The sequence below is a fragment of the Oryzias latipes genome, chromosome 14 (assembly GCF_002234675.1).
Source record: "Oryzias latipes chromosome 14, ASM223467v1".
Classification (NCBI taxonomy): Eukaryota; Metazoa; Chordata; class Actinopteri; order Beloniformes; family Adrianichthyidae; genus Oryzias; species Oryzias latipes.
In genome coordinates this window covers 4,157,764-4,229,852 of record NC_019872.2, presented here as the reverse complement: position 1 = coordinate 4,229,852, position 72,089 = coordinate 4,157,764, and the positions used below count along the sequence as shown (strand labels likewise).

General features: G+C 39.9%; 2 protein-coding genes across 3 annotated transcripts; both read right to left on the bottom strand.

The window, feature by feature from the left end:
- Positions 1 to 48,903: 48,903 nt before the first annotated feature.
- On the bottom strand, positions 48,904 to 54,656 carry c14h5orf15 (chromosome 14 C5orf15 homolog). Of its 2 annotated transcripts, XM_023962357.1 has the most exons (4): positions 54,504 to 54,656; positions 52,498 to 52,850; positions 52,213 to 52,467; positions 48,904 to 50,400 (listed from the first exon to the last, which is right to left on the bottom strand). In XM_023962357.1, exons 1-4 carry the CDS (start codon positions 54,622 to 54,624, stop codon positions 50,266 to 50,268), a joined length of 864 nt encoding a protein of 287 aa, XP_023818125.1. In that variant the 5' UTR covers positions 54,625 to 54,656; the 3' UTR covers positions 48,904 to 50,265. The 2 variants fall into 2 exon arrangements, with proteins under 2 accessions (XP_023818125.1, XP_023818124.1); XM_023962356.1 differs by having other exon boundaries at positions 52,213 to 52,850.
- Positions 54,657 to 57,561: 2,905 nt separating this feature from the next.
- On the bottom strand, positions 57,562 to 70,385 carry vdac1 (voltage dependent anion channel 1). The gene is made up of 9 exons (XM_004076064.4): positions 70,268 to 70,385; positions 68,113 to 68,182; positions 67,132 to 67,181; positions 65,504 to 65,656; positions 64,878 to 64,930; positions 64,525 to 64,752; positions 63,654 to 63,804; positions 61,556 to 61,613; positions 57,562 to 58,598 (listed from the first exon to the last, which is right to left on the bottom strand). The coding sequence occupies exons 2-9, from the start codon at positions 68,177 to 68,179 to the stop codon at positions 58,507 to 58,509; spliced, it is 852 nt and encodes a 283-aa protein (XP_004076112.1). The 5' UTR covers positions 68,180 to 68,182; positions 70,268 to 70,385; the 3' UTR covers positions 57,562 to 58,506.
- Positions 70,386 to 72,089: the final 1,704 nt, after the last annotated feature.

Below are 72,089 nucleotides of genomic sequence, written 5' to 3'. Positions count from 1 at the left end.
GGGGCTGCATTTTGTCTTGACTATGAATTCCGGATGAGTGCTGAGCGAGATGCTTAGATCCATCTCTTCTTTTAGCTGAGGAGCTGTTTCTCCGTGGTTTCCTCGTTTGGTTCCATGTTTTATTTGCAGAAACTTTGAAGTTATAAACCAGTCTGTTTTAGGATGATGACATCATAGTGAGGCATGTTCGACAGAGATATCTGTCAGGAAACAAAGCTTTGGCTTTAGGGGTAAAAAACACACAAGCACAGTTTTGCTGAGAGCTTCAGGCTCCAGGTAATAGATCATTTCATAACACTTCAGAGCCAGAATCTTGCTCTCTGAGACACATTCATTCTTTTGTTGCCCAGCCTAAGTTTTCTTGCTTAAGCTTCATGTCCTGGAGGAGAGGACGTTGTGATGCCAGCAACAAATCCTGGATAAGCATACTTCTGCCTCTATATGTTCCTCTAACTCACACAGCTTTGAGGTGCAGGCCTGCAGGCTGCATGCATAAACATACCCGACTACAGCTCCTCATTCCAAGCCTGCACAGAAACCGCGTGGACTTCTTAAACTATTACAAATGCAAATTGGAAGAAAGTCTTTTGGAACAACTAAAAGACAGATGTTTCGATGGACAGCATTTAGTTTGCTCCTTTCTTCACTAAAAGGACTTGATCAAAGGTAAAAAAATGGGATCTTTGTTAAGATTTTTGCTAGAAAATGGGAAGAAATACATAAAAATGTACTCACAACAGCAGCATCTGTACTGCCAGGCACTGTGAGCCCTTGGTGCAATTCAGATTTATAACAATTCTCTTTGGTATCATTCATCTTTCAGCATTTATGTAGCAAAGCTTTCAAAGTGCATCAGTAGTGACCATGGGGATCTGAAAAACTAAAATCATATTTTTTCTCTTTTGCAGAGTCATAATTTAAACATAAAGCCACCACAAGGATATTTTCTGTTCCAGAACAGGGCCGAATACTTCTGCGTTCTTGGTCTAATTGATGAGGAAGAGCTCATCAAAAATGTGTTGTAATTAATCTGCTCGACTGAAACATGATTTCACTGGATAGCACATTAAATCTTTAGCCATTTTTTAACTGGGTAAAGCAGTGGTAAAGGCCCTGGCTGCTATTATTCAGGGGGATATTCATCATGTTAAATGATTAAAGCTTTCAGATGAATTTAGATTTGGAAATCCCTTAGTAATGGCAATCCAACAAGGCCGTTTCTAAAGAGAAAGACACCGACAGAGAAATTGAAAACTTTATTCTCTAATATCATACTGTTAAGCAACTGTAAATTAAAAAGTTCAAATTAAAACACAGCTATTTTAAAAGTGAACTGTTTTTATAGTTCGAGGTTCAACCAAGTTGCCCTTCAATGAAAGAATTAATGAAACGTGACTCTTGCATGCTCCTGTTATAGGTTCTTATAAATCTATTTCACTGGATTGGAGCACTTCTTCATTCTTTTTCTTTGGCGTCATGTTCTGCACTTCAATTCTCACTAATGCATTACACATCTGTGGGGCTCAAAGGTGTTTAGTTAAAAAGTTTTGACCCCGACACACAATGAAGTTTAGACAAATATCCAGAATTACCTCCGGAGGGCATAACTTCTTTTGTTCTTTAATTCATCTCTTTTTCCTCTAGTTTTGCTCTCCTAGCGTCATTTGCTTCCCTCCAACTGTTTTACATTAAAGTGTAATAGGTTTGAAATAAACCAAACAGTGTTTCATCTTTTCCTAAAAAACTCTAATACAATTGCAGAAAGATTTAATGAATGTTTTATTTTAAGAAATAGCTGTTTCGCTCTTTAAACTAGTGGTTTACCTTTGATCTTCCCACCTTTGTGTCTAAAGGATTAGTTCATATTTGTGAACGAGGTTTCTGGAGTTTGCTATTCATCATAGTGGTTCAAACAGTGATGGGATGGTAAAATTGCATGATCCTGACTGAATGATAACATCTTCAAAGAAGCAGAACAGAGGGATACTGAAGGTCGGTGTTCTAATAATCTATCCTACCTGGTGAGATTTTCCAATCGCTAGCACAAAATGATAGATCTAGCTATCCAATTGTCCTGCCTTATCAGGTAATCGCACCTACTGTACATGAATGAACACATAGTTTTAATGTGAGGTTGTAAACACAGCAGAGTAGGTAAGTTTACGATTCACGGGTTGAACTGTATATGTAGTATGATGTCGTTTGTTGTGTGATGTGTCCAGGTGTCCAGCTGTATGGAGAAGTGGCATCCCTGTGGAAAATGAAACTGAAGGTCCACCACTGATCTGTACCTACAGTACCTTTCTGCTTAACGTTTTAAAATCTGCAAGGTCTTTCCACAGAACATTGCAAATGAGGTGCGGAATATGAATTTAAGCTGGAACTGAACCCCTCCGCCATGGTTTCAATTAAATTCCGCGCCGCGCTCACCGTGTTCTGTTTGAAATGTTCACCACGCGGACAGAGAGGCATTGTGGACACAGATCTGCCGCAGAGTCATGACGCGGCGTGAAAACAGCTTAAGTCCCAGAAGTGAGGTAGTGAGCCAGCCTAACAGTTCAGAGATAAGTTGACAAGTCTAGCACTGCATTAGTTTGATAAGGCATTCAATTAAATGTAACCTAAAGTCACAAAAAAGGCCAAAAACAATATAGTAACCACAAGATGAGGCAAGAGGCAGCACAGGTTTATGGGCAGCCAGCCAGAACTGAAAATTATGACTCCATTTCAGACTGTGCATGCACAGTGGAACATTTAGTGGGTAGGAAGGATAAAACACTGTTTCTGAAAGCTGAATGTTACGGAAAGGTGCATGACATAACGGACAACATTGCACATGGCCAACATACTGATAAAGCAATGACGCCAGTGGGTTCTTGAGTTTTGCTTTGTCACTGTTTCAGCAGATCGTCCATACCTGCATCCATAATAACCCTCTGACCCGGGGACGTTCATTGGATCACAGACCACTGCAACTATTGATTTTCACTTCAGAGATTTTTTTTACCTAATTAGCAGAAACCTATTTGAAAATACCAGAGGCTCTGAATCTTATTGTCTAAAGTCCTGCAGCTTCTCCACCACATTACAATTAGTATGTCGCTGCTTGCCAAAACAGTACAAAAGCCAAAAGTTAAGAGTCTGGGCCAACTTTTTTAGTAGAATCAATTGTGCTCGACACAAATCTGTTTAAGAAACTGCAGTTTTCCAAACTGGCTAATTTATGGCATGGCACCCTTACCAGAATAACAAAAGTGCCAGCCCTGTTCAATTTAAAAATACTCTACAAGCTGCAACAAAGTCAGTCAAAGATGGTGCAATTTTGAAATATGGGCTGTTTAATACATTTCAGATCAAGAGCAAATGTAATTTGTCATGTCACCCATATTAATTTTGGATCCTCTCATTATGCATGCACACAACGTATGTCCTCATTTTAGATACTTCTGTCTGGCCGTATGCTCCGTAGCAACAGCTGCACAAACCGGTGAAAAGCTTTTGGTATTTTAATTATATTAGAAAAGAGATCCAAGCCTTACCTAATATTCCACTCTATGAAAATAATAAATTAACAAGTTTTCACAATAACTCTTCACTTATCTCCAAGATATATTCAGCACTTAATGACTTTCAAGGAGAGACTTTTATTTTCTTGAAAAAGTTGTAAAGATATTAATTGACCTAAAACGGAAAGTTATTATGTATTGAAATTGACATATTTTTGACTATGATGCAAAGAATGTCACAGTTGGTCTTTTGTAAAGGACCCAACTTTGTAAAACCTTAAAATCAAACCAGATGACTAACTAGAAAATATCCAAACTGAAACATTAATGAACTGCAAAGACAGATGATTAAAAACATCAAGAATCTGGCAAAGAACAACAGAACCAGAGGTCCTTGAAAAAAGTGCATTTTTTCATCTGCTCCTGATTCACAATCATTTGAATAAAGCAATACTCAAAAATGTCATTTTGATCTTACTGGTAATTGTCTTAACATCTCCTAAATCAACAGAAAAATCCCACAAGAACACGTTGAAAACCCAGTTTTCATCTAAATGGATCTTTAAGGGACGAACACTGTAACCCTGACCCTAACCATATTTAGTGCATCTATTAGCGGGTCACTTATGCCGTTTGCAGGATGCTAATGTACATGTGGCAAAGAAGTAATGACTGCATTAATTTCAGATCTAAAAATAGGGTTTAAAATGAACAAACAGAACAGCACTACTGCAAAGAATTTAATTTATGTAATGTTTAATATATGTTCATATTTAAGTATGAACATATATTAAACATTTCTAAAAATGTAAATATAAATTTGATCTAAATGACAGATCTTATCGGTGACAGCCTGAACATGGGTCTCAGACTTCAAAGGAATTGCAAGTGAAAAACTGTAGGTCAACATGTTTTACATTGTTGTTTATGCCTCACCTACAGAGCCCCCCCCCCCATACTATTTATGTTTACCATGAGATTCCGGCAGGTTCATTACAGCAGGTCAAGGCCCTGTGCCAGAAATCAGAGATTAACTCTGAGCAATTAGAGAAGTGAAATTCCCTGCCAATGTTTATGATCCAGCTCTTGGTCTTGTTCTGGGGATCGGTCGTTAAAATATGAATGTACATACAATATTTAACATGGGGACATCAAAGTGGGCCTTAGCCTCAGAGTGGGAAAAAGAAAAAGAATGAGGCAACATTACCCAGCAGTATGAGCCAAGATTACTCATATGAGCACCAAAAATATGCAATTTGCAGGCATAGACATTCTCAGGGCATAAATTTAACAAACATTTGTGAAACATGATTTTCTTCTCACTTTTTACGCAAAGTAAAAATGAAGGCGCAATTTAAGCTGCACCAAAGGCTAATACTTCCCAAAAAAAATGTTAACCTGCTAAACACTAATGGAGACAAGATTTATTTTTAGAAGTGTTTGATGTTGTCTAAAGTCTGTTCACAGACACCAGATGGAGCGAGCATTTAACCCCAATGTGACGTTCTCCTCACTGGGTGCCTCCGTCTTATAGAAATGTTTTTAAGATTTTTACTTCTGGTTTTTAAATGCTACTGAATGCTCCTGAATGGTCCTGAAATCTGAAGTTCAAATGCTTTTAATGGTTCCCAGAACTCGTCTTGTGACTCGGGGAGACGGAGTCTTTTCAGCTGCAGCCCCCAAACCCCGGAATGCTCTCCCATTTCTGTGAGGTCTGCCAGTTTCCTCAGTGACTTTCAGTCACTTTTGAAAACTCATCTTTTTACTCAGGCTTTAAAACTTTATTGTTTCACTGATGTTATTGTTACTGTGTCTTCATTGTCTAATATTGTTTAGTGATTTTATTAATATTTGATTTTTATGCTCAGCCGTTTGTTTATCTCTGCTTTTATAAGTGTACTAGGAGTGATTTCAAATTTTTAAATATCTGTTTTTTGACACTGAAATTAATATTTTAGGACATTTTTTTTTTAATCTATGAGTGTCGTCAAAAACACATTCCAGTCATATAATCCAGGACTCCTCTAAATTTAGCATTACCTTGAATGAAAGAAATTGTTGTTTAAAATCATTGTGATCATATTCTGGTATTCTTCTGTATATTCATGTGTGAGGGTGACCACACATGTAGCTGAATGTCTAGCCAAGGTAGAGTGATGAAATCATCTCCTATTTACAAACTCTTGCGAGCACAAATGAAAATACTTTTCTTTGCTGCAAATGTGCTGTTTTTTTTCCAGTTCCAACTTCTCCCATCCATAAAATTGGAAGCATTTTAGGACATCTGCAAGGCTGAACCCGCTGCAGTCATCTGGAACGGTCAGCAGAGGCCCCATGAATGCTGCACAGAGGCAAACAATATTACTAGTCTGCTCAACTTCAGACTCCAAAAACAGTTTTTGGTCATCTATATTTATGAAAACACAAGTTAAAGATGGGACATCGCAGATAACAATGTGAAGAATATTGCCAGGTATAGAAAAAAATAACACATGGCCCTATTGCTAACCAAACTCAGCTTTTGCACTGAAACTCAGTTACGCAACTCAGTGCTGTGATAGTGATAAATTGCATTTAAATGCTTAATCACAACTGCCGTTACGGGTGGATGTGGGCTGTCTGCTGGCAGAAAATGTTTAAATCTGTACGGGGCATTCAAGGTCGTAGAGCACATAGACAGAAAATGTTCATGCACATATTTTTCTACTGACATGCTGCAAGTGACAGGTCGAAGCAAAAACTTTCACAACAAGAAAAAAATTCACTCACCAAGTCAAATGATCTGAATCAGGTGTCCTATTCACTTGGCCTGGCCACAGCTGTATCAAATCAAGCACTCATGCATGCAGACTGTTTTTACAAACATTTGTGAATGACTGGGCCGCCTTCAGGAGCTCAGTGAATTCCAGCATGGAACTGTCAAAGGATACGGAAGTTCCAGTCGTGAAATTTCCTCACACTTATACATTCCACAGTCAACATCTTCATCTTTATTATAACAAAATGGAAGAGTTTGGGAACAAATAATGGTAAATGGTAAAATGGGGTTTACATGCATAGCACTTTTCTACTGTCTTCAAAGGCCTAAAGCGATTTACAGTAACAGTCCCTTTCACACACATTTACACACTAATTGTGGGTCTGTTGCTGAACAGTGGCGTCATCCTTCCACCAGAGGCAAGGTGGGATTCATTGTCTTGCCCAAAGACACTTCAACAAGGCGGGAATCAAACCTGCAACATTCCGATCAGAAGTCGACCACCCTATACTGCCCCACAGCCGCCCCAGGAATAGTGCAAAGAGGTCGCTGTCTTTCTGTACAGTCAATTGCTACAGAGCTCCAAACTTTTATGTGACCTTCAGATCAGCCCAAGTACAGCAGAGAGCTTCATGGAATTGGTTTCCACGGCCGAGCAGCTGCATTCAAACCACACATCACCAAGTGCGATGCAAGGCGTCGGGTGCAGTGGTGTAAAGCACGCCGCCACTGGATTCTAGAACAATCTGATGGATTCTGGCAATCTGATGGATGATTCTGAGTTTGGAGGTTGCCAGCAGAACTGCACATTTCAGACTGCATTGTACCGAGTGTAAAATTTGGCGGCGGAATTATGGTGTGGGGTTGCTTTTCAGGACTTGGGCTTGGCCCCCAGTGCACAAAGCAAGGTCTATGAAGACATGGATGAACTTGACTGGCCCACACAGAGTCCTGACCTGAATCCTATAGAACACCTTTGGGATGAATTAGAGCGGAGACTCAGAGCCAGGCCTTCTCCACCAACATCAGTGTGTGACCTCACCAATTCACTTTTGGAAGAATGGTCACAAATTCCTACAAACATACTTCTCCAACCTTGTGGACAGCCTTCCCAGAAGAGTTAAAGTTGTAACAGCTGCCAAAGGTGGAGCAACATCATCTTGAACTCTATGGGTTAGGAATGGGATGGCACTTCAGTTCATATGCTTGTCAAGGCAGAGGAGCAAATACTTTTGGTAATATAGTGTAGGTGAGACACAGGTATATTAAACTGAGTTTGGGGGGGGGGGGGGGGTTACTCTACAGCACAAGACAAAAGGACAAAAAACAATGAACAAATACTCAGAATGATACTAAAGGACTCTCTTCTTCCACTCTTCTCTACAACCCTCCACAGGCCAGACAACCCAAAAACCTGAATCACCTGTACAGTGCATGTAACTCAGGTTTAAAGACCCATTAAGATGAAAATTGTGTTTTTAACATGTTCTCGTGTCATTTATTTAAAAGCCTAAAATTACATTTCTGAGTATTTCTTTGATCAAATTGTTGTGAATCTGGAGCAGATGAAAACATGCGGAAAGATTTAATACAAATTTCAGTAGAAATAACACTGGTCGGGTCACAAGCTCCCCTCTCTGCTCCATTCTGATGCATCCACTTGTAGACCAGTAGATCCATACGTTTTGTTTTTAGTTTTTTCGTACCGTTAAAGTTGGGCTGGCAGTGGGAGGGGCTGTAATTTACCGGGAGAAAACAGAGAGCTCCCAACAACGGGGAGGGGAAAGGGGGCGGAGCTGCTCTGTCCCAACGCTCCTGCCAGCAACTCAGAAGTGAATTTCTAAAGAGCTACTGCTGCTCTGCAGAAACTATGTCCTAGAAAACGACACAGGTTTTTTTTGTGGCTTAAAACGACATAATCATAATTAAAAGACCCCTGGGAACGCTTTCAAAACACAAGATGATCAGGGTGGGACTTTCTAGCATTATCTAGATGTGTTTTCACTCTCTAAGCACCGTGTTTCTTATTAAACTTGGACATAAAAATAATAATAAATGTAGAGTCCCGTAGATGCCTCAAAAGGACAAACTATTAGTGTTATTTCTATTTTATGTCATTTGAAATGTAAACTTAAACTTCTGGAAACATCATCTCTAATGTCTTTGAAATAATTTAGGGTCCAGGTTGTTTTGCTATTGCTGCAGGTGTAATTTGCTAAATGATTTGCTGACACTCAACACCTGAAACTATTACCTCCCACTTTTTAGATGTTTTTAGACCTCAGCCAAAAAAATAAATAAAGGGGAGGAGGGGGGGTTACACGTGACTGTGAACCTGCTGGAATAATTTTTACAAAATCATAAATTTGTACCAAAGTCTTTTTGAGTCAGCAAGGTGCCATGCTGGGGATGTTTTACATCAGATTGAAGCGTGGGTCGGTAGCGGTGCTACAATATTTATCAATTTGTCACAGAGCCATAAGCTGGCAGATAGATTCATGATGTTACTCCCATGCCAAGGCTAATGATCTAAACAGGACACGAACCTCAGAAAAGTCATGAACTGTATATATACTGTATGAACCTGACCCTAGAAACAGTCATTCTAGTTTCAATCCATGGCAACGACAAACAATTTTTAGACCTTCGAGCATTGACTAATGCACTGTGCATGTTTTGACTCATTAACTAACAGATTAGTGTGCTTTTTGTTAACTTTAAAGGGTTTAGAAAAGCCCAAAGGTTGGGGAAAATTACTTTTCACAGATCAGTCGGATTTAAACTCTGACCTTTGACCTATATCATCCCCCTCTTCCATCTTTTTCTAGTCTGTTATACAAAAAAATGTATGAAAACATTCTTATATTCTGTGAAGTTTAATGAATATGTTTATTTTCTGATATCACTATTCTGTATTATAGAATAAGAAAAGGCTGTTTGCAGAATTTTCTTTTGCAAAGGACTTAAAAAATCCATATGAAATGATTTCCTGAAAAGCACTCTTTTCTTGTCCTCTACCTGTGGATAACGTGTTCCTTCTTTCCAGGCTGTTTAATCTCTTTAGCTCTATCAACTTCTTCCCCGGTGAAACACATCTCTTCTTGTCTCCAGCATGTAAGCAATATGCCGCAGAGCAGCGTCTGCCATGAGCTGTGTGAGCTTTCGCAGTCATCTATGGCAGGTACCCCACAGTGAAAGCCCAAGAAGATGGAATTACTCTGACAGCCATGTAAAGCTCCAAATAGTGAAAGAGGGAAGTTATAACACTGTTTACATCAGAGTGAGGCTGCGATGCCGCTCCCTCACCATGACACAGATTCATTTTAATCCTGTGTCACAACTGCAGAGGAAATGTTGCTTCCTAAAATTTCAGCTAAGCCAGAAGATATTTTATTTTTAAACAAAGAGCGGAAACGTACGACGGAGTATTAGGGCCACCAAAAAAATAAATAAATTTAGAGCCACCAAAAAAAAAAAAAAAGTAAAATTACGAGATTTTATCTCGTAAATTTAGGAGATAAAAACTCTTAAATTTAGGAGAAAAAAACTCGTAATTTTAGGAGATTACTGTGGAAGTGAGCATGCAGAGCATCAGGTGAACGCCGTGCAGCCGCAGAGAAGACCGAGTAAACTTTGTTGAACAGGTGAGCTGAATGTTTATTGATAACGTTCCAAATGTCTGGAAGGTCATTTGTTTGATTTCCGATTCATTAAAGTTTTATTTATTGATGGTTGGTTTGCAGGATCTCTGCAGCCCGATGACTCCGTCGTCGGTGTCCCTGCAGCTGTTCGCTTGAATCCTTTCTTCCTCCACCAAAGACAAGACTCTACGTCTGTGTGACGCTTCCGTCACACAAAAGGAGGAGCACTTTTTTTTTGACATTTTCAACGTTCCAAAGCTAATATAAAACACTATTTTCATTCCTCTTTATTGTTTTATGCTGAAACGGGACATTTCATCTGCAGGAGGGGGCGTTTGTAACACTGTTTACTTCCGCATTGGTGATGGGATGACAGGTTCATGACGTAATGAGACAAATGAACTTCAGGATATGTGAATGAAAAGGACAATAAAGGCTGCAGCGATTGTCTACACCCAAACGTGTCTCTGAGCTCCTTATTTTACATATTAAACTCCGCTTTACTGACACTGAACCCCGGAAAGACTGCTACACGGAAAATAATCTGATTTTGAGTCGCCAAAAGGTTCAGAATCTCTTTGTTTTAAAATTATAATCCGGAAATGAAGCTTCACAAAAGGCTCCACATACTTCATCTTCAAGCTAAGCTCCGATAAACAGACAACTTCGGTGTTTGTTCCTTAATCTACGCCTTTTTTTTTGTAAATTTATGAGATTTTAAGTCGTAAATTTATGAGATAAAAAGTCGTAAATTTACGAGTTTTTATCTCCTAAATTTACGAGATAAAATCTCGTAATTTTCCTTTTTTTTTTTTTGGTGGCTCTAATTTTTTTTTTTTGGTGGCCCTAATACTCCGTCGTAGAAACGTAATCCGTCTTTAAAGTACATTTAGTTGCATAGTATGTAAAATAAAACATAAACAGGAATGAATGAAGGTATGAAGGTCGTTTCTGCTTCCCATTTCCCAGTTCTTTTATCCTGTAAAAATATAGAATAACTCTTTTAAATTACATTTAAAATACTCTTTTCATTGTCTGCCCATTTACTATATAAAACAACACAAGTAAAGGAGTACTCTGCACTTCTAACTAATCCAAAAATTTGATAAGAAATTCATATCGTTGTCTGAGTAACAACTATCTTTGACTCCTACAAATCTGGCCTTGTTAATTGTCCGTTGACTTTTCAATAAGTCCATTTAATTACAGATTTTATCACTGCTAATACTCTGGATTATAAAATGTAAGAGTATGATTAACCTGCAGCAGCTAGACAAGCTTTTTTTCCAAATGTTATCAGAAACAACATTATTAGTCATGTTTTGTTGGCTACAGGAACAATCTGATCAAAATCTCATGACATTTCTGACATGAAACCATGAAATCAATGATTTAATGATTAGATTTTTATTATGTTGTCCATTAGAGGACAACCTTTCTGGAAAAAACTAATCAACCTGCTATTTTGACACTTTTCCAACCAGATTCCTCAAAAAAACTGTGTTTGGGTTTGTCTTGTTAACAGCTCGCTCCAGTCAGAAGCTGTTGAGCCCCTTCTGAAGAAAAGCAGCCAGAATCCGACCAATTTCTAATGCTCCTTTTATTGGAAAGATTATTAAAAAAAACGACTTATGATCCAATGGCACAACCTTTTGAACACAAGCAGCCTCTCAAGACAAACTTCAGTCAGGCTTTAGATGACAGCTCACGTCAACAGTTCTTCTTAATCTGAAAGAAGTCTTTGACAGAATGGACTATGAGATCCTCCATACCAGGCTGGAAAAGTGGGCAGGATTATCAAATACAGGTCATGGTAGATTTGACCGTACTTTGACAGCAGGGGTTAAGTTGTGTCTTTGGTGAACTGAGATCTGAGAGCCGAATCATGCTCAAAAATAAACATTCATTCTATATTTCTGGACGCCTGGTTTAATGTGGCTTTGACACCAAACCAACATGATCCATTAGACTCTGTTGCTGCAGAGCTGTTAAACTCCTGGATGTATTAACAAAACATAAACCTTTGGATTTGGTTAAAAAAAAGAAGGAAAGGAAAAAAGGAAAATTGAAGAGCTGGTTTCTGTGAAAATAGTCCATCCATCCATCCATTCATCCCTCCATCCATCTTCTGCTTCTCCGGGACCGGGTCATGGGAGCAGCAGTCTAAGCAAAGATCCCCACTTTTCCCCCGCCCAGGCTACTTCCTCCAGCTCCTCTGGGGGGACCCCGAGATGTTCCCAGGCCAGCCGGGGGACGTAGTCTCTCCAGCGTGTCCTGGGTCTTCCCCGGGGCCTCCGCCCAGTGGGACATGCCCGGAACACCTCTCCAGGGAGGCGTCCAGGAGGCATCCGGACTAGATGCCCGAGCCACCTCAACTGGCTCCCCTGGATGTGGAGGAGAAGCGATTCTACTCCGAGCTCTCCGCGGGTGACCGAGCTTCTCACCCCATCTCTAAGGGACCGCCAAGCCCCCCTGCGGAGGAAGCTCATTTCAGCTGCTTGTATTCAGTACCTCGTTCTTTCATTAATGACCCAGAGCTCATGACCACAGGTGAGTAGTGGAACGAAGATCAACCAGTAAATTAAGAGCACTGCTTTCTGGCTCAGCTCTCTCTTCACCACAACGGACCGGTACAATGACCGCATAACTACCGACGCTGCTCTGATCCGCCTGTCAATCTCACACTACGGTCCTCCCTCAGTCATAAAAAAGACCCCAAGATTGTTAAACTCCTCTCCTGGGGCAGGAGCCCTCCACCCACCGAGAAATGGCAAACTACCTTTCTTCGGTCAAGAACCATGGCCTCAGATTTAGCGGTGCTGACCCTCATCAAGACCAATAGTAGAGTCAGATATCACAGTATCATGCTAGATTCACATTAAGACCCCACTATATCAGCTTTTTAGAATCTCAGTCAAACAGAGACACAACGATCTCATGTCAAGGCTGGATTTAGAGAAGCTTATTCATGTGTTCATCTCCAGCAGGCTGAACTGCTGTAACAGCATTATGTCTTCTAAAAGACAAAAGCTCCCTTCAGAGTGCTGCTGCTAGATTTTTACATTATAACCCGTCTATCATTCCTGTTCTCACGTCCTTACTGGTCAGCAGTTCAAAAGGACTGTGATAATCCCAATCTGATGCTAGATTATAAATCAATCGGTGATGTTTGACCCAAATACCTTTCAGATCTATTGTTGCTACACCAACAAAGCAGAGCTCTGCCAAAAGCCATCAGTTTTGTGAATCTTTATGTTAGAACCAGAGTGAAGCTGCTTTCAGCTGCTGCTCAGTTGGAGCCATCTTCCTGATGAGCTCATGTGTGTTCCAACTGTTTCTAAATTTAATTCTAAACTTCTTCTTTTCTGCATTTGTTTAAAACACTGCAGTCTTACAGTTCCATTTAATGTACTTTCATTTGTTCCTGTTTTTTTTTTCTTATTTTCTTTTCTGTTATTCCTGTTGCTAAAAGTCTTGAATTCCCTGATTGTACATAAAAACTTAGCCTTGCTTTGAATCTGGGTAGTTAATCAAAAACCAGTTTGTTGTAGTCTCCTGAGATTTTCACCAGTTTTCAACAATTTGAATTTTATTTCTTTATTTCATTTATTTTGTCCTGAAAATTCCATCTTTCCCCTTTATATTCTTTCAGGTATTGCTGAATTTAATTAATTAACTTATTTAATCTGAACTACTGGGGATATTTCTTTTTTTTCTGAAACCGAAAGTGAAATTTACACTGCATCCTTCTCTCCTCATTACAACATTCACCTCATTCCTATTTATCATTAAATCTTTAATGTCACCTTGGTGTGCGACTCTCGCAGGAGAACACATCATAACTCCTATTCCAAAGTGTCCTTTCTCACCGAGGATTTCCTCTTGCCTTTTTCTGAACTCCAGGACATCTGCAGCCGGCAATTTATCGCAACTACAAAGCTGCACTGCATGTCTCAAAAGTACCGAAGGGAGGGGTCGTAAATCTCCAACACATGGGGGGGCATGTTTCACTCCGTGGAGGATGGGGCTGGGAAACATTGAGCACTACATTAGTCATGACATGACTACAGATATCGTAGAGTTGGCCTTAAACTGTATCCTAACATAATAGGTTTTTGGGAAGGACACAAACCAGTAATCAAATTGAATCCATTTATTTCACAAGTAAAACTGTAACATATTTACATATAAACAATCAGCTTATTGCGAAACATTCATGTTATTTAGTACTAAAGAAAAATGTATTGTGGCGCTGTCTCTTTGTTTGGAGAGGTACCATGAAAACGCCCTTGGTTCCGTCGTGAATCCCAGTCTTTCTGTTCTTTGATGATAACTCATCTTATGTATAAAATTAGACTTTACAAAAATATATGCTATAGTAGTTTTGACATATTTCCAGTTGAAGTGCATATCATAATTAATTTCGACTCCAAAGTAAATGCAGGATGGAATTGAAACAAACTCTCTCACACCCTGCTTTCATTACACATTCACGTTTATGTTTTTCCAAGGATCATTGAGGTCAGCTAAGAGCCTCCCTGAAACTTTGTTGAATCCATCTCGGGTTTTTTTTAAGGATGCAGGGTTGTATGAAGCTGTTCAAGCAAACAAAACTTCAAAACTCACGTTTCTATCAAAGTAAAAAATAAACCACATTCACCATGAAACAACTTAAAAAAAAGATCTCACACGAAACACACGGTTGAACTGTTTGAAGAGTCAAATATCCTGGTGCTTTCAAAGTTGGTACCCACAGACATCACGGACGGTTCAGGAGTAAATACCTTGAGCAGGAGATCGGTGACAGGCTTGGAGCGAACTCTGAGCAAGTGAGTTGGAATCAGATTCCAAAACACATCACAGGGTCTCCCGGGTGAGGCTTATGATGGGGATTACCGAAACCAGGAACAGCTGAGAGGAAGGAAACATGGGAGTACCATAGAGCGGGAGAGTTTGCTGGGTGACAAACATAAAACATGTTCCTCGTGTGTACCATGGTCTCCTAGAAAAGACAACTTCTCCATCGGTGCACGTCTCCATTTGTGAGCATTGTTGAATTGTTGACAACACAGTTTCCACAACAAAACACAAATGATCCCTAGAATCTTGACATGATATAACATCACATTAGCAAATATCTGCACATGTTACCTCTGGCTTTCTGTGTGCCTGACTTAACTGATCCATCTCGAGTACTTAAGCAGAAATTAGAGCTCTTATAATTCTAAGGGAAAGAAAATGAGAGCCAGCTGCTGAATGCAAACCACTGGTTAAAAGATGATAATCACGTCTGACAGGGAATTAGCACCCAGAGTGAGTGCTGATGATTATTAGATTTATCCTCTGAGTGGACAATTACACTTTAACGTAAAAGATGTACATTGTGGAGTGCATTGTTTTTCTACGAAAAGAATTTTGTCATCACAACAACAAAATAAACCCTTCATTTGTTCTGGAATTGGAAAATGTTTTTTTTTTTCTGCAGCCTGTTCTAATGCCTGTTTTTTTATTTTTCAATTTTCTACACATCTGCTTTCATCTTTGTTTTGAGTAAAACCATATTTCCAGCCATCTAAATAATTAAGTTCAGGTGTTCTCATCACTTCCACGGCACGAAGGCGTGCAGACTGCTTTTCCAAACATGTGTTTCAAAAAATTAGGTTTGTTCTCAGTTGCTCTACAAAAACCCAGTGTGCTGCATTAAAAGGTTCCCCCTCTGCAACAAGTCCAATCATAAAAATTTACTGCAATGAAGCCAACTGACAGCGAAGCAGTTGGGAATGACAGCAACCCAGCCACAGAGTGTTAGTAAGCTGATAGAGTGGGGTCAGCAAATGCTGTGGTGCATTGTGCCAACTTTAGGTCGTCAACTTTCTGTGCTGACATTAGTAAAGCTTTCAGATTACGGTAGCTCAAGAACAATGGCCAGAAAGGTTTAGACAGTTTTCTAGAGCCAAGCAGCTGCAAGCAAGTGTGGTGTAAAGCGTAAGGTGCATCAATGCAAGTCGCCTTAGGCTCTAAAGCAGAGGAGAAACATTCCCCTGGAGGGAAGATTCTTACCTGTTCATCTTAAAATCTGATGGGTGAGTCTCTGTTTGGCCACTGCCAGGAGAACAGTACTCGTCTGACTGTATGATGCCAGGTGTAAAGTCTTACTGATGGTATCTTCTGATGTTTGGATGTATTTTAAGAACTGGACTTGAAATTTCAGACAATTCCATGCTGTGCCTGGCAAGGCTATGGATGAACTTAACGGGCCTGCACAGAATTCAGACCCGAACAAGACAGAGAACCTTTGGGATGAAATACACTGATGACTGGGAGCTCAGCCTTCTTCATCATCAGGGTCTGAATTCATGAATGCGCTTTTATAAGAATGCTCAAACATCAACATAAACACACTCTTGAACTCTGAAAAAGTGTGCCATAAAGACTTGAAGCTAATGTAGCCATTCTAAACTCTATGGACCACAAATAGTGTTGTTGCTACTGTTCACATGTGACTTTTGCCTTCCATAACTCTTCATCCGTTTATGCAATCAATTTAATTCCAGAGGATTCAGAAACAGAGAAAAGCAGCTTTGTGTTGGTATACCACATTTTGAAGTAGTGAAGTGTTTTCACAATCATTTATATACAGTTGAGAAAATTAAATGCGTTTCTGTTGCAGAGAAATATTGATCAAATAGTATGTTTGGAATGCTCGATGTGTTTGTGGGTATCTATCATTATTGTTTTTGTAATTTAAGATTAACATCTGCTCCCTATTTTTGCTCATTTCAGCTCCGTACTGACCGGAATCAGATGACATGAATTCTCAAAGAAAAATATATTTTCCTATAAATAAATGCTATTACAATTGAATCGGTTGGTTCACAAGGGGCCCAAGTCCACAATTTTTCAAAATAGAGATATTATATGTTCTATGGTCTTCAAGGGAAAAGCTATCTGATTATGTACAAAAAAGTCCCAATTCCGTTGTAACGTATTGACTATGCTTGACATTTAAAATGCATTAAGTGCAAAATTCCTAGACTTGGGCCTCTCTTGCATGGATTTTGCTTTATCCCATAGATGGCAGCACTAGTTATCCAATATGGCAGCACCCCTGTTTAATTCAAGAAGGGCCCAAGTCCAGAGACTTTAGTTTGCTAGTCCTCTGAAATGATAAAAGTGAGGTTCTTCATATTATAGCATTTATAAGCTATGAACTGGTGCTAAATCTGGGGAAAGTATTAATCATTTGGTGAGCCTCCCTTTAAGCTATGCAATTAAAATCATTTCCTGAAAAAACAAACCTCTTGGACTTGGGCCCCTTTTGAACTAACCGATTCAATTGAAAAATGATTTTACCAACATACACATTATACACAGTTAGAACACATACATGCATCCCTTCAAGACATACCACACCCACAATGCTGTGTTTTGTACCAGTTACTCTTCTCCCGCCTCCATGACATGACCCCTCGTTTGATTTGGCCCGTGTATCTCTGAGGACATTTGGAGCCTTTGATGGCAGGAAATCCCAATCTGTGTGAGGTCAAGCTGGCCACAGGAGCTAGTACTGGTAATAATATTTGTGAGCATTCACCCTGTGAACATTTAAGACGTCTGCAATGCTCCTCAGAGAGAGTTTAAAAAGAAAAGCTGAGTTTTGGCAGCAAAAGACTGCAGGAATTTAGGAAATTCCATTTCTTTTAAAAATATAAGGAAACAGTAAATGCATTTTACCTCTAAAAAAACTTTATCTAACACTTTTTATAATAGAGGAGCAATTAAAAAGAAGATAATAAGGTATTTACACAACAGCTTTAAAGTTATATAATATGTCCTTCTTAAAAACAGAACCAAAAGACGTGAAATGTAGGCAGAAAGATTACTAACAGATGTGGTTCCTTAACATGTTCATTCCTCTTTAATCACAGATGAATCAACTGCTCTTCAAAAGTGTTAAGGTTATGAGCTGCTTCTAATCAACTGTTTTATGTGAACACATGCAAAAAAAAAAAGCCAAAGAGTAGCAGAGTATTTGTTCGATACACATTTTCCTTTCAAATAGGAACCCTATCAGTTTCCAACACTTGTTCAATCTTCTTGATTCAGCATGTTTTCATTGACTATTTTTGCAGTAATTTAGACCACAAAACAGAATACAAAAGGTCTGCCATAACAAGTACAAGCCAAGAAAGACTACAAAAAATCAGAGCCACTCCTTGGTGAAGACATGACACCAGTCAAGTGCCGCATAATGGATGAAAACAGAAAGGGAGAAATGACTTAACAGCTTGTTGCTTCAATTAGCCCTTTGTTGTGAGGGTTTAATCTCAATTATCCCACTCCCTCAGTTTTCTCTGTCATTTTTATATTCGCTTTCCCCCCCACACACACATTAGAACGCTTAGAAGCAAAAGACAGAAGAAGGTTTAAATTAAGCAGCACCCTGGAGAGTCTGTAAATACAGACAAAAGAACAGAGGAAGACGGGCTGAAGAGAAGGCTGTATTAAAGATTTAGGAATGACGTTTTTCAAAGAAAAGCCAGGGAAGAAATGTAGATTAAGAAAGAGGATAATTAGGGACACTAAAAAGTATGTTTAAAATATATTGGATGCTCTTGTTAAATGCATTTAACAAGAGCATCCAATATATTTTAGATGTACTTTTTATTTTCCCTAATTATCATCACTTAACCCAAATGACTTTAAAGAGTAAAACTTAAAAATGATCAACTGAAATAAAATCTTTGGCTGAATAACTATCACTGTATCGCTACACTATAACAAATATAAACAGGAATAGCGAAAAAAGTAAAGCCAAGGATGTCAGGAATAAGAAAGTCAAAGGGTACATGTCAATAGGGACAAACAACTGATGCAAGAAAACCTGGGAATGTGCAACCAGGGGAATTTTCAATTAAATAGTAATCTTACTTTTAACAAAAGAATCTTAACCCTCCTATTATCCTTGGAGTCAATTTGACCCCAATTCATGTATTCAATAATAGTTAACCTTTTTCTTTTACTTCATATGTCATGACTTTTCCTCATTTGATGGAGACAATTGATTAGGCATAAAATGATCATGATTATACATATTTTTTAATGTGCTAAACACATATTGCACACATTGGTGTTCCATGGGGGTCAATTTGATCCCAGGCTGTTTTAGCTGTGTGAAACTTGTCTGTCTGTGTGTGTGACCTAACATTCCCACACCTGCAGGTGCAGAGTTGATACATAACGGGGGGGGGGGGGGAGAAGTATTCCCACGAGAACTTTGATACTTCTTCTCGTGGTGTGAAATCCTGCCGAAATGAGGAAGCCATTGTTGGTGTTGAGTTGATCACATCCAAGTCTTTCCATTTACACATGCCACCCCTCTAATATCATCATCTCAAGTAAAATATTTTCAATTGATGGTTATGTATTTTATGTTATATATATATACATATTATAATGTTGAACTTTAACACACTTTGCTGCTGCCTCAGTCAACAGAATTTCCCCGTCGTGGGATAAATAAAGTTTAATCTCATCTCATCTCTCAAAATGAAGAACTCGAATAATGACTTTGTCTTCAACATGAGTGACTGTGAGTCTGGTGGGACACACTCTGAGCAAGAAATATGTCTGCAAGGATCATGCACAAACTCTCTGCACATGCTGTGTGCTGTAGTGCAGACTAAAAGCTCGACTCGGGGCATAAAGATTTGTTACATTTCTATCTGACTTATGTTCTCATTATGATTTTCTGCTTCACACAAAAACATTTATGGGGGGAGGGGGGGGGGGGTACTCTAACTCTGCGACTGCTGGTCCCAAGCCTGGATAACAAAAGAGGAGGGGTGAGTAAGACTTTATAGTTTCTTACCACAAATACGTCACAAAAAAGGAGATAAAAATAAGTAAATGAATGTTTTCATAAAAGTAAAGAGGGTCACTAACTTCAGCCAATATGTTTTATTCTGTGAGAGTCATGAATGTGCACCCCAAATTAGAAAAGATTTGGATAAAAATTTTCAAGATCCGCTTACTCTAAAACTGAAAGTTTAACCTGATGGTAACTCAAAAGCAAAGGTCATATCATCACCAAAACCAATAGGGTTCAAACTCTTGTGGTCTTTTATGTTGTCAGTAAATTTGAGAAGATTTGAATAAAAACTTTTCAAGATTCATTCTTTCTAGTTTAAAAGTTTGGCCTGATGGTGGCGCTAGACAACAGGTCAACCCACTGATCTGTTTCATTATCAAGGGGTTATTTATGTATTCAACAAATAAACAATGTGCCTGACACAAAAACCTGGTTAACAATGTTATGTAAATCCTTGTCTGAAGGCAAATATCGGGTCAAATTGGATCGGTTAGTTCAAAAGCGGCCCAAGTCCAAGAGGTTTGTTTTTTCTGGAAAGGATTTTGATTGCATAGCTTAAAGGCAGGCTACACCAAATGATTAATACTTTACCCAGATTTAGCAGCAGTTCATAGCTTATAAATGCTATAATATAAAGCACATCACTTTTATCGTTTCAGAGGACTAGCAAACTAAAGTCTCTGGACTTGGGCCCTTCTTGAATTAAACAGGGGTGCTGCCATATTGGATAACTAGTGCTGCCATCTATGGGATAAAGCAAAACCCATGCAAGAGAGGTCCAAGTCCAGGAAGTTTGCACTTAATGCATTTTAAATGTCAAGCATAGTCAATACGTTACAACGGAATTGGGACTTTTTTGTACATAATCAGATAGCTTTTCCCTTGAAGACCATAGAACATACAATATCTCTATTTTGAAAAATTGTGGACTTGGGCCCCTTTTGAACTAGCAGATTCAATTGACCCCAAGGGTGAAATGTGTGAGTAACATTTGAGGATAATATCAGGGTTTATTTAGTCAAAGACGGAAATATCAAATTGAATGAGGCACTTTTCTTTTTATAATAAATTAATTGAAACTTCCAGTCTGTTGGATGTTGCCATCTTCAAATTGGAACAAATGTTGCTGGGGTCAAATGTTTTTCAAATGGGTTTGCATACCATTTTGCCTTTGTTGCATTACTAATTAAAAGATTAAAAAATACAATTAAAATCTTTTGTAAGGGAAAGGAACACAGGAAGGTTGTTAGTCAAAGAAAAGATTATTGGTTAAAAGGGGAAAAGAAAAAAGCTGAAAATGTCTTAAAAGCAAACGGATCAAGGTGGAATAAGCAGGGACAAGTACACCACAAGTGTACTTGTATTCAAGTACACTTGAATGCAATGTTGGAAATATGAATAAATGTGATAGAACAGCTGGAAATGATATACGAAAAATATAGAAAGCAACTTTGTCAGAAGAATGTAAAACTCCTGTTTCTATGTTTTCAATAAAAATTCCAATGCATTAAATTGATGCAGTAAAATATCCAACATTCAGAGTTCACATGAATGATGCTAGATGCTGTACTCTCTTCCTATTTAGGTGAACAGTTAATTGAACAGTCATGTCTTTCTGACAAATTGAGACTCATAAGGTTATCCGTAGTAGGAGGAGAAGGACAACGAGGGAAAGAAGAGGCATGACATTTAAAACTTCCTAAATTCCTCACAGTAGAAAGAAAAGAAGTCTTTAAATTTGAGTCTGACTTTTGCAAATAAAAAAAAGGAAGGCCTATAATGATTTAAGGAAAAACTGATGGAGCACTTCAATTACTTAAACCTTAAGCAACATCTACGCCACAATCACAAACAATTTAAATAAAAACGAATGAGGTAACTTTGCAATACCAACATAAACAATAAAGGTTATCATTTCATTTCTAGTGGGCGTATTTTCTTCACTGCGCAGTTTTCTTCCGTCATTCACAGGTTTAGCGGAGCAGGTTTGGTTGATATTTCAGGCAAATTGTGCATTTTGTGGTATAAGCACCAAATTGTGCAGGGCCATATACCTTAGGATCCCCTATTTAAGCAAAGCATGATAGCCACAAGAAAATATAAACAATACTTTAAACTGTACATTAAAATATGTTTTTTTTTAACTGCATATATGTTTAAAATCTTGGATTTTCTCATGGCTAACATGCTTTTCTGAAAGGTGGGGTCCCACATCCATGCCAGATTTGGTGCTTGTACCACAAAATGCACAGTTGTTTTGATAACCGGCTCCACTTGTTGATGAGTTAACTGAGATTTAATCACCAAAGCTAATTTATATAAACCTTCCATCAGAATAGCAAGATGATGGGAGCAATATTCTCCCAGCCTTACAGTTGGTGGCTCCATTTCCATCTTTATCATAACCCCATATAGCCTCTTTGGGCAAGACACGTCTTTCCTCTGGTGGATGAGGTTAAGCAGCATAATTCTTTCACCCTCAGTGTGTGACTGCAGAAGTGTTTGTGTCAGCCTGTGGGTAAATGATTAATTAAAAACACTGTATATGGAACATGATATATACAATTATATTGTTTATTTGGTATTTTAGAACAACTATATCCTGCACTTTACTGCTAATGCAGTCTGGTTACACCAAACTGCATTTCATTGCCTTGGACCTGTTCAATGTAGTGACAATAAAATTGAATCTAATCTAATCTAATCTTCCTATTTTTTTAAATGTATGTGATGGACATATCTGTGGTGAAAAATGTCAGTTTAATTAAGTGGAAAATTGTGATCTTGCAGTTTGGTTCAGTTTGCCTGATGTTCATCTATGGGAGCTTCCATTCTATTTGTTTTACCGTGTTTATTGAAGAGTTTCAGGGCTTTCATCGTTTAAAAGAACAGAAATGCACCAAATTTGAATGTAATGTTAAATATCTGCAATTTTTACATAGAAAAACTAAAAACAACTGTGATCCTCAGGATGTTTAATCAACAGTACTGACGTCCCGCTGGAAGCTGTTTAGCCATTTTATGAAGCTACATTTCTGTATTCTGCTGGTTTGGAAATTATCCTCATAGTTTAAAAGAGACTGTCATAGCTCCCAACTCCCAGAGTCTCAAACACGTGGCAGCTCTAACAAGCAATAATGAATTAATGCCTCAATTTTAACCCTCTGTCTGAACACATTTCTACGCTGGCGTTTTAACCAGCTTCTGTTAAAGTACCTGTCCTGATAAAGTTAATGTCTGGCACAATTCCAACCTGTGCCTTGCCTCAGGTGACTGCCGTCAAAAAGCTCCAGTTATGTCAGCCCCTTTCCTCCTGCCATTTACTTTCCTTATGAGCATCTGTTGGTCACCAGTCATAAGCAATCCTGCTGGCACACATGATGAGACCACAGCAGCTGGCGTGTTAAGTGGAAACCAAAAGCAGTCAGACTCTCGGAGGGGTTGGAGTAACCTCCACCTGACACTGGCTTCTCCTGTGTGTGTGTGTGTGTGTGTGTGTGTGTGTGTGTGCGTGGGTGTGTGTGTGTGTGTTTTTAAAAGTCTTCCAACAACCACAGCTGGTGCTGTGATAAAGATCATCCACAGTCTGAATACAGCAAGCCTTTTTTTTCATGCTTAACTGCTACGATAAACAGGGAAGGCTTGACATAAAACTCACCTCACACTTACTCCTTTTGTATTTTATATCATTATTATTATATGTTATTATTATTGTCAATTTATGGTTACATAAAAAGGGATCATTTTAGGGAGACACATTTATATCCAAAAGCCACACGCCAGGCAGTTGATATCCTGCTGTAGACGTTTTAGCATCTCTCACAGCAGCAGCAGCATATTACACTGAAAATGTTGTCTTTTCATGTCAATAATTCAGATAAAAGCTGAGTTCTGTGTAAAACACTGATTTTCAAGACTGACACACAAAAAGTGACTTTCAGTCGGTGTTTTAACCAAGTGAAAAAAAAATGAGCCTCCAATGCACACAATCCAGAAAATACAAACAAGTTTTAGCAAATAAACAATGTCAAGTTCAAAAGTTTAAAATTATTCTTTTTCTGTTTTTGTTTTTTCTACTGGTCAGTATGCAAATAAGGTCATTATTTCCTATAAAGGCTGGTGAAAAAAATGTGTAACAGCCCCTTTCAGAGCCTTTAAGCAGCGTGGAACCCCAACCCTGTTAAAGTGGCAGCAGAAATTCACGGGATGAAGGTCTTATCATGATTTCCTCCTGAAAAGATGCATTAAAATAATTTATGATTTTAAAGTTTATTTTAAATGACATTAAGTAAACCAAAAGGAGAAAAGAAAAAATTACCATGAATAAATATTCAATCAAGAATGCAAATATTAAAAGAAACAGAGAGTAACAGCAGTGATGCAAAGGCTTCGATATGGGCTGTACTAAACATAAGTATAGGATAAAGCTGCAGTAAGGCAGCAACATTAAAAAACACAAGAGAACCTTCAAAATAATAATAACAATAAAAAAATAAAAAGATAACACGTAAATAGGTCACAAAATGTATCCTGCTGCACAATTTAAGAAGACACAAATCATCCCTCGTGTCACTCCACCAATCTGATTACAATTTTCACAATCCCATTTCTAATAAATTCTGCACAGACATGAGGTTTGGACCAAAGGAAGAAAATGACAGCATCTCTTAAGTTAATGCAGAGCTGGTGAAGTGCAGAGAAGGAAAAGATCAATGGCATTTCCATCCTTTATTACCCACAGCAGGTCAAACTGTTACTCCTCAGGTTTGATTGACTGTGACCACAAGTAAGCAAGTTTCTCGGAAAGAGAACTCCTGCAGTTCTGCCAGATTACACAGATGCTTTTCTGCTGCTGACACAGTGGGTTTTACCTCTCTGCGCTTTGTCACACCTCGGTCCACCGAGACTCCGAAATCAGAGGGAAGGAAAGGATGCAGGAGGCCAGGAGACTTCCTGCATTTTTCATGACTGACACTCAGTCACAGACCAAGAGTAAAGTCTTGAAGGACAGCAGAGTCTCACCATAGTGACTTTGTTGTGAGGTTCAAATCACAATTATAATTAGGATTTGCATAATTTCCATTTGCTAATGTTTGAATCAAATCTATAATCTTTCGGTTGCCACTGAATAAATAAGCATGTTCTGCTTTGTTGGTCTTTATTTTCATCCATACTTCTCTTTATTCTCCAGCCAATTCCCTAAAAGCAGGGGTGTCAAACTCCAGACCTGGAGAGCCAGCCTCCTGCTGGTTTTCCTGAAATCCTGCCTTATCTACAGCTGATTACCAGGATCAGGTGTGTTTAGCCAAAAAGGAACTTCAATGGCAGGTTGGTTAGAAAAAATGTTAGACAGCAGGGGGGTATTCCAGAAAAATTGTTTAAACTAGCCTGACTTTAAGCCGGAACTCTGGCTGAAATCCGTCTGAACTTGCTTACTCTGGGTATGTCGGTTCCAAAAGACCGGATATGAGTTAGCATAATTACGCTCCACTTGGTAACCCTGGGTTAATGCACGTGCACAGCAAGTACATACAGACATTCTCAATGGATCGCCGATTTCCGGAGTCACCATGGAAACGCGTGGATAGAAAAAGAGAGCGCTATACTTTTGAGACAGAGTCTGAGTCTTTAATGACGGCGTATGAAGATTATACGTCCATCAAACAGTAACACGGCTGCATCATCAAAAGAAAGAGTTTCTGCTCGGAGAAAAAGAACGGAGAAAGTAAACGCACGAGTTTCTGATCTTATTTCCAATTACATTGTGATGCGCATATATATATATATATATATATATATATATATATATATATATATATATATATATATATATATATATATATATATATATATATAAATAAAACTTGTCCAGCTTAAATGAATTACTTTAATTGGTAACATGTAATTTAAAACAATGTTTTTTTACAACTCAAATATTTATCTCACTATTTATCTCTTGAACTCTCATATGCCTAAGTGTGAACCTACAGATATTCTCATTTTTATAACAATAAAATGAATGAAACAAAACGGGTTTCCAACATGAAAAATTATATCTTGTGATATTTTTCTGACTTTAACATTACTCCACTACTTAGTAGGGGTGGTAAATAATCTCTCACCCTCCTCTCCCTCCCTCTCACTCATGGTGCAGAAAGAATTAAACATAACAGGACAAAATAACTCTGCAAAAAACAGTAAAACAGCTAAACAACTAAACACATTTGGTCAAAAACCCACACTTAAACCCAAATCCGTCCAGTGAGGTAAAGGGAATGGTATCCCACAATTCCTTGCGGTGCCGATTTAACAGCAGCACCAAAGTTACACCTACTTAATTGAATTAATTTGAATGAAAGTTAAATAGTCTATGATACCTACTTTATTTTTAAGATCACTTAACTAAAAAATAATTTATCTTAACTGAAGCAAATAATTAAGTAAGATCAATGTAAATAGTTTATCTTTCCAACATCCATATGTGGTCTTATCACCCTCTCATGGTGGAAAAAGTATTATCTGAGCTTCTTCATCCACTAAATCATCTTCAAATGGACACGCCACGCTGCTTCACCTCTCTGTAAACAAACTAACCTTCAACTAAACCTGCTCCAGACCAGGTTATGTTCAGAGCATGAGTTGCTATGGCAACTTGACATATCCTGAAACAAACCTCCATTTCTGGAACCGAAAGCTGAAGTTATCCACTTCCTTAGCCTCAAACTTACCGTGGGAGCTAGCATAACCTGCTGGATCCTGACACCCTTGCCTTAAAACCTTGGCCACAACTGCCCTTACGAGTGGATATGTCTGCAGCCAAAAAAATGGGCAAATCACAAAATATCAAGGTTTTAGACCGCTTGATGAGCCTCTAGAAGAAATTGCCTTGAGGTGGCCACATAAGCCTCAAGAATACTACTCTCCACAGGCCTGGACAACACAAAAAAACACCATTCTTGTTGCCCAGAAATCTGAGCACATGTCCCCCCCAAATAGCTTTACTCTGAGACTTAGCAGCAGTTGAAATGGTTTCCTATTTGTTTGTTTCTTTAGTATTTTAAAGATAACATATATCAATTTAAGTATAAGGTATCACTGACTTTTCATCGGTGCACTTACTTGTTTTTTTTCTTTTTAATGGAAACTTCCACATACATTCTAAAAAATTATTTATGTCCAAATGAAGGAAAAAAAAATAAAAAGCTTAGCACACATGTCTGCATGGATTAGGAAACTTTTCTCTGCTCCATCTCTCAAAGACAGAAGTTCCAGTCTTTCCTGACATGCATTAGTGTCAGCATGGGGTTTTCAGTGAACATCCCCACAATTTCAACGGACAAACCGCGGCTCATCACTACTGCAACTAAATGAACTTTACAGAAAATGTCTATGCCTCGTCCCAAAGATTTAACAGAATCTGCAGCATCAGGAAAATCACCTTACTTCTAATTGTATTTATTTATTTCTCAGTTTAAATACTTCAACGCTTAGAAAACAAAGGTTACCTGCCTGCAGATCTGAAGACAATCCAAAATGCAGCTGCATGTCTCCTTTTTAATCAATCATAAAGGACCCATCACCGTTCAGATGTCTGCACTGGCTTCCTGCATCAACTACAAAGCCCTGATATGTAAGGAGGTCAACTAAAATAACTTTTCTATCTGAACACCTTCAACAAGGTCTTTACGTTTCTCTGAGCTCTGACGATATTACAACTGTTTTTTCTCCTGAACCACACTCCAAAAAAACCACATAAATCCTTACTTCTAATTTCAGAACTGTGCTAAACACTGACTTTTTCCAGGGCTTTTGTGCTCATGTACCTCTTGGTTTGTCCTAAAGTGTCATCCAATGATTAGAGCTAAATAAAAGCATCAACTTTCAGTCGTAACTATGTTTGGTTTTTCCCGCCATCAGCTTCCTGTGTTTTATTCATCATTTAGCTGGTAGTCAGCTATCTGGCAGCTGCAAACATGGATGACAGCTGTGATACGATCAGTCAGTGAAGTAACAATGAAGCGCCAGAATTCATTAGTATTTGGGTGACGCTTCTGTTAAAGCCAGATGTTGTGAAAACTTAAAAACATTCTCTGGGGAACTAAAATCTACGGAGCCCCTAAAGGGCCATTGATTAAAAAAAAAAAATAGAGGAAAAAAAATTTTTTTTGAAGTAAAAAAAAAATTTTTAGAAGTAAAAAAAAAATTTTTGAAGTAAAAAAAAAACAAAAAAAACTAACTGGTGCGCACCAGTTAGTTTCAGGTGCGCACCAGTTAGTTTCAGGTGCGCACCAGTTAGTTTCAGGTGCGCACCAGTTAGTTTCAGGTGCGCACCAGTTAGTATCAGGTGCGCACCAGTTAGTTTCAGGTGCGCACCAGTTAGTTTCAGGTGCGCACCAGTTAGTATCAGGTGCGCACCAGTTAGTATCAGGTGCGCACCTGAAACTAACTGGTGCGCACCAGTTAGTTTTGTTTTGTTTTTTTTTTACTTCAAAAAAATTTTTTTCACTTAAAACATTTTTTTTTACTTCAAAAAAATTTTTTTTTACTTCCAAATAATTTTTTTTTCCTCCATTTTTTTTTTTTTATCAATGGCCCCTTAGGGGCTCCGTAAAAATCAGTTGACGGTGTTTGAGCTTTTATTGTATTCCACATCTTGAAACGCAAGGCAGAGATTTTGAAAAATGAGGAAAAAAATATCATTTGTTTGCTTTTAACAATTTATTTGTCTTGTTATTAAATTGTAAAAAATGATTCTCTATAATGCATTGATTGTACTGGCCTAGGGGCTGCAGGTCCTTTGATTTGTCTTAAAGGAATTCAATTATATGAGAAAAGCTGTCATAAGAGTGTCAGCAGGAATGAAAGGAAAGGACGGTGGTGAGAGCAGCCATGTTGTTGGTTTAGAGACTCTGAGGAAGAAACAGAAGGCAGAGCTGGAGGTAGTAGAGATAAAGATGTTGAGTGACGAGGAGGGATAGGATCAGGACGGATCATGTTTTGGAGATAAATGCAGGGAAGCAGATGGAGATGGTTTGAGCGCGTTGAGAGGAGGAACATTGATGTTGGTAAAAGGAAGATGAAGTTGGAGCTACCATGAAAAAAGAGCATGAGGAAGACCAAAGAGGAGGTTGATGGATGTAGTGGAGGACGACATGAAGGTGGTTGGTGTGATGAAGGATGCCAGATGATTTGGTTTTGCAAGGGTCCATTTAATTTAAATGTATCAACATAAGAAAGACTAAACTGAACTAATAAAAGTGCACACACCTTTTTATGTTTTTATCTTAGCCCATCAATTATTTAAGTTGAAAAAAAAGAAAAATGCCCTTCAATTGAATTTGGGAAAGTGTATAATTTATATTTTATGCTGCTATGAAGATAACTCCTCATTAAAAGAGATATAGCTGCATATTTATGCAGCTGTTAGTGTTTTTAACTGTTAAAAACTTGAAAGAAATGCTAATATCAAAATAAGAGAGATGATAGCTATTTTAGGTGTAATTTTTTTAAATAAATGTCAGCTTAAAGTGAAATTTCTGAAACCAGGATGTGTCACTGTGTGAAACCCCCGTTTGCTTAAATCAACCCTCCTTAAGTCTCCACTTCCCCTCCTTCACTTCTTCTCCAGTTAGAAGGACTGAGATGGAAGAAAAGGAATATGAGAAACAGAAGAAAAGAATCATGGGATTGTCTTACAATCCCATGATTCTTTTTCTTTGATGTGACAAACCTGCTATCGGTAAAATCAGCCTCAATGCATCTTCTTAAATATCAAAATTCCATTTGCCAAGTAAAAATAATAACTGCCGAAACATTTGTGGATTTTAAGAGAGAACAATGAGGTGTCATTTAGTCTTTAGCTGTGACATAAGCCGGGCTGAGTGTATGCCAGCATCAGTTATGGGTCCAACGTTCGGAAAATGATCCCAACAGCTACTGGATGGATTGTTGTGAACAGTGATACAGACATCTGCGGTCCACAGAGCATGAATCCTAATGATGCTTTCCATCCTGCTAATTTATGCTTCCCCCTGTCCTCGCCCCTCTATCTTCTCGCTGTGGCAGGGAAACCAATCTCCCCCCAACATCATGAAGGATGTTCCAATCCCTTAAATTGTCTCACAGAGAGTGGAGCTGTGGGAGGAAACTCACAGGTGTGTGGTAGAGAGTTGTTTTTCCAGTCAGTTATGTTAGCTCAAGCTCAATTATCTTTTCTTTCCGTTTTATAATGACCATGGATCATTCAGAAAAAGTTGACAGCAGGATTCCTTCATCTTTTTCCATCCCATACTTTCAGTCTGTGCCAGGAAAGGACATCGGAGTGATCAAATCAGTGGCTCCTGACAGCCTTCATAGATATTAATCAGCACATTTACAGGAATTTTTATTTCTCGCTGCTTTTTGAGGAGAAAGCTTCGTTTCCTACGTGCTGAAATATCTGTCCTGTAATGTTGACACAGTATGTTTAAACACGGGATAAATAGGTGTTTGTGATTTTTTTTCAAGCAGTTATTCAAAATGCTGCTCATCATAAAAATATGACACCTCTTCAAAAAAAAACCACATGGAGGCAGATGCTCTTTACAGTGAAGGCCGCTTCTCTAGCGTCATGCCTTCTCTTATCTCTTTTTTTTCTCCCCTTTATCCCCAAAGAGCAAAGACAACAAAATATAGCAATCACATCACCTCAGTGTCCAGATTTAATAGTGTTGAATGCTTTGGCTTTCGACCAAACACCTACACTATTAATGGGTTTTGCAGAAGCCTCAGCTGCACCTTCTGCTGAGTGCAGTTGACTTTTTTGGCACGCAGGCAAGCTGACTTGAAATACTTAAAGTTAACACAAGTTCAAGAGAAACGCAAAAGGCCAACATGTTCATGGAGATGTGATAGAAGCACACAAGCCCTAATATGAGGATCTGTGTCCGCACAGATGGGAAAAGAGGTAAAACAGATAGATCAGCATTTGTTTTTTGCAGCCTGCAAGACAAGCAGTAAACGCATTCAGTCTGTAAATGGGAGAAACATTTATGTGACAGCAACATTGCAATGCTATAAATGAGAAACAACTACAGATGAATTCTGGATTAAAATGCAAGGACAATTCTCATTATCTTCACAGGATCATTGAGCCTAAAACAAATGTGATCAAAAATAACTGAGTAGAAGAAACTAGCAGGCAGAACTGCAAACAGTTTAATGAAAACACTTCCTTTGCCTTTTAAGTTTTAATTATATTTTGATAATAAAACAGTCTTACCAATATAAGCGAGCCTGCATTTCTTTTTTGTCACAGCAACATTTAATTTATCACAGATATCCTAACCTTCTGATATGTGTACAAAATACAGAAACAAAGTAAAAATTTCAATAACTACCTAATAAGGGATATTTCACCTGGTTGCCAAAAATGAACTACTATAGCAAACAGGATGTCTGTCTAAAAATAAACCAAATGCACAATAAGTGAATCTTTTACCTCCATCCAAGGGAGTAACATGTGCAAAATAGAATATTTTGTAATTTCATATGTAAATTGTCAAAAATCAAATAAGATCCTTCTGAAAATGTGACCATTAACGTGGCAAACAGAGTCTGACACAGGCTACACCACTCAGCAATGAAGGCAAAGTGGCACTAACAATACTAGTATTTATGTACTGTGAGTGATTTGCAAATGTAGGTCAGGTGTGAGGCAACCAGGAGCTGTGTGCTGGGGTTGCTGGGAGATGTAGTGCATTCAGCACTCTGGAAACAGTTCCCGCCGGTGACCAGAGGGGGAGACAGAGACTGTTTTATTGTAAAAGCTAAAAAAGATCAGTCGGTCAGTCGGTCGGATGGATGGATTTGATCATAGACCTGCTACAAACTGACTAATAACGATTTATCAACACCATTTATGTATGTAAGTTGCATATTTTTGCACAAATGTATTTCATTTATAACTTAACTATTTCAAAGTATTTTCATTATACAAAGGAAATATCGACGCGACAAGTTAAAAGTAAATAATTTTGAATAAATATGTCCATCATCAGTGTTATTGTCTTAATGCTTTAATGGAGCTGAGCAGCCAAAATTTCATCCTTGACCCCCATTTTCTTCTTTCACCAAAAAAACAAAAGTCAACCAAGCAATACTTTTTAAAAAGGTTTTTTAGAAAGCTAAAACATTTATTTGCAATTTTATGCAAAACAATTCAGCATTAAGATCCATTTTTAAATCGTTGAACTTGATTGTCTGGTAACTTCTGCATAAATGTGTGTGACACATAAAACTTTAAACATGATCTTTTACAGTATGACACCAAATGTGACCTTAAATGATATGCAGAAAATTATTTGTTTAAAGAAAAGTTACAGAAAGAATGTGAATGTATTTTCAGTTTGTTTTTTTTTGCTTCAGAATTACTAATATCTACTTAGTCTACAATCAAGCAAAGTCTGGAAAACACAAATAAAAAACAGAGGTGGAAGTTAATTAAAGCACTGAGATCCAATTGGCCACAGTATCGCTTTTCCAATAAACTTGACTAACCACAGCTTTCGGTTATTATAGATTTATCCATCTCTGCTTCCTCTTCACCTCTTCACACATCACAGACTCTTGCTAAATGTTTCCCTTTGGGAATGAATGGAAGGAGTTTGATAAATTGCGCTCAGGTACAGGAGGCTTTTCAACGATCTCTGAGCACACAAGGCCACTGGGAGTCACTGAATCGCAGCCAGTGCTTTGCTGGTATTATGTTTATGTCAATAACATTGTTTATTATTTTTTACATTTTTATGTCACGTCTTTTAAATCAGGTTATTTAATGTGTAGTAAACATTTCGTGTTCAGTGAACACTGTTGTAAAATCGTAGTCCCCTCGCAAACATGAAGCTGACAGGAAATTTCTCTAAAGGGTCCTGAGTGTAAATGCAGCTTCAAATCCCAATTACTAACAGTTGCCATGTCTTCAAAATGGCGAAACTTTGGGGAAAGAATTGCCGTTTTGCAAAAAAAGAACAGCTCACAGCATCTTTCCTGGAAAGACTTGCTCTGTTCACATTAAATAACAACCCTGTTGCTCTAGTGAATGCTAAAGTTGTTGAGGTATTGTGAAGAATAGTTAGAAACTGCCTTTAACTTTTATTACACTAATGGTTTAAACTTAATTCACTGAGCATGTATTGTCATCTCAAAATTATATTACATTTGAAGAAAGCACAGCCAAGCTATTGTTCTAACAGTTTCTTCCCATACTCCCTCTTTTCTGTGCATGTTTTCTGCTGAGCAGGCCTCAGAGTTATCTTCACTTTAGCCTTGGAGGTTCTCTCCAGCAGTAACCTGTGGGTGTGTTTTTCACACGGGGTCCATCGGACGATCTTCTGAATATGCAAATGCAGGGTTTTTATACCAACCCCATCCCTGAGCTCGTGGGTTCGGACTTTGAATGCACCATGTTCATCTGTCTGTCCCCTTCGTGTTTGTGCGAAGTAAAACCTCCACAAAAGATAAGTTTTGTCTCTGAGTCATTGTTCATTCATTTCTGTGTGCAGGAAGCTGAAGGGGAACGAACCTAAAAATATTCCTATTTTACAGTCCTGTTTAGAATCTCCAGTTTCCTCACAGGTATGATGGGGAAAAAAATAGAAATAAATCCAAATTCCTTCGAGTTTTTAAAGGTTTATGCAGGAAATACTTAAAGAGAGTGATTTAAAACCTAACAGAACATATTTGAAAAAATAATGGGAGGTTTCTTACTGTAACTTCTCAACCCTTAAGACAGTGGAAATAACACTCAACTCAACCCAAGCTCACCCTGCTGCTACTTTGCAAGTTACATGAGGAAATCTGATTTCTTTCTTATCTCAGGCGGATTTTTCCTTTGCACTGCTTCAAAATTATTTGTATTTTTGTTTGAAAGTCAGCTTGAAATGGTTTCAGAACCTTAAAACTATTGTTTAAGACTCCCTCAGATAGCCCAAAAAAAAAACGGTCATAGTTTCTGCAGAACGGCGGACATTTATTCGAAAATTCATCTCTGCGATGTGGATAGGACTGTTGATGCGGAGCAAGCCCACCACCACTTCCCATCACCCATCTGTTTGCATGCAGTCCCGTTAGCTTTCAGCCACTCACACCCCCAACCTAACATTAGCGGTGCAACTAAAATGGCGAGTCGTATCCGGCGCCACCCAGCCGTACAGTTTTGAGACAGATGCCAGCACAGAAAAAAAAAAGTCTAGGATCTAGTCGTCTACAAGGGGATGCATCAGAATGGAGTGGAGCAGGAAGCTTGTGCCCCGCCCGTTGTATTTTCTACCTAACAAAAACACTCAAACTTGTTTTATCTGCTCCTGATTCACAACATTTTTTAAAGAAATATTCAGAAATGCAGCTTTTGGCTTTACTGTCTTTATATATGTCCTCCATCGTAAGAGAAAATGCTGGAAGAACATTTCAAAAACATCATTGGAGAGGGTCTTTTACTATTAAAAAAACCTTAATTCTCAGCATTCACAGTCTTTAAATCTTATTTTGCCATTATCTATAAAAGCTGCAATTTTGACACAAGCCTTTCCAAATCATATTATAAAAACAAATTGGCATACAGAAGAAATTGAATGCAGTTTACATTTATTATGTGAAATAAGAGGCAATGTCATTTTTCCATCGGGGGGGGGACAAATGTGTCTGTTCTATATATATCAGTAAAAATCACAACATATAGTTAAGGCCTTCCTCCACTCTTTTATGTATGCTACCATACTCAACCCTCCTAATACTCCTTTAGTGCATCTCCTCCATTATGAAAATTGCTCCACCAGCCCCTGAACACTTGTCCCAGACCCCCACCATCACCATAACACACACACAATGTCCTACCCAACGCTGGCTTCTCTCATAATTCCTCCTGCTATATGGGCGCTGTCAAGGGATGAAATGGTTTCCTTGACCATAGCAGTGCCTGGTAGTTGTTTTAGTGTTTAGATTTGAGCAGAGTAATAAAGCATCACTGGCGAACCCCGACAGACAGAAAGCTATATCTAATAGGCCTGTCGCTCTCGTGCCAAATCGCTTCCTGCATTTCAATTAAGGACTCTTCCAGCATGGAAAAGTCTATATTAAAGAGAGTTTATGCAGCTTATTACATGCATGAACATAGACAGATATGATGTAGTGTCTGCAAGATTAAAGATAATGAATAAAATGATGCAGTAATCTTTGAGATGTTGCCACATTCTTTGCACAAATATGTTTGGGGTTTTTTCTGGTCTCTGGTTGGTTGGTTTTCCCTCGCTATACACAAAGTAAAGGACTCTGGGAATTCATCCAGCACCAAAAAATACAGTGGTAAAACCTCCATGCAAGCCAGCAGACTGTCACCCCTGCATGATGTCAGACAATGGGTGCACCAGACAATTTTAATTCATTTCCAAAGTGAGTTTAAGACTCACTATGGAAATTTACAGTAAGTCTTTAAGTCACTCAACATTTGGTTTTACGTCTGTTTGTTTTGAATAAGAATTATATATGTTTTGAATACTAAATTTCTCCTGCTAGGTCAAAAAAACGTCATGGGTTCAGAGGCATTTATGTCAAGTCAGGAAGCATGAATTCAACAAAGTGCGCATGCGTACTGACTACAGAAAGTCATGTAAAAAAAGACGCCTCCACGTCTTTTCTGGCAGCCATTTTTGTAGGAGCAGCAAGTTACTCCGGAATCTGAATGAGCTAGAAAGATTATTTGTTCTTTACTGAAGACAATATGGACATTTTGTGGTCGATGCAAAGAAGGTCACACAGGCGTCTAATTTACGGAAACACTGCAGCTTTTTTTTCAGCTTCCTCGTGAAAAACAGTGCCTCCAATCAGCGGCTTTGCAACAACAGACGTTCCTGCAGGAAGCAATATCAATATCAATATGTTTTGTTTGGTGCATTTATATGTTTGTTTTCAGTTTATTTAATTTTTTATTCAGTTTGGAACTGCCTTTATTTTGCGCATCAGCGGCACCGGGTCTTTGTTTCCTGTTTTAATCTGCCTCACTCGGAGTTCTTTGTCTATCAATTTGTGTTCTAAAAAAGCTTTATCTGTTGTACCTTCTGTTCTATTGTGATGCCACAGTGCCCTCATCAAAGTGAAGGAAAAGGGTGAGGAGAGGAGTCACAATACACCAAAGAGAAAGGAGTGTGTGAGTGCGCCTTACATTCTGGCACAGACTTAGGCTGACACAGACTTCTTTTGTTTTTCTTCCTCCAGTCTGTCTCATTTAAAATAATCATAGGCTTCATGCAAACAGCAATATTGCTAACAAGGTTATTTTTAAATTGTCACGTGGAGGTGAAAACAACAACTCTGTAATGAAATCAGGAATGAACGCACAAACAACACAGAGGAAAACCTACAAAACAAACATCAACAACAAATACTCTCATGGCAGCGACAAGGGAAGATTTCGGAGCCCAAAATCTTGACACCTTGAAAAACACAGTTATGTCACTTTGACCAGAGTCTTTCCTGAAATACAAAAAAAAGATTTTGATTATTTTTGTCAGTTCTTGGTGCACAGAAAAGCCTAAAAAAAAAAAAGGATCCACAGACTCATCTGCTGGGAACCAAAAACAGGGTTGTTCCACTTTTGAACAGCAAGGCAAATTTCGTAAAAATTAGCGACAGATGAAGCAGGGTCACAGTTGATATCTCTGTGGAGAATGGTCACATCGATGCAAGTGCCAGTCTTAGATCAGGCACGGCACCAGGAGTGAGCCGGGCGAGTCAGGCACCTCAAAGGGCCATGGTCAAAATGTGAAAAAATGTATTGAACAAAATATTAGTTCTTGATTTCTATTATTTTTCAGGTTTGAAGAGCCAATGTCATTCTGTTCAAAGTCTTTCAGAGTAAACTATATCCATTTATATGATAATATATTACCTTTTCCACACTAAAGAACACATTTTTTATGGAATATGAGTTATTTGCGCTGTTCATTTTCCTACCCAGAATGACTCGATCTCTAAGGCACCGGTTTTCACTTCGTGTGGGTGCCCGCCCCTTTCATGTCATCAACCTAGAGTCGGCTTTGCCAGCATGTCTGCGTCTTGCCCAGGAAAACAACTTCCGGACTTCTGCAAAGAGGGATCAGCATATTATGGAGCCTTACAAAATTGCTTTGCCGATCCCCGCTAGCACCTCGGAGAAGTGTTTGTGTTAGCCTGGGGGTGACGCTGGCATCGCAGACTCATGCTGGAAGGGGCTGTTCCTCTAAGTTCATACGTATGAATAGGGACCTGAATGGAGCAAACTACCGCTTCGGGTTGTTTTTTGTGAGGAATCAACATTAGAAATCACCTCAAAGCTCAAAAAGTGGATATTGCATTATATAGTCCTTTTAAATTATTTTTCACAAACTATTTCATTAGCGGTGTGACGTGTTGTCATGGTAATGGCTCCTGAGCCTGCACCTCTACTGCCGCAGGGGAAAGTGGTATATATACTAAATATCATTTTTAAGTGATAAAAAGCATCAGTTCAGAGTCAAAGTTCACCTCTTACTACTTGTTTTGTCCAACTGATTGTAAAGAAACAAAGTCCACAAGTAGTTTCCTAGATCACTTTGATTACAAGAATCAGCCACCACTGACTAATCAATAAATGTGCATCAACAACCAAACAATTTCTTTCATTAATTTATAGTAAAATTATTTATTAGCATTTATTTACTCTGTATCAATCAATACAGTGAGCGAGACAGAAAACAAACTACTTAAAATTAAAGGCAACATAGTAATTGATAGTAAAAAACAAAGTAGATACTGGCATTTGTATCATAGAGCTATTTGAAGGACAGAGATTTTTTCTAATGTCTTGCTCCCCCAGTCTCCCCGATCACCAGCTGTAGCTGTCTAGTTATCTAGGAGAACCTCATCACTTTTTCACTTTTCCTTTTTCAACTTCCCCCGCCTGTTACGGGGAGAGGAAGAGGGAGTACCCAGGCGCAGAGAGGAGAGGAGGCAGGAGAACGGGGCTTTAATAATAACAAATGACTACAAACCAAAATCCACTGCTTAGCAGGCTAGAAACTTGAAAATACACAACGCTGGAGCAGGGGGCTCGGGCTCAGGATGCGGAGCAGGGGGCTCGGGCTCGGGTTCCGCGGCAGGAGCAGGGGGCTCGGGCTCGGGTTCCGCGGCAGGAGCAGGGGGCTCGGGCTCGGGTTCCGCGGCAGGAGCAGGGGGCTCGGGCCAGACGTCCGGAGCAGGGGGCTCGGGCCAGACGTCCGGTGCAGGGAGGGGTTGAGGTGGTTCCAGTCCCCTCCGGTCTGCCCTCCCCCTCACCAGGAGCCTCCTGGACGCAGGAACGGGTCGCGGTGGGTCCGGCACCCTCCTGGACGCAGGAACGGGTCGCGGTGGGTCCGGCACCCTCCTAGGAGCAGGAACGGGCGGGGTTGCGTCCAGCAACTTCCTCGGAGCCGGAACGGGTCGTGGTGGGTCCGGGACCCTCCTGGGAGCAGGAACGGGCGGGGTTGCGTCCAGCAACCTCCTCGGAGCCGGAACGGGTCGTGGTGCGTCCGGGACCCTCCTGGGAGCAGGAACGGGAGGAGTTGCGTCCAGCAACCTCCTTGGAGCCGGAACGGGTCGAAGTGGGTCCAACTCCCCCCTGGACGCAGGACCGGGTTGGGGTGTCTCCAGGTCCACCTCCGGAACCAGGACGGGTCGCGGTGGTTCCGGCACCGCCCTCGGAGCCGGAACGGGTCGTGGTGGGTCAGGCACCGTCCTTGGAGCCGGAACGGGTTGGGGTGCATCAGGCGCCCTCCTGGACGCAGGACCGGGTTGGGGAGCTTCCAGGTCCACCTCCGGAACCACGACGGGACGCCGAGAAGGGCGGCGGCGACGACGGCGGCCCCCTCTTACAGCCAGTCGACTCCCGTTGAAGTAGGAGGCGGGGAGCTGAAAACACTCCGAGGTCCACTGGGTCGCGGCCCCCTCCTCCTCCAGAAACAAGTCCTCCCAGAGCCATAGGTCCTGGTCCAGGGGTTCCAGGAAGGACCTATGCCGGAGAACGTCCTCCTCCATCCAGGACACAGGGGAGGACTCAGAATGGGGGCGGCGGTGATGACGACGACCCCCTCTTACGGCCAGGCGACTCCCCTTAAAGTCCTTGTAGACCTGGGAAGACCCAGGGGTCCACCAGAGACAGGTCCCCTCTGCTGGGTACTGGTATGGCTGGTCCATAATGTTACGGGGAGGGGAAGAGGGAGTACCCAGGCGCAGAGAGGAGAGGAGGCAGGAGGTTGCAGGGGAACGGGGCTTTAATAATAACAAATGACTACAAACCAAAATCCACTGCTTAGCAGGCTAGAAACTCGAAACTTGAAAATACACAACGCTCGAAACCAGGGAACAGCACAATATGGACCAGCACAGGAGGAAGGGAAAGACTAGACTTAAATACATACAAGGGAACAAGACACAGGTGGAAACACTCAGGACTGATGGGGAAAGGTAAAACTTGAGACAACAACAAAACAGGAAATGCTACAAAATAAAACAGGAAGTAACTCAAACAGGCCCGAACATAAAACAACTAGAACATAAAGGCAAAGAACCTAAAACCGTGACACCGCCTGGTCTTCTGCTCTGCATTTGTCCTCTTCTTCCTCAACCCCAGAGTCATCCTCACACCACCATCCAATACTGTGGCTACACTCTCCAGCTGCCAGTTTGCAGCCACTGATCAAATATTTCAATGTCAAGACACATAGTTATACTAGTATTTCAACACACTTTTACGTATGTTTTTCCCAATTTTAGAACGCATAAGTGTTCAAGGGTCTAAAAAATACTACGAAAAACACTTTTAGACTTTGTTTGAGAAAACAATTACTGCACTGTGCAAAGATCACGACTGGACTGTGAAACTGGACAATCCTGCCTGTTTGCAGCAAAGCTCAGCCACAGACTCCTCTCCACGTCAAAAAAACTGGGATGGGTGTTATAAAAGCCCCCAGGCGGAACAGTCAGAGGATAAAAGGATGAGAATTTTTCCTTCAACTTCAAGTAATACTGTGGAGAGCAAGCAGAATACAGGAGGGTTAATTAATGCAAAGGAGACATACCTAAAAATACTCACATGCACTCATGCCATGCAGGCATCGGAAGCTGCGAGACCAAGATCAAAGTGGCAAGAAATAAAGCAAAGTGAGAGAGCGTGGCTGACGTACAGGATGCAAAGAAAAAAGGAGACGAAAAAGAAATAACAAGATTGATCGGAAAAGGGAGACGCAAAATGAGACTGAAATGAAATGCACAGATCTAAACTGTCTGAGGCGAACACAGTCAAGCATCCAAAGTGAGCAGTTTTCTTGTTTTGTGACGGAAGGAGAAATTCCCTTGAGTACAAAATATACAGATTTTTTTAAAACAGCCAAATGACAATAATAGTCATAAATTTGGAGTACAAAGAGGAAAAAATCTGGGATTATACTCTGACAAGAACTTTGCGAAGAACAGGAAACAACCCTAATGAAGGATCACAACAAGAGGGAATGAAAGTGCTCTAAACTGCAGGTTTGCGTTCCGTTGCAGGAGACAGTTTAGCTTCAAACGCCTGCTTTGAAAATACATATATTTAAAAATAAACCAATTTAAAAGAAGGAAAATTGGGGCAGGTGTCATCTGTAACGGGCTGCCTTTAGTTCACAAAGTTTCCCATTCTGGGATGTCAATCAGACTGCTACAGAAACAGATAGGTTTGTGAAGTTGGATTTAACATTAATGTATGTGTTTTTAACAGTGTTACGACATTAGACACTATCTTACAGTTCATTATTTTGTGATCTTAGTCCCTTTTTGAAATTTGAACTCAGTTAAACAAACGGAAAAACGTTTGAATGTGCAAAAAGAATTCCTATGGAAGTCCTAAAAACCAAGGAAACGCTAATGATACTGTGTTCACATATTTTACACAAAACACATCCAGGATGTTATTATTTCACTTAGTCTGGATTGGCTGGCTCCAGAATTAGTGCAGAATCAGCCAGATAAACATTTCTGATATGCAGTACAGACCAAAAGTTTGGACACACCTTCCCATTCATTTGAATGGGAAGGTGTCCAAACTTTTGGTCTGTACTGTACAAACAGCACAGCTTTAAATGTTATGATGCACGTCAGTTGCACTCTGCCAAATCTTTTCTCCAATGAATTTTTCATGTTTGTCCTACCTTGGCTCAAAAATGTAAGAAGGAATCAAAAGCTACTCAAAGCTAAATCTCAAATAAAACAAGAACAGAAAATGCAATCAACAATAGCAGCAGTGCAAACAATGCCATGAGGAAGCACTACTACACAAATATTAAGAAAGAGCGGCAGGAGACTGAGTCCAAATGCAGACGCCAGCTCTTGCAGCCTAGAGGCCCAGGTGAACAGCCAGCTGACGGCCCTCCCATGTTAGCCAATTACCTTCTAAGGTTGGCCGGAGCGCCAAGAGAGCTTATGTTAAGCACAAAGTCTTGTTAATTAGACTTTCTCTCTCTTGCTCTCTTTCATTCCTTTGTCTTTGTATTTTGCCACTGAGCCTGCCCTTCACAAAAGATAAAGATGATCCCTCTGGCTTTTATTTCTTCCGTACATTGAGAAAAAAAGGCTTAAGGCCAGCCATGCCGAAGATGGAGTATTGTCGACACAGGAACAGAATTCTCATAGATCATAAACAAAAGAGCGCATACAAAGTCTGAGTTATCAATACTGTTCCAGGGATATTGTAGGAACTGAGTATGGAAATGTATGTAATGAAGTTAAAAGGTAACTATGGCAAATAAATGTCAAGGAAAAAACAGTTCTTCCTGAAATGTTGCTAAATGATCCAGTTTTCAGCTTTTCAGGTTTGTGATGTAGAAGGGATTTGACTTAACTTTTTCCATGGACAAATCTTCTTATTCAAATCCTTGGTTATAGAAGAGCTCCAAGCAGAAAGAAACACATCCTACTTTTTTCAATCCCTCAATCACATCAGCTGCCTAATAAAAATGGTTTCTCCTGCGCCGGCATTTTTTCTGCATTACTTAAGAAAAAGATAAGTTTCAACTAAACTACTGGTTATCTTCATGCCTTTGGGTGTCATGTATGTCCCATGTGCCAATCATTGACTGTTTATGAGAACAAGACTCAGTGACCCCCCCCCCCCCGGCATTCCAAACAGGAACAGCCCGCAGGCTCCAGAAAGCCAAAATCTCATATTGAGAAATAAACAGCTATAATAACTATTCTTAAATTTTTTTTCATAGTTTTTTCTTAATTGCAAGTTATCTAAGTTACAACCAGACCAATCAGATGCATCCATAAAAGTCCGTGGTGCCTGTTGCCCCCCCCCCCCCCCCCCCACGTCCAAAGTTCAAAATGTTTGATTGACAGATTCTCCCGAGTCTGCTTTCAAGTGGAAGGGGTGTGGCCTTCCAACAAGCTCACTCCTGATTGGTGAGAGTGGATGACAGAAATGATAACTCAGAACCATCACTGCTTTTCACATCATCTGGCTCTAACATGGTGGCGTCCAAATCGCAAAGGAATGGCGACTGAATTGATTTCATTTATTTGGAACCGGAAGTAAGGCGTTTTCTATGGGTGGCGTCACACCCGGCGAGTGGCGACCCCTCACCGGCGAGCATTCAGCTAACCCGCGAGGCCTACCATCGAACTCCGGTAAATCGGCGGCCTTCCTCTCAGCGATCACTGACACCGAAGCTAGCCTGGCCAGGCTAACCGCAAAACAAGGTCGACATCCAGCATCAGAAAACAGCTTCAGCAGCAGCAGACAATCTGTAACGATTTAAAATGCCACCCACAAAAGGCAAACAAAGCAGCACAATGACTGAAGAAGCTGAAGCTGCGCACATCGAGCCCCTGCATCGGACATGGAAACCGTCACAAGTGCTATTGAAAACATGTTTGCCAATATTTCCAAGAAGATCATATTTCTTTGTGGTGATTTTAACATAGATTTGTTGAACCCAAACAATCACACCAAGACAGAAGATTTCACGCATGCAATGTACAGTCTAAGCCTATATCCATTAACCAACAAACCCAGCAGAATAACAACAAACAGCGCAACCTTGATAGATAATATTTTCACAAACTGCATAGAAAACAGAATAAAAGGCGGACTACTAATGACAGACATCAGCGACCACCTCCCAGTATTTGCTAACTATGAATGCCTTTGTAGAGAAATAAAAGAGAAAAAGCAAATAGTTTACCGAAGAAAACTAACAGAGGAATCAATAAATACATTTAAATCAGAACTTCATGCACAAACCTGGAAAAGTCTGTATGAAAGTAATGATGTCAACGCAGCCTATGAAATATTTATGCAGGAGTTTACATCCATATAGGACAAAAACTGCCCACTTACAAAATCCGGTAATAGAAATCAATGTAATAAAAACCCATGGATGACCACTGGACTGAGAAACGCATACAAAAAAAAGAACAGTTTATAGAAACAATTCTTAAAAAACAGAACTGTTGAAGCAGAACAGCGATACAAAAAATATAAAAACAAACTAACCAGTAACATGAGAACATGCAAAAAAGACTATTACACAGAAATATTAGAAAAAAATAGACCTAAAGAAATTTGGAAAGTATTGAACAGTGTCATTAGAAAACACAAAGAGAAAACAAATTACCCAGACTGAAAAATGAAAAATGAACCCTGAGGTGTACCAGTGATGTAAGAGTTGATCTGATGAAAGACACATTGTTGAACATGAAGCACTGAAAAACTGTGTAATTTTCTGCAGTTTTGGTTAAAAGTTCATTGATCATTTCTAGAAAACTCAGTTTTGAGCCTTTTTCCTTGTCTGAATGAGACAGAGATTGGCTGTTCCAGAACCAGAAAAAAACATTCTTCATAAGATGGATCATCATGTGCTCAGGCAGCTTTGATGAGCACCTTCCCTCTACTTTCTTCAAAGCAATAAACTTTATTAACTTTCTTTCTTTTCAGGTAGATTTTTTTCTATGCCTTTCTATCTCTTTAGAATTGTCTGTTTTTTTTTCCCTCATAGTCTGATGCATAAAATAAGGCTGATGAACCTGCTGAGATTGTTAGCACATCTCCAAAGTTCTTTTTACACAAGAGACACTGTTAATAATAGCTATATACATCTCTGAAATTCAGTTTATTCTTTTGCTCAGATGGGGATTTTTCTTGCACCCAGTTGCATCATGCATTCAACCATGGCTGTTAAATTAACAAAAAGCCCACATTTAGAAGCTGAATTTGGATACCAAATCACTGGAGGCATATTAGCAAAGTCCCCATAGGGTTCAACGCTTAGTCATCCTCAAATATATTGGGGTCCAGCAAGGTCAGGTGTTGGTGCACTATAAAGGTCATGTGACATGACAGACAGGTTTAGATGTCACCAGATGAACTGAAGGGGCTCCGACCAGCCTTTTTCCTCCCTTTTACACAAAGCTGTTGAGGCAGATGTCCGCCCTCCCTGAGGCTGGCTCTGCCTCCTTCTTGTTTTCTGTTAAAGGCTTTTTCCTTTGGTTGTTTTTTTTTTCTAAAAAAAAAACAAAAAAGAGAGCTTGCTGTGGGGGAATTGTTAAATTGTTTGCTTTCTCCAATATGTGAAGTGTCCTGAGATTACTTTTTTCTGTGAATTGGCACAATACCAATAAAAGTGAGCTGAAGTCAATTCAAACATCAGAAACGGTGAATGAAACCCACTGCATTCAGGACACAACACCATTAGCCCTCGCAGGAACAATGCAACACTGCCTCCTCTGAATTATAACCCATTCTGAGACGCGGGGGAGTCCTGGAGTTAAGACCACATGCAGGGATGACATTTGTGATGCTGCTGTTCTTCCATGAGCATTTCTGTGAGCATTAACCACAAATGCATCTTGAGCCATGATGTGGCTGCACACACTGTGATACACCCGCTCTCAAAAACCAATAAAGCTGTCTTTCAGCTGGAGGCTTTGACATCTTTTGTTGCAAGAACAGTTGAAGTTGTACCAACTTGACTTTGCCAAAACTTTGCCCTGGATGTGATTACACAGTTTCACAATAACTGTGACTATTCTCAGACCAGAAAAAGGCATGGCTATAGTTTTGATCTAAACATTTTCAAGCATAGATAGTGGATACTTCTACACAATTTTTGCATGGAACTTATAAGAAAAGTTACCTAAAAATGTTGAAATTCATAAAGTTCAAGCTCCTAGTTTTACCACTCAAAAACATTCGTAAGAAGCAGATTTTATAACAAGATCTCCAGAATATGGATCCATGACATAGATGTAATTAGTCAAGTAGAAAATGATGTTTTTACTGAACTCCACCTGCTTTGTCGTTTGAAATAACAGCAACAGTTGGAATAGATGTACTACCTAGGAATAAATATTTTACAGGTGGAGGCCACTAAATTTCTACACATCTTCTTTAACAATTTATCTGTAGTTTTCCCGTCACTCCTGGAAGTATGAGCCATGGTCCAGAGTTCCTGCTAGATAAAAATGCCTAATCTGCTCTTTAGAAGGTTTCTGGTGGGAGCAAACCATTGCTACCTTTGCTCAAGCGACATAAATCCACCCCTCTGGGACATTGTGTCTCAGTTCCTCCAACAATACCAGACTGCACCTGAGACAACTGAGGAGCCAAAAAAAGGCACTTCTACAGAGTAAGGAACAGACACACCCTAGGACAGGGGTCCCCAGACTGCCACCCGGCGGCCCGCCCACCCACCCATTTGACCCGGCCCCCTGAACGATACCAGAGAGCTAAGCTAAAAATGTTGCTACTGCAACCTCACTTTGCCCTAGTCATAGAACTTGAATGTGACCCCCCCCCCATCAGAACGGAAAAAAATGACACAAAGTTTAGGTAAGGGAAACATGGATTCAGAATGCAGGGTATTTAACTAGGAGGTTTATCAGAGAGAACGAACAGTGGCTTCCACTAGGCTAGACCCCTGGAACCTCCGAAACCGGATCATAGGGAAAGAACACAAAAACCTAAAGAGACTGTTCATATGAGCCATTTAGGAGATTCTGCTCTCACAACTGAACATTCACCTAAGATTGCACATGGACAACAGAAGCTTTACTTCTGTGAACAACCCACAGAGAGTTACCGGTATTCGGTTTTTTATTTTTTAAAATCTAAAATACTGTTCATTTATATTTCCTGACTTTTTATCTAAAGAACACGGAGAGAGGGTTATTTGTTTTTTATTGGTTTCATAATAAGTGTTATTATATATTTGATCATTTTCTTTGATTTGGTGAAGAACCCAGAGAGGATTATTTGATATCAGATGGGATTATTAATATTTGGTTATGTGTGGCTTTCTAGGAAACAATAAATGTTTACATTTAGGCAACACTGCGATCATCACACCTTTTCTGTTTCAAACGGACCCTGGCCCCCGATCAGAGAATGGAAACATCATGTGGCCCTCATTTGAAAAGGTTTGTGGACCCCTGCCTTAGGACACGCCCTATAGAGCTGGACTATAAAGTATAACAGCTCTGCGACACCATTTTGATTTAATCAATTTGCTCTGAGAAATGTCAAACTTTTATTTGCAAAGTTTTACAAACACATTCTAAGAGTTCCTGACAAACATTTAAAGTTGGTTTTCCAAACAGTAATAATGGTCTGCTGACAATGCAGAAGGAAGATCAGAAAGGGGCAGAAACATTTTCTTCTAAGTGAATGAAAAAATGTTGAATAACACTTCTCTGCAAGAAAAAAACACATTTCTTAACATTGCATCTTTATTATCTGTCTGAGTTTTCTATGCTTGAATCACTTTTGAGTTTTTGCAGTCCGATATAACTTCTGTTTTTAGATACATGATGTATAAAGGATTTCTGTTTAAAAGCAAAGCTAATCAGTATTTGTATTTCATTGATCGTTTGTAGCTGTGAAGCTACGTTCACACCGCTCTCTGCGAGTGACCACTTTCAATGCAGTCTATGTAAACCTGCCTAAATGCAGATTTTGGGCTCCTGCGTTCAAAACTCTCCCGTTTGCCTCTCGCTATGCAAGTTCATACGTACAAAACACACACCCATTGAACGCACGTGGCAATTTAAACCAGGTCAAACTTTGACCAATCAGGGATTCATATTTGGTGATGACGTTTAGATAGCCTCCCCTTTAATTCACAGAAGTGCCAAGCTTTTGAAAATTGCTCATATAGGAGAAATCAATCATTGTGATTTGCGTTCAACTGAAATGCTATCACCCAAGTCTTTCATATATCGGACTAGAGCTGTGAGCAAGATTCATGAGATTTGTACCGCTTTGACATTTAACACCAGGCCTCTTCCAGCTGTAGGTGGCGCTAGTACCGTGTGAGCACCAGGGGCTAAACGTGGATTCTTGAACGGACGTCACGTGTCCGGCGTGAATGCAGCATAAGACCACCTGATCTGATCACAGCTGCAGGATTTGGTGCACGCCGGTCTTTGCCCCACAGATTTATCTGCTACAGGCCCACACTATCTGTTGTCCACTGTTTTGACACTTGAGTGGGGGAAAAAACAGGATTTGTTCGGTGGGAATATAGCAAACAGGCTGATCTAATCCAGATGAAAATACAGAGAGTGTTTCCGAGGACAGTCGATTTAGCAGAAGTGACCTTGATAGGTAGCTCCACAGGAGACAGTGGAATGGTCGAAAAGGTTTTTGCTGTTTAGATAGACGACCTTTAATGCTCTCAAAGTGAGAAATTGATCAAAGAGATTGATCTTTTTTTGAGGAACCCTTTCACGTCGTCAATGAATTTACAACAGAAAAGTGATCTGTGACTTTGAAGACTAGGAGACGCAGGATCATCTGTAACCTGGAAGAGTTCAACTGGGCTGCTGATGTTCATGTACCTGCCAGCGTAACCCGTGTTGTTATCAGTAGAAAACACACTCTCGGGATAGATTAAGTGTCTAATTAAAGCAGGGAACGAGGGGCGGGGGTAATCAAAACTGCAAATGAGGGATAATCTGCAACACAGGAAGGTTTTTGATATTTAATTATCTCACCAAAAAGTCACAAAACACCAGCAGAAATGTGGGCATACATATTCAAACTGTATTGTACCCAAGTGTTTCAATAGGATTACCAAATATAGAACATTTTTATCCCAGTAGACAGAAAAAAAAGTTTCAATAACATTTATTCAGATAAATGAGTTTTTAGGGGTGTCAGGATTTTTGCCTTCCTCTTGGAGAAAGTGAGCCTTTTTCTGGCCAATATTTAACTTAAATCTCTCATGACATTATACAAATATTCATAAAGACTCCATCAATTTCTGTTTTTTGCATCTGTGGTACCTGACAGCAGCTTCAATATATGTTATGGAGCTTGTTAAAGCGTGACATCAGTAGCTTGCGATGTGACCTTTCACGCTCCACTCAAGTACAGCAATGCTTTTTGAATTCATATAAAATATCTGGGGGGAAAAACAAAAAAGAAAGAAATGCTTTCTTTCCCCGGGTGTGCATTGTTTTAACCGTTGTTCAGATGTCTACTGGATGGCTTTATCATGATCCTTATTTGTAAATTAACTTAATTTGCTCTTAAGCCTATCTTTTTCTAACGTGCTGTTTCTTTTATGGAAGCTGTGGCTTCCATAAAAGATGAGTTTCACTTCAAATGGCTCAAAAGAAAAACATTTCCTTTTTCTGTACATGTGAGCACACTGCCTCCTTGTGGCAGTCTAGTGGTATTGCTGCTAATGAACGTAAACAATTAAAAGACTAGTAATATTATATCAACGCATGAAAAAGGGTTTTATATCACACTTTATCATACCTTTGACATCCAAAAATGTCTTTGTTTTCACTAAGATTTATCCTTGATCCTTTACTCATAGTTACTCTCATCTTCATCAAGCCCAACAGCAAAGCTGAGCCTGTAAATGCCACAATAAAGGGATTAAACCTTTGAGCTGGTTCAGATCAAAGTGGATGCGTTTGCCAACAACGACATGTCTGATGCCAGCATAATTAAGCTGTGACAACAAAAGCTGTTAATCCTATTCAAAAGCAAAAAAAAGTGTTCATAGGATCACTTAGACGTCGTCATCTGAGCAGCACAAAATCATGACAAGAGGGTTTAGATAATTTGTGCTTTATTGAAGAAAACAAAAAAAGATTGTACAATTTTAGATCATTTAAAAAGCAGCGCTAAACATCTGGAAAACTTCCCATTTATGACTTAGCTAGCATGACTGAGCAGCACAGTGCAAAATCCATCCACCCGCATAGACCTCGCATACAGACGGGACGCCCGAAACATCCCAGACAATGGCAACACACCTAAAAACAAATAGCAGTTGTGCGATTAGTTGTACACATTGAAAGGCAACAGATGTGCAATGAAGAAGAGGATGGCAATAAAGATGGATCGATTCTATTTTCATGCGTTGGGGGGTGTTTTATGGCTTGGTGGGCCACACAGGGATGAGGCCGCCGCTCACTTAGGAGAGGCAAATAAAAGGTTCTCCGCCTCGCCCCAGAGCACGCAGACATGTCCGGGTTCAGGTGTGACGGCGGGGACTTCATTGAAGCCGTAAAGGAAGAAGGCCAGCTGCAGGATTTCTGCATAGCATCGTGTGAGCCGTAAACCCAGTGGAGGTACTTCTGAAGTTAGATATAAAGTGAACTTTTTAAACTAACAAAGAAAAAGAAGAAACAATCTGTGCAGAAATGGCTTCAGCTCGTGCAGAAATGAGTCATTTCAACCACTTTCATTTTACTTGTTGCTCAATCTGAGAACATTGAAAGAAAAAGGACGTTTATTTATTTAAAAGTAAATAAAAAATGATTTTAAAATAACTCAAAACATGGTGATATTTGTAAAAAAAATATGCAATTTCTCAGACTGCACGCTGATATCATGAGTTAGTTGCAAGAATTAATTGAATATTATATATTCAATTTAAAAAGATGATTGAATCTGTAATAACTATGACGTACCTGAAGCTGCTAAAGTGTCTTTCCTCTAAACTCGTGAGCTTCAGCGCTAAAGGATGAGAGTCGCATCTTTGTAAAGCCGGTCTGAACCAGAAAAGCTCAAGAATACATTTATTTGATCACACTTCCACTGATCTGAGCTTTCAGCTCAGAATTCAACCTTTGGAGCAGGAGGACCTTCCCATTATTTCCGTCTGATGTTTGATTGGTATAATTATGCATACATCTGTCAATCACTCTCCAAGAAAATCAGTTAACAAAAAATTATCTCAATACATTTCCAAAGTAAAAAAAATAGAAGAGGATTCTAGTTAATAGGGTGAAAAGTTCCATAAACAAAAACATCCCAAAATGTGGGGGGAAAAAGATTGAGAAATTATAAAACTCTAAAAAAAAACCAACAACATTCGGGTCATCTTCTCTTCCTTTGACGCGTTAAGCCATAGAAACCATCTACCAAAAAGCATCTCAACCTGGTTGCATCATTTCAGTAAAGCTTGATTAAAAGATGTAGTCACTGGTCATCTTGAGAGACGGCATCGCTTCGTTGACGTTCTGGTCCAAGCGGCGGTACTCCACGGTGTCGCGAGAACATAAACCATCTTTCCACCGCCGGCTCTTGACCAGGAGAAGAATCTGAAAATGGAAGAAAACGAGAGCAAAAATGAAAGAAACGAGACCAACTACATCAGAAAAATGTCCGTCATGATGAAGAAAGTCATTCATTTTGTTGATGATACTGTTGCGTTCTTTGAAGTGCTAAATCTCTATTCAACAAGCTAAAAATATTTGAAGCAAGGTTACGGCTGCATTACAGTGGGGGAGTGGGGGGGGGGGGGGTTCCGCCAAGTTTTCAAGCAGCCATCACCAACGTGACTCCAGTCTGAACAGAGTCCCCCCAGCGGCATTCTGGTGACTCCAGCATGCTCAGGGATCACGGGATCCGCTAAAGCTCAGAGCGACTGCACTGCATCACAGATGTGCACCAAAAACAGGAACACATCAAATCTTTAGGAGATGACTACACGAGAACTGGACAGAGTGAGTGTGAGGTCTTTTAGGATCATCAAAAACATGCTAAGTAAAGGTGGCAGAGTAAGAACGGGCGGCAGTGGTGCAGCGTTAAGGCCGATGATCAGAGGATTGACGGTTCGATTCCTGCTTTGCCCGTCCATGTGTTGAAGTGTCCTTGGGCAAAGACACTGAACCCCCACCTTGCCTCCGGTGGAAGGTTGGTGCCAGTGTTCGGCAGCGGAGCCACCAGCAGTCTGTCAGACCATTCATTACTGAATGTCCCTTTGCTGCCGCAGATAAGCGAATTTCCCCATCATGGGATCAATAAACTTATCTATTCTATTCAATTCTAAGTGTGTGAATGGGACTGTGGCTGTAAAGCGCTTTGGGCCTTTGAGGAAGTAGGAAAAGTGCTTTACATTTATTCTGATGAATATGATGACTGAGTAATAGCTGTTCATTTCTAAATAAAAGTCTGTGTTTCAACATTTGCAGATTTGTTGTCAGTCACATGACTCCTCCGGTTCATCACAAAAAGCTCAGACAACTCAAGACGCTTGTATGAGACTTTGACTGCGAGGAAGGTGCTGAGTAAGTGTGAAGTGTGAAGAGCACGCCGGCCTGTCGGCCTCTGGGACTGGTGGAACCGAGCCGGTTCCACCAGTCCCAGAACCATTCCTAACCACTGTGCTGGGGTCTCAGCTCTGAGTCTGCATCATTTCAAAATTCAAACTCAAAACATGCAAATCATGTTAATGAGTCCACCCAGCAAAGCCCGTGTGTGCGCAGAAGTAATGCTGCACAATGGTTGTGTTTATGGAAACCCGTTTGATGGAACCAACCTCGCAGACTCACACTGCTGAGTCTTTGTGTTTCTGTCCATGTAGACACAGATTTGATTAAAAAGACAAATGAAACATTAAACATACACAAAAATAATTCAGTGCTTCTATGACGTAAATACAGATATAAATGATCCTGAAAAGACTAGTGTCAATTGAAATATGGGGCAAAATGAGACGGTAAATAGGAATTTAGTTGCGATGAGAACAGCATTGTTGGAATTAGATCATAAATGTAGAGAATAGATAGATAAAATCATGTTTTAACATGTTCTGGTGGCATTTTTCTGATGGACAAATATTAGGAAAGTTAAGCTCAAAATTGCATTTCTGAGTGTTTTTTCTATTCAAATCAATGTGAACGAGGAGCAGATGAAGCAAACGCCCTTTGAAAAAGAAAATACGATGGACAATTTCTAATGAACTATTATCGCTCTGTAGAAACTATGTGATGGAAAACAACTCGTTTTTTTTTTCCACTTTCGATAGAAACGGCACATTCATAAATAAAAGACCACTGGAGACCTTTTGAAATGGCTCAAAGTATGATGGGAGTGGGTCTTTAAAACTGTGAGCCATCAAGCCTACTCACCCTTCTCTTGTTGTGATAGGTGATGTAGACGATGGCCACCAGGAAGGCCAGAATGACCAGGTGAAAGAAGAAGTGGGAGTCCTGATCTTCAGCATTGTAGTTGTCCACTTCCTCAATGTGTATCAGATCTTTTTTCTTGTCAGGTTGCTTGTCAGCCAGATTTTTGCTGATGTCAGTAAGGAGATCTTTGTCCTCATCATCACCTTCTTCTTCATCGCCGTCTAACGTCTCTGTCGCGATGGAATCAAACTCAGTAGCCAGATCGATGCTCGGCAGGGCTGAAGTGTGGGGCATCGTTGGTGGGGCGTCCGACTCAGATTTTGGTTTTGTTGTATCTTTTGTTGTTTGAGTATTCTTTACAGTTGTGGCTGGAGGTGTTGTAGGACGTATAACCGGTGTTTTGGTGTCAATTGCTGTTTTGTTGTTATCAACAGCAGAATTTACATCCTTCTTGTTGTTTGTTTGCTGGTTTCCTAGCATTTCTGCTGTAGCATTTGCAGGTGGCGGTTTTTCTGTGCCATTATGAGAAGCTTCAGTTGGATTTGCCGGCGTTGAAACAACTGGGTCTGCTGTTTTCTGTTTTGTGGTTTCTGAGGAACCTTTAACATCTACAGGCTTAGGGGGATTGATTGTTGGACCTGTAAGTACAACAATAATGTAAATTAAAAATGGAAAAACTCAAACAATATAATTTTATAAGTAAACATTAAACCAAAAAATTTCTATTTGTTCAAAAAAAGACTTTTCTGTGATCTGAAAGGATTAACTATTTTCATTTCTATAAAATCCTCTGAATGTTTTGTTCTAAGACACACAGTACAATTAAACATGTCGACGAAAAAGCCTAAAGAAAGGGCATTTTACACTCAGTGATATACCACATGTAAACATTACATGATGCCAAATAAATTCCAGACAGACTAGCATATAAGGCACCAGCGTCTTGCTCAAGGCATGAGCAAGAGTTAAGGCAAACTACAGGCCACTACTGTATGTGCATTTGTATGTATTCACCCTAAGAGCTTCTCGGCTTGCATTCAACATAAACTTTCATTTTTCCTGCATTCCTGAATCACTGATACCATTCAAAAACACTGGTTCCTGGGTGCAACAATGGCGCCTCTGGGGTCACTATGGGACCTTTAGAACATGGAGCAGGCCAAGAGAAAGGAAGCAATATGAGGCATAAGACATTGCAAGCATAAATAATCAGGTAACAGGAGGCCTTTGTTCCAGCAACAGTTATGATCTTTACTGCATGATCATCCCCACATGAAAAATTATCAGCCCCCAAGTAGTCTAGTTGTTGTGTCAGACTAACTTATTGTTGTGTAATCTAAGGTTATTTCATTTTTTTAGAAACACTTTAAATGTTTAGAGCTTCATATTAACCATAAACTACATACATTTCACTTGATTGGAAACACAAATTACTACACGAGAAACAAGAAGTTCCAGTTGTAAGACGCAGACAAAAACAGATAACTAACTCCCTGTAGACTAGGCAGCTTTTGCTGTCAGTAAAAATCAGTCTAAATCATTTTAACGACGCGACGCGGACTGTGTTACGTAACACATAGTCCGCTTTTTGAGAGAAACAAGGCGATCCAAATCGGGGAAAAACAAGAATTAAGGACTAGAACCTGGTTAATATGTATAGCTTTTGTAACTGACCATGGCATAAGCGGGTTAATGGCCTTCGGAGTGTGCGTTTATTACCTTTTTAAACGCACTTCGCGGAAGCAACCGTCTTCCGGGGTTCAGGCTTCCGCGGCGTGCGTTAGTAATAACCGCACACTTCGAAGGCCATTAACCCTTACTTCCAATTCCATTACTCCAAATGACAATCCTCTCAAGACAAAGCATTAAAACTACGACTTTAAAAACAATTATAATAACTAATAAAAACATTCGTTTTACGAATATTTTTTTAATAAATTCGATTAACTCAGTATGTGCTACCAAACTAGCTATACAGTACAACAAGGCTAACGTCCCTTAGCTAGCTTGACAGCACCCTGAGTAACCCTTGTGCTATCCTAGGCACTTTACCATTGGGAGTTGGGTCATCTAGACCCACTAGACAGTGCTCTGAACCTTTTTTCTTCAATGATTTGTGATCTTCACTGGTGTCCATGGATTACATGAAATCTTTCCACCTTTATCCACCTTTGTCATGGTAGGGAGAACACGTCAATCAATGTAAGGGTGCGGGTCATCATCTAAGATAGCACGAGGGCTGGACAGAAACAAACTGTGACCATCAAATTCCTGCGAGAAGAGGTTCATACTTATCGTTTTTTTCCCCTCCTCTGCTAAAACACATCTGGTGAGAAGCAAATGAAGAACCAAAAGGGAAAAACAGGCATAAACGCCGCTGCTTCTTCGCTGTGCGCTTCCGTGCGTCGCCATGTTGCTGCGTGGCTGAAAGGGCGTGGCTTACAAACGCATGTAATATACTGAAGTGGGCGTGGCTTCTGCGACATGTGAGAATGATTTATTTTTAGCTTATTAAAAATTATTATATATATTATATATATAATTATTATAATTTATTTATCCAATATACTATAATTGTTTTACGTTTAAAGCTTGAGTCCTTAATTTTAATTAACCAAAACTAGTTAAACTGACGAAACTAAAACTATGACTTACTAATACCACAGATATGACAACAAATAATTTTGTTCTCACGTATTTTTGATGAGTCATACAGTTTTATTTCTCCCAGTCAAAATGTGCGCAGAACCATCTTTTCTTGCAGATTTTTCTTTATTTATTTTAAGTCCTGCGCATACTTCCACCTTCTTGACGTGACGTTTGTCTGCGCAGTCGCCTTTGAAAATGAGGCCTCTGCAGCAGCTGTGTCCTCTCTTTAGTTAATTTTTCTTTTGTATTTTATTAAAACACAATATTTCTTCCTGCAGCAAACAAATGTAGAATTGCATTCCCAGTGGCATAAAAAATCCTGAATGCATTTTAATGTGTCACCACTGCTATGTTTTCTGCAGTCAGACAAATGTTTGTGACCAGAAAAACCCTCTTCTGAAAGGGAACTATACCTAACTTAGTTATCTCAGATTTTACTGAAAATTTCAAACTTTTGTTTTTAAAATTTTTAACTTTGGTTATACAAGAGTGAATAGCTTTTTTTCTAAGGAGAGGAAACATCTGATGCCTTAATCTTCTATCCTTTCTTAGTGACAACAGTCATCCTCTATACATTTTCACATGCCCTGCATAACCTCTCATTGATTGGCTGAATCGGGTGATTCGAGGCTATAACTGGTTGAAGACATTTGATCCAGGGAATTAGAAACATGTCTGTAAAGCAAGCAGGATAATAGAGGAGCATGATTTAAAAAAAAAAAACAGCTATAAACAATTTATAGTCACAGTAAATTAGGGATATTGCAAAAACCTCAGTGGATGTCGTGTACTGTACTGATAGTGAGGCAATTGTTTCAGGCTGGTAGACACCCCTCATTTAGTATTTTTACAATGTCTGATTGGGGCCAAAAGCCAAAAATTGTAAAAGAAAACCCATTTCATTATTGCATCAATTTCAATATGCTGTGGGTAAAAAAGAGGGGTTTGCCATTAAGTCATTTCAAGTTCATCATTCAAACAGCCATGAACACACAGAGTCGCTTAACGGACGAGCAGCTCAATCTAACCATAGTGCGCTTTTGGTCAGAAGTTGCAGGTGAACTTGGTGAGTCTGACAGTGTTATCAGCAGACTTACATCAAGACACAGAACTACTGATAGAGTTTGTGACAGACCGCAACCATGACCAGTACCTAAGGAGCTCTGCACTCAGACATGTTTTTTTTAATGCCGCACGGCTGCAAGGCTGTTTATCAGATTGTGAGGGGCTCTAGGGTTTCCAGACAAACCATTCACAACTGACTCCACCTCTTTGACCTAATCCTTGTATTGTGGTCGGGTCAAAGTTGACCAATTTTCACATTTGAAAATTTTGACCTGAACACAATATATGTTGTGTTGAATGCCAGACAGCTGTTGCAGGTGACTCCACTGACACTAAGACACCACCATGAACGTTTCCAGTGGGCATGAGACCATGTGACCTGGACAACGCTGTCCTGTTCACTATTGAATGTTGGGTCATGTCGCACAGGAATGATGGTTATCAGTGTTGCTGGAGAAGTTGAGGTGAGCAATGCATCAAGGTCAACACACCGTATAACTGTGCTAGCTCAGGGGAGTCTGGGCAGGCATCACCAACCGGCAGGAAACCAATTTCCTGACTGAAGATGGCTCGTCCACTGAATTTACTTACCTCAGAGACATCACGGAACCCATCATCGTCCTCCAATTCCACCAGCACACCCCTAACTTTCTGTTCACGGATGATAAAGCTACACCAAATTCACAGCTAGCCTTCGGGACGTCAGAATGCCTCATTTGATATTACCAGCAATCTCCCCTGACCTCAACCCCATAAAGGACATCAGGGACCAGCTGAAGCAGAGACGGGATGATCGTACCCCACCCCAAAGTGACCTGGCAGAACTGCATAACGCTTCTGAAAGTTTAGCATGAGAATTTGCTGTCAAGCTCTGCTTGACTTTAGTTAATGATCACTATAATTAATTAAGCAAATATGACTTGGGAGTGGTTTTTCTGTTTATTTTTTATCTATGCATTTGATAAATCTTTGTGAATTTTTTATTGTATTTCCTACAATGCTTGAAATAAATCAAACGGTGGAAATAACCGATGCTTATTTAGGGATTTCTTTATTACCGTCTTAATTTTTAGGGTAGTAAATGTCAAATTAATGGGGAGCCGGTTTAGCTCGTGCTGGTTTGCGGTGCCTTCCGTCCGTGAAACCAGGGTTCAACTCCGGGCTTCTCCCTGTTCACTTCTCTACCTCTGTGCCGGTTCCAAGCCCGGTTTGAGAAAGTTGCATCAGGAAGGGCATCCGGCGTAAAACATTGCCAAGTTTACCATGCGACTTGTTCGCTGTGGCGACCCCTGATGGGAGGAGCCGAAAGAGAAGGAAGAAATGTCAAATTAATGAAAATGTTTCTTCTCAAAGGGTAGTTATACCCGTTTCATTCAAATTCAGAGCAAATAGGAAAAGCGCTCATATAAATAATGATTTCACTAACTTATTGTGAGTAATGTCCGTCACAGCATTTTTAAATCTGTATGGATAAAAGGGTGGAATTGAAGACATTCCTCCATTATAAACTTACACATTTCACTGAGACTCTTATAGAACTACATTTCTGAAAATGCATCTGTCTCATGAAACTATATCAAGTTAGATGTGAGATGCAGATTTATGTCACCAAAAAAAAAAAGCACAAATACAAAGTGGCTCAAGATGTTTTTTTATTTAGTTCAGGGAATGACAGGACTCAAGTACAGTAAGTATGATTCCCATAACCATTTGTGGAAAACGACCATCCCCTGGAGTGTATTTCATCTGGATATCCTCTCAAATTTTTAAAGCAGAGCTCTACAAATCCCACATTTTTTGATCATGGAGGATTAACGTCTTTGTCTTAGTTAAGACTCCTCAAGTGAATTAAACTATGCAAGACTCTCAATAAAATATTCCTTTCTGCTATTTATGCAACAAGACGGTTCACACCAAATGTAGACACAAAAGACAAGTGAGACAAAAACACTGAAAGCACAAACTGGGGTTTAGTGTTTCTCAGAGCAACAAGGAGCAGCTCAAAAAAGGAACAACAAACCCTTCCTATAATATAATATTTTAAACTGAAAGAGCTCTCAGTGCACAAGTGTTCCAGTAAATCCTTTTTAACCACATAGATGTCTAAGTGAGGAGTGCTTACCAGACAGCACCACCACCTGTTGATGCAACAACAAAACTGCTGATGGACTCGACCCTTTTTGAGATTTGGGCTGATCTGATCTCGGCGGTCCCTTTTTGCTGTGGAGGAGCGCAGTAAGCCACAAACTAAAGCGTTGTATTCCTATGATTCAAAAAGAAAGAGTGAGGCCAAAGTGAAAGTACTCAAGGCTACATTTCCCTCTCAAGCTTTGCAAATTTGCATCAGACCTCCTGTTAAAAGTTGCAGTTTTGTTCAAGACTCTTTAAGTGTAATATTCCCTTTAGTGGTCTTTAAAAGTGGGAGACTTGACCTTTATGCTGTCCTCCTTCCACCAAAAAAACAAACAGGAAATAGGTATCTGTGGGGAGTGAGGAAAAAAGGTTGTTTTTTTTGTTTGTTTTTTTCTTTAACATTATTTTGGTTTGGGAAATGCAACGGGGAAAACTGGAGTCTTCCACCTATGCCTGGAATTCAAGACCTAGACCAAGCTTGTGGCCTCCTGCGTTGATGTTTTTGCCATCAAGAAGTGCAGACAGCGTCAGTTTGATGCCTGAAAAACACACCAAAGAAAGAGGGTTTTTTTAAATTACCAATGACAACAAAGAGTTAAAGACACCTCAGATCCATGTTTTCCTCTTAAATGCATCTAATACACCGATAAAAAGTAGTGATTAAGAAATTCTTAAAGTAATGACTTATTCAAAACGATTCAACATCTACAGTGTTCCCTCGCTTACCTACCGCGATATGTGAAATCCACAAAGTAGGGTTCCAGATGCTCTAAGGCTGTAAAACTACACACTTGATCCACTTTTCTCAGACAGACATGAACATTTTCACACTTTTCTCTCCTGTTTAAACTCTCAACGTTCATATCTTTATAGAAAAACAAGTCCAGTATTAGTGATCTGTGATCAAAGATTTATGTAGATTTGGAAAGCTAAACGCAATCTGTAGGGATGAGATGTATTAATAAAGGCTCCGGGCAATCAGGATGCAGAACACCGAGCACAAAGAAAAGAAAAAAGCATGCAGAGTTGCGCTAAAAATAAATCTGTGAAACAGTGAAAGATGAACTGTAATTTAACGAGGGAACACTGTATCAATTTGTCAAGTTTCTAAAGCAAATTCTTGTTTTTTTTTCATGTAAAAGCAGCTTTTCTGCTCATTTTTTATTAACAAAACATGTTCTTGAGGAAAGATCCAGACTTGTTTTCTCTAAGCATGGGATTTTTTTTACCGTGTACTATTGGACCTCTCCCTGTATTGAGGATATATTGTACTGTATAGTACTGTGTACTATAGTAATGTATAGTACTATAGTAATGTAAACTTTTTTCTGCCCTTTCAAAAGAACTGGCCCTCAGGCATAAATAAAGTTGTTTGAATTGTATTGAAAACTACTTTTCATAATCAAAATTGGTGTTGAAATAGAAAAACAAATTTCACAAAAAAATCATTGAGTTTAAATTATAATTGCAAGGATGTTGTTTTAGTTAGGTTGTTTCAGGATCAGATTTAGTATTTTGGTAGTAAAAGTTTCAGCTTGTCGAAAATCATCAACACCAAATTCCACCGACCAAACTGCAAAGTATTTCAACCTCGAAAAGATTAAATTTACAGCTGCAAATGTCATTTTTCCTAGGCCTACACAATATACCGCAAATTTATCGTTATCGCGACATCAAGCTGTGCAAAATGCATACCGCAAAAGACGGCGAAAATTGCAATAAACGGTTACCTTAAATGTGCTAAAACATACTCATGGCAGCTTGAAATATTGAACAAATGAAATAAATCCCTTTATGCATTTAACCAATCAGAAGGACCCGTTTACGTTGTTGATCAATCAGATGAGCCCTTTTATGTTTGATGTTTGCCTCCTACGTCAACAAGGGTCAGAGGGAGTATAATTTTAAACCGTTGCAGTGAAATGGAAATGATGTTTTTGGTTGTTTTGCCATTTGTTTATGTACCACAAATTACCGTAAATTCCGGACTACAAAGCGCACCCAATTACAAGCCGCACCCACCCATTTTCACGTGTTTGACTGCTTTTATACATACACAAGCCGTGTCAGAGTACAAGCCGCACATGTGTTAGGCGATATTGTCATCCTGACAGATCAAGGCCAGCATCCCAGAGTGAGTGTGATTCATTAGCACATTGTGGGTGGTGCCAGTTTTGCCTCTGGCTCATGTATTTGAGTGTATCGACATCTGTCATACAGCATGGACCTCTATTCTGTTCACAAGTTCCTCAGTTATGGTGTTTTTATTTCATTTTTTTTTAACTTATTGACAATCTAGATATCATACATAAAATTACAAACAGTAACCATATAATCAACATTACATCCCTCAGTTATGATGAGGAAATTTACATCCGCGATTCCACATTTCCCATGAGTCTTAGGGGCTAAAGGCGGGGCCAATGCCCGGCTCGCCATACTGTTGTACGTGTTTAAGAATGAGTATCAGCAGTGCATGGAGGGGTGAACGGGTACAGCTCTCCTTCCGCTTGTGTCGCGCAGCGTTATGGGAGTAACAGGACTGGTTAAAAAACACACTAGTAAAATAAAGCAGCGACGACTGAAAAGCGCGCGCCTCAGCGCGATACGCGCGCCTCAGTGCGGCGCGTGCGTCAGAATTCAGAAGCCTCTGCGCTCCGCTCCCGCCCCGCGCGCTCCTTGTCTCCCCTTCCTATCTACTCCGACACCTCTGGCCAGGGCGGCTTCAAGGAGGAGCACTTCGTCCCCGTTGCGCCGGTGTAAGGAGCAAATAGTTTCTGTGCAAAGCAATCGGACTTAATACTGTACGTTTTGTGTATGAGGGGCGGATGCGTTGTTACGTGTGGGAGCCATCAGACTGCCATCGGCCCCGCAGCTCAATCAGCAGGAGAGTTTTTCAAAGCAAAATTCCGCTTTTACGGTTTCCTTAGAAACCGTAAATGGAGTGTAAATTCACTCCATGCGCTGTTCTCTCCGTCATGCAGCAAACCGGCTTTTCCAAACCCGTTGGTGACGGTGGACTTTTTTACGCTGCTTTTAACGATTGCTTTTAACTTGAAAGCTTCATCATAATGTAGCGGCGATCACGTGCACGTTGGGTCTAATGGCCCCAAAGGATTCTGGGATGCGGCCGGGCATGCGTGTTTCGTTTTGTTGAACCATGACTGAAGTGTCTAAGACCTGAAGTCAAGTCCATGCTGTTTGGCTGCTAAGAGGTGTGTTGAATATAAATGCCTTGTGCTAGAATTCAAACTATTCACTGAGTTCGAAAGTACGTACATGGCGGCCGCCAATTAAATCCATAAATTAGCCGCGTCACTGAATAAGCCGCAAGGCTGTAAGCGCAGGAAAAAAGTAGCGGCTTATAGTCCGGAAATTACGGTATATCGTCATCGCAATATTAATCACCAATATCGCGAGTTTTCCTCATATGGTGCAGCCCTAATTTTTCCTATTCAGGTAGAAAATTCCCAAACTAGAAAGTAGCTTCACTCACCTGGCTTCAGAGTCTGAGTGTAGCCCAGACCCACGAGGCTGGAATTGTTCACCTTGGCCTGAGAAAGAACAGAGTTTAGCAACGTTAGAGCGGCTGAACGGGCTTTTATAGACACTTCAGTCTCACAGCCAGAGAGTCCTGGTTTGAATCCCAACTGGGTCCTTTCTATGTGAAGTTAGCATGTTCTCCTCGTGGGGGGGGAGTGTTTCTGGCTTAATGGCTTCCTCCCACAGTTCAAAAGCATTCTTTGTATGTTAATTGGTGCTTAGCTGTGAATGCGAGTGTGTAGTTGTTTGACTCTTTGTGGACTATGGACTGGCAAACTGTCCAGGGTGCAACACAACTGTAAATAAAGTAATAGGGATAGGCTCCAGCATCCCCATGACCCAAAACAGGAGGTAGGAGGTGTAGAAGATGGATGACTGCATTCATGAACAATTGAATACATTTTACTTACAAGTCAAGTAGGTTTAAAGTTAAGTGGGTCAAACAGAGATAAAAAAACTAAACATTTTTCCCTCTTCCTCTACTGACTTTCTGCTCAAACTTTTCAGAATAAAAAAAAAACAAAAAAAACAAAAATCCATCCATCCATCTTCTTCTGCTCATCCAGGACCGGGTCACGGGGGCAGCTGTCTAAGCCAGGGGTGTCAAACTCATTTTGGTTCGGGGGCCACATTCAACCTCTCTGATCTCAAGTGGGCCAGACCAGCAACATAAAAGCAAAATAACAGTTTTGTTTTTTTTTGTCATTTGGAAAAAATGCCTCAACCAACATGGTAGTCTATTATTTATTAATACACATTCATTCACAGAGGCCAAAAGGTCAATAGCTTTTAGGGAACAAGACTTCTGCAGCCTCCAGCATTTTTCTATAAGTTCACTATCTGAAAATGGTTTGGATGTTTGCTCCAACTTGTCTGCAATCAGGTGTCTGTCACTGCTCCATCACTGACGTCACGCTGCAGTAAATGCAGACGGTTGGTCTTCAGTCCAGCTAATAGTTGGTAAATCTTCTCTTTTCTTAACTGCAAATGGTGAAAATTTTCTTTATGGTGAGTCTCATATGTGCTGAATGTTGTATTCTTTGAGCCCTGTGACCTGTTGATGACGTAACAAGCAGGCAGGTTTTGCATTCGGCTCCATGAACAAATAATTCCTGGAAAGCTCAGCACTCCACTTCAACCTTTCTTTCTTTTTGACAACATTTTGGTCATTATTGTGTCACTACTGATCATTCTCATAGCAATGTAACAGCGGTGAGAATCTAAGAGAACCAAAATACATCTTACCCACACCCAAAGTTGTTAGGATTCACTTTTGAGAAATGCTGTTTCACCTGCTTTGCTTTTGCTTTTCTCCCCCTAGTGGCGGAATTGCGCACTTCGGTTATTTCTTTAAAAAATCATAAATGGGCAAAGGAATGGACTAGAATTTTAAGAATTTTTTTGTTTTTGTTTTTAAAACATCCTAAATTCTTTTACTTTTCATGACTGGGCCAGATTGAACCATCTAGTATATGTTTGACACCCCTGGTCTAAGCAAAGATGCCCAGACTTTACATTTGTCCGTGGAGAGGGAAGATGAAAACGTTATTAAAAAATACATTTAAATACAATTTTTTTTGTGCAACAATTGTTTATATGCAATGCATTGTGGTCTGTATATTTGCAAATCTAGTTAGCATCGATTCACACTGGTTTTCCGCAGAGACTTTCTAGGGCACTCGATTTTGGAACTGTAGATTCGTAAAAGCACCACAAAATGGTGAACAACCAAATAGAGCACTATGTAGTGAGTAGTGAAGGAATTCAGACATACTCAGTTACAAGACTTTTGGGTAAACAGGTTCAGATTATAAACAACCAATCAGAGTAATTAGCTCTGAGGGGGATTTAACCGAGGCTCAAGTTGGAGATAATTCAGTTGAAGCCCGTCTGTTCCAGACAGACTCTTCCTTTTGAACCTTTTGGCAGAAGTTCCCCTGCATTCCTATCTTGAAGACCTAACATACCATGCCAAGTTGGTCAGCAGAGGCAGTAGAGTGTGTAACTAAGACAACAACATTGTGAAGACCCCCATAGAAAAGGCTACTCACAGAAAAAGATGCGTCTGGATCAATCTGATACTTGGCAGCAATGCCAAAGCGAGTGTTGCTGTTTCCAGCTGTCCAGGACAGGTTGACGGCTGTCTCCAGCTGCTCGTTCACCTTCTGGTAGATGGATCCACCAAACTCTGTGCCATCATTTCTGAGGAGACATAGAAATATGTTGAACAGTGAGAAGGAAAAGGCATTTTTCCCTGTGGGGAACACTAGATGCTATAAACGAATGAAATGTGTTTTCGATGTTCCCTAAAATATCTTGGCGGTCTAGGACTGTGACATTCGTGGCAACGCACCACACTCAGGTGGACTTTCACCGATGCAAAGCCTGCATTAACCTCCGTCTCACCTTACATAACCACTTCAGCGGGGAAATAAACCCGGCTTTGCCAGAGGGGTGCTGCACGAACACTCTACCTTGTCCTTCCCTTCTGCCCCCTGAGACTGGCCCAGTCTGCCAATCACACTCACATATAGTAAATCCCATCACCTGGGTATAAAAATACCTCACTGGCACCTTCGTGCATGGCAAAAAGCCAAACAGGAAACGTAAAAGTTAGATGGCGAAGAAAATGTGTAGGACTCGTATAGAAGCAACAACAGAGAGTGAGAAAGTTTCATGCATAGTTAAAACTTCACTTTAAAGATAGAGTACTATTAATGTATGAGTCAACATGCTTAAAATATACTCCACAACCTTTTTCAGTTCTTTCTACATCAGTTCCATAAACTGAATTGAATTTGTGGCTCATTTATGACAGTCATTTACCGGGAAAGAACCTTGGCGCTCGAGTGAAAATCAATTGAGCTCGAGCGAATGCAAGACTGCAACCCTGGATCTATGGACTTCTTCATGAATTCTTACACGTTGGTGTGGAGCTGGAACTCATCGGTCTTGTATCCAACGGCAAAGTTGCTCTGGGTGACCTTATTCCTGCCAGCCTCAAAGGTCATCTGGTAGCCGGCGAGCCAGCCTTCATAACCCACCACGGCGGCTCCATGGATGGCCGTCCCGTTGATGTCATAGTTAACGTCGCAGCCGACGTTGACGTGGTCGCACTTGTATGCCGTCTTTACTTTACCTCCTTTCTTGCTGGATGATTGGGGAAAAAAGTAAATGTTTATTGACAGCAGGAAGTTTAGAAATGCGAGTTGGTGTCTTTGACGGCTCATTTACAACTTTTTTTTCTTTCTAAATTCTATTTGCAGTTTATTTACCCAGTGTTTGGTGAAAAGGAGGAATCCAAAGTGAGCTTCAGCCCCTTAGCCAACTGCGGAAAAGAAAAACCCAAGTAAGACGACTCAAAACAGACAAACCTCTTTGTATAAACACCTCTAATTTCTCATTTAAGCTACAGAGTTCCCTCGCTGTATTGCGATTCACCTTTTGCTATTTCGCAAAATATAGTGCAGTACAAATAATATATTTTTTTCAAAGCTTACTGTGTTCTGCATTCTGATTGGTTAGAGCCCTTGTTACTCAATCCCCGTTGTGCGGCGTCTCTTGTACAAATACATGCATGGTCTCCAAATCTACATAAGTCTTCCATCGCAGGCAGATCTTTGTTTTGTATTCTATTTCCCTGGACTTTTTTCCCCCACAAACGTTTGAACTTTGAGAGAAGTGGTTAAAGCGTGTAGTGAGGAGTTTTATAGCCTTTAAACATCTATAATCCTACTTTGCAGATTTTACATATCGCAGGTTATCTTTAGAATGCAATTCCCACGATAAAGGAGGGAGTAAAACGCAATCGCTACATCAGCCGCTTCTCTAGAAACGTTTACGACTAAAACAAACAGTAGGATCATATTGTGTTTTTCAGTTTTATTCCGTTAGCAATTACCTGGTCCTCAACGGTGATCTCAGTTCCCAGAGTGTTGTCCGTGTTCCACTTCTCCGTAAAGGTCAGTCCATGCTCCGCCCACTTGTATTTAGTTTCCAATGACCCAGCAACCTTGCTCGTCTCGGTGTTGGCAGAGCCTGTGCTGGTGAACTCCTGCAGATGTCAAAAATCTGTGAGTTCGGACTGTTGACTAGAATTCAGGAATAAGACATTTCTAATTACAAATTCATTTAAATCCTAAATCTTAACTAGCTCGGGTGGGTTGGCCCTGCTTATCCCAGCGCAGACGGAAACATTGGTACCTTTAAATCTACAAATGTATTCTTGGGTTGGTACCGTCTTATCTCCAGGAGCTCACAGAACAGAAGAGCAGCAGCAGCTGCAGCAGGAGCTACAGCAGCAGCAGCTGCTGTAGCTACAGCAGCTGCTGCTGTAGCTGCTCCTGCTGCAGCTGCAGCAGCTGCAGCTGCTGCTGCCGCAGCTGCTCTGTTGCTGTAGCTGTTGCTGCAGCTACAACAGCAGCAGCAGCTACAGCAGGAGCAGCAGCTACAGCAGCAGCAGCAGCTAAAGCAGCAGCTGCAGCAGGAGCAGCTACAGCTGCAGCAGCAGCTATAGCAGGAGCAGGAGCTACAGCAGCAGCTGCTACAGCAGCAGCTACAGCAGCTACAGCAGGAGCAGGAGCAGCAGCAGCAGCAGCTACAGCAGCAGCAGGAGCAGCAGCAGCTGCAGCAGGAGCAGCTACAGCTGCAGCAGGAGCTACAGCAGCAGCTACAGCAGCAGGAGCAGCAGCAACTACAGCAGCAGCAGGAGCAGCAGCTGCAGCAGGAGCAGCTACAGCTGCAGCAGCAGCTACAGCAGGAGCAGCAGCTACAGCTGCAGCAGGAGCAGCAGCTACAGCTGCAGCAGGAGCAGCAGCTACAGCTACAGCTGCAGCAGCTACAGCTGAAGCAGGAGCAGCAGCTACAGCAGCAGCTACAGCAGGAGCAGCAGCTGCAGCAGGAGCAGCTACAGCTGCAGCTGCAGCTACAGCAGCAGCAGGAGCAGCAGCAGCTGCAGCAGGAGCAGCTACAGCTGCAGCAGGAGCAGCTGCAGCAGGAGCAGCTGCAGCAGGAGCAGCTACTACAGCTGCAGCAGGAGCAGCAGCTACAGCTGCAGCAACTCCAAAAAGAGTTTAGATTGAAAGAATTGGTCTCTCTGGACACTTTCAGATTACTTTTAAATGAACGCGAGACAAAGTTACCAAACTGTGAATGCTTTATTTAAGACTGTCTTTTCATATTAACCGGGTGTAATTGAGAAATGTGTGTTATTGTTGTGCTGCTGCCTCCAGGCCAGGACGCTTTTGCAAAAGAGATTTTTAATCTCAATGAGTTTTTTTTTATCCTGGTAAAACAAAGGTGTAATAATAACAAAAACACATTTTAACTAGCTAGCATATAGATAACCTTTGAAAAAAAGCTTTTGATTTTTTTATCCCAGTCAAGAAATAAATGTCTATGCTATCTTAGAGGCTTAACTGTGATCAGATAACAGTTTATTACCAACAAGGAGCTACCTAAATTGTGATAAGAGTCCTGAAGTACAGACTGGCAGCACCGAGTATCTGAGAAGAAGTGACAAAAACATACCAGTCCATTCTCAGACTTTGTCTTCAAGTCCAGCTTGATGAGTCCGAAACCTAAAATAAACAACGTTGTGAGAAAAACCGCTGTCATTCTGTTTAACCTGGTAGTGACATCGCTGTCAGAGAATCCACAAAGCCAGCGGTTGTGCTTTGGTCCTCCACATTTACTCTCTCTGAATAAAGACGTTTAAAAAAATAAACATGTACACAATAAAAGCCACATACATATTTATTTTATGAACATTTAACAAAAAATATCATATGATGTTAAAATTAACACCAGACTCCAGGTATTCCAGCTCATAGTAGGTCTTTGTGTTTTTATGAAGAAGCCACTCTCAGGAACAAACGTTTGTGATCAAAAAGAAACTCTGGTGTCACTCCAAATTTCATTCATCTAAATGGATTCATCTAAACACAAAAAGTTCTATAAATCACTGGATTTAAAAGTTTGCTTTTGAAAAAGGTTTAATGAGCATGTCTGATAAATGACAACTGAATCAGATAAAAGCTCTTATATCATGTCACAGCCTTTGCAGCTGTTGAGATGTTTGTTCAAGGCATTCTTACAGAACTGTCTATGTGCAACACCCTATTTAAAGGGACTTAATTGAAGTCAATGGAAAATCAGTGGTTGTCTATTTATACACAAACATAGCTCTACCCTGGCTTTTGTCAGAGCAGGTTCTGTAACATGGACCCAATACACCCATCAGGTTACAGTCAGGTTACATTTTTATACAGAAACTAGACGGTTCTAAAAACGTTTTGGGGATTACTTCACACCACAATAAAGACGAGCAACGAAACAAGGAAAGATTATTTAAATAAGAGGTGATGTTTGTATTAATAGTCCTGGAAAATTACAATAATCCCAACAAGTGTTATAGCTACTTTTATTTTACATGAAATCCAGACTTTTTGTTTTTTAATCTCAACTGTAATCCAAACCTTGGAGAATTCTGATTGGCTAATAAGGGCTCACCATATCCCTTTGTAAAGACATCCCTGGCAGACTTTCCAAGGTCAGCATAGGTGGGAGGTACAGCCATTTTCTGAAAACAAAAGAAAAAGCAGGTGTAGCCTGAGAACGGATTGAGAGTAACAGGAAGATGACGGGACAGGTGAAAGAAGTAAAAGCTTAACTTTAAAGACCTGCTCTGATCATCTTTTAAACCATATTAAAAGCTTCCCCAGGGGTCTTTTCATTTCTATGACATGGTTTATGCCTATCATCCATCTGTTTATAGGCGATCTCGGAAGCTTACAACCCCAACCTAATAATAAAAATGGCTAACAATATTCGAGCTATCTAGCTGTACAGTTTTGAGCCGGATGCCAGCTCAGTTGAGGAAAACTTAGGGCAGATGCATCAGAATGGAACCAAAGCTCAGTCAAACTGTAAACAAACCAAGACCACCTTAAAAATGGTCCAAGAGCAGTTCCTGGTCCTGAAGCAGGATCCACTAGTTGGGTGCATTCAGACTGAAAATTTGTTCCAGAATATCGTGGGGAAACGAACTCTGGTTCACTTTAAGCAGACCAAATGTATCCAGTCTGAATACCACCGAAGATTCAACCAAGTATTTTTAAACCTCTTTAAGAGTAGTTGAAAACAAATATCTGAAACTCTGTAAAACAGAGAAGTTCATGAGGACCATGGTGGTTGCTGGGTAGATTCTTTGCCAACCGCTTCATGGCGGCACTCAGACATTGGCACAGACCAGTTCTTTGTCCACCTCTTTCAAAACCAGTCATGCAAATATTTCATAATCGCCCCCACATAAAGAGACCCATTTACAGAGCACAAATGTAAATAAGGACTTGTGCAGAGTTAGCGACAACGTAATATCTAGTAGATATGACACGAATTTCAAGGGTAAGCTGAGCGAATGGCAGCTGGATCCTGAAAACTCCAACTAAATTTGCAGGTGTTTTTTTTTTAAATAATTCATTGAGATCTGAAGCAGCAGATTGGTATTCAAGTGGACCCCAGCTGAAATCAAAGCTTTGTATTAAACAGCATTAAGCACTTCACGGGAGCCAATCAGCAGCCATCACAAGTCCTATTTTATGCTTTTAGTAGATTTTCAATTCAAAATGCAGCAAACAACTACCACATTAAGTCCTTTATGTTTGCTCTATTCCTTTTTACGTCATTTTCAAACATCCCATCATTAGTTTTGGGTTGTTCTGGTGTCATTGCTAAAGTCTGTCAGTCCTTCTTAACATAGATGTGAAACCTCAGCCAGGAAACTGACTAGTATAATTCATGTGATGCCCCAGCTTCCCCCTGGAAATAGCCCATTCATTAAGCAGCTCAGACCCACTCGCAATGCTCAGACACGCCGTCTGCACTGGTACACCTGCTGTGTCTGCCGCGTGCTGGCGAGGCTTCACGCAGAAATGTCCGAACCCTAGAGAGGACGCACGAGGTCAAAGACACGACACTCCCTCCACAAAACCTAAACTGCTTTTATTTGACCGTTTTTCAACAAATGTGAAAGAAAAAAGGAAAAGGACCCTGCAATAATATTAACACGACAGGCAGGGACCACTCATAACATCTTTAGCTTAACTTTGAGCCGGCTTCCGAACGTCCTTCAGCATCACTCATGCGTTTTTTAAAGACATACAGCAGTAGCCAGGAAGAAAAGTGATTCCTGGAAAGTGTTTTGCATTGATTTTGCTCTCCTAAAAAACACCACGAAGGTGAACATTTCCCTGAAATGAAGGTTAAGAGGAGAGCATCCTCCTGACCTCGCCTGCTAACCGATTAGCACGCTGTTTAATGACGTAAAACAGAAATAAAAGTGGGTACAAATATAATAAAGTACAAGCTTCAAAAGAAGAAGCCGTTATTAGCTACTGCAGAATTTAAAGTGAAAATTAGACACACGATTTTCCAAACAGCAAAGCAGTTTTTTTGACCGCAGTGCGAGACATTAGCCACAAAGCTAGCCGCAGAGATGGCTTATAAAAGCAGAGGGCCTAACCATCCTGCTGCGTTCCAAACGTCAGGATGGCGGGACCATCCCGGGAGTCCGCGGCGAGGCGCGGCCCCGGTAACAGCCAGGAGCAGCTGCGGTCAAACGACGCCATTTTTAAATAATATTCAGAGGAAAGTCTAAAACGCCTACCTCCGTGGAACAGCCTGAACTGAGAATTGTCAACTGCACAACGACAGGGGAGGGAGAGGGGTAGCGTCACGCGCACGTTGAAAATCACGCAAACTCCGACAGCATGTCGTCATAAACAAAGATCCAATTCGGGCTCTCATTGCAAGACAGCTCACTCCAATTTTTTTTTGAAGCGCCAAATGTTAGTGGACACTATCTTCTTTTTATACATGTATTTAATGACATTACATAGATTAAATCAGTCACATTATTTTGACTGTTTAATTCTTTTGTACTCTTAGAATTTCATCAAGTAATTTTCCTAAAACAAATTCCAAACGAATCACTTCACTTTTAACAAATAGTAATGATGAGGACCTTTGCAAAGAATAAAATGTGATACATAGATTTTTTTAAAAAGAGCAGGTAAAACTCTGCAGACTAACGTTTGTGTTTAAAAAGCATTTTAACCAGCTAAAAAAGAGTTATCTCTATTTGTTTTTGTTTTTTTTGAATGGTAAATTTTTTTTTTACTTTTAAAAATTTAAACAGGTGTTTTGTTAGTAACAACTACTGAAATAGGATATCACATTTAGCAAAAGAAATTCTCAAAAGAAGAATTGGTAAATAGCTTTTCTTTCCCTTCCTCAAATTGTCTTGCTTTTCACAGGACACAGCATAAAAAGACTCATCACTGGATATCTAAAATTAAGATAAAATAAAAAAAAACTTGCAATAGAACATTAACAATTAGCTCATATAATAGCTTATATAACTACTGCATCAAAATATAATTTACAACTAAAAAAATGATTCTTGGAGATTGTTAAGGGATACTTCTTTTCAGCTCTAAAATAAAATTTCATTTAAAACTTGGACATCTCCATCCCAGTCATACCCATTTTTGTTTTGTTTCAATACTGTTTCACATGTTTTTAGGACTAAATGTGAGAAAGCAAAACCATTCACAGGTGAAACTTCCTCTCTCACAACAGTACTCACTGAAATCCTCAACTTCAAAAAGAAAAAAGGTTTATTGATTAATCTAGAAATTGCAGTGAATATATTAAATGAGGTTGTGGCTGTGTGTTTTTTTTGTCTGAAGTTTAAGGTTTAAAAGAGGTGGAGTCAGAGGTGGGGACTGTGATGGAGACGGCTGGAATCAGGTTGTAATCTATTATTTGACCAGTTGATGTCGCTGTTACCAAAATGTTGTCAAAACCTCCGTTTCCTGCTTAAATTAGAGTTGATGGTTCTTGGGTAAAATCCTACTCTTCTTCCTTTTGTTTGTTTTTTAGAGTCCACTCTTTGTTCTTTTGCAGCATTTCAACTCTAATTTCTTATTTTTCCTTTTCATATCAAATTAGCTTTCATTAAAACTTCTTACAAGTTTTGATATACAATTTTTTAATAGATACTAAAATCCCATAATATTGCCGTGTTTATTAGGTAAAGAGACATAAATTGTTAAATAATTACTTGCTAGTAAAATATTCTCTTCACAGATGTCTGCCTGATTTGTAATGGAAGATGATTATGCAAAAGAATGACTTCCTGAGATTTACTTCAACAGGAAAGTCAAAGCCAGGAACGTTTTATCTCTTGCCAGCAGGACTTTTCTGTTTAAGTATTTTTCCACCTGAATATTAAGTATACATTAGCATAATTCTCCTGTCATTAAAAGGAATGACTTTAAGGACTTTTACCTATGATAATCTCCAGGAGACAGACTCATCTGCTTTCTAAAGCTTTTTCAATCATGGTTTAAACACCACCAGCTGGCTACCCTTCAAACCCTTCAATGATGCATTTTTCCTAAAAGGGCTTCAGTTTTTGACACACC

What these genes read in the sequence shown, in the direction of transcription:
- c14h5orf15 (XM_023962356.1), bottom strand. Translation starts at nt 54,624, where the DNA reads ATGGCGACGCACGGAAGCGCACAGCGAAGAAGCAGCGGCGTTTATGCC. An exon ending in GGAGGGGAAAAAAACGATAA is followed by an intron (nt 52,851 to 54,503) that starts GTATGAACCTCT and finishes TTGTACTTACAG; the next exon opens with GTCCAACAATCAATCCCCCT. An exon ending in CCTATCACAACAAGAGAAGG is followed by an intron (nt 50,401 to 52,212) that starts GTGAGTAGGCTT and finishes TTCCATTTTCAG; the next exon opens with ATTCTTCTCCTGGTCAAGAG.
- vdac1 (XM_004076064.4), bottom strand. Translation starts at nt 68,179, where the DNA reads ATGGCTGTACCTCCCACCTATGCTGACCTTGGAAAGTCTGCCAGGGAT. An exon ending in CAAAGTCTGAGAATGGACTG is followed by an intron (nt 65,657 to 67,131) that starts GTATGTTTTTGT and finishes TGACATCTGCAG; the next exon opens with GAGTTCACCAGCACAGGCTC. An exon ending in ATCCAGACGCATCTTTTTCT is followed by an intron (nt 61,614 to 63,653) that starts GTGAGTAGCCTT and finishes GTTCTTTCTCAG; the next exon opens with GCCAAGGTGAACAATTCCAG.